Below are 72,089 nucleotides of genomic sequence, written 5' to 3' on the forward strand. Positions count from 1 at the left end.
TTAATCATGTAGGCTGAAGGTCTTGGCAGATTCTGCCCCTCTTACGTTGTTATTGAGTAATCAGTCAACTGGGTTGAGCTTCTGTAGCATGAAATGGTCCAAAGAAGAGGTCTTGAGGAGAGCATGTGTGGCAGGCTTGAGATGGCTGTCTGGACATGGGCCAATCCTGTCTCTGTGTTCTGGAAGGAAATGTAATGATGCAGGTGCAGAAGCAGAAAGCAGGGTCTTTAGGGATGATTCTGAAGATCCACCTGTGTGTTCATGTTTCTGAGGGGCTGAGCATCAAAGGTAGACAAAGCTCCACCCTGAGCTGGAGGCCTGTGTCCTCAATGTTGTGGAGCCTGATCATAGGCAATGCATTGCATTATCATTAAACTATTTCAATATGTGAGTGGACAGTGTGGGGAGTTGGTTCTGTAAAATATAGAGATAATTTTGACAAAACAATGCTTTGGCTTTACCAAGGATGACAAAAATCCATTAAACACTTACAAAAGGGTAAGTTTTAATAATGTTTCACTCAAACACCTATTCAAAGAGAAGTGAATGATGCCTGTGGAAGTATATCAGATGCTGTGTGAAAATGTTACAATAAAACCTATTATATGTATAGTTAATATATGCCAATAAAAGCTTTTAGATGTTAGAAAGTATTGCTGGTGTAATCACATATGCCTATGACAATGTAAGGACCTGATGGAGTTCCTAACTGGTTTCTACCTGCTTACACTGACTTCGCTAATGGGTAGGAGCACACTGCTGTTTTCATTCATACCTAAGCTTCTTTAGGGTGGCAATGAATTTTGTTTATTCTTTCATTCTGGTCTTTTATTTTAACTATCTTGCCAAGGAAACTACAACATGACATTATTTTAAAGATGAACTAACTACCTTGTTGCATATGTCTGCTTTCATCTCTTAAATGCTTCATTTTATCCAATCATTTGCCAAGTGAAAGAAGTCAGCTCCCTTTCTCCCAGTTCCATCCTCTATACCAGCTCTGTGGTGATGAATACATGGAGACTGGGGTCAGTCTCTACTTTTGGAGATTGTAATGTCATGAAGTAGACAAACATGAAACAATACATAAGTGCAGCGCTCATGAATGAGGGCTGATAACACACTCTCAGAAGGAACTTCAGTAAATTCCAGGGGGAAAGCCTTGGCAGTCGTAACACACTTAAACTTCCATTTACTCACTCTATAGCCTAGTGACTCCTCCTTGCTGTGCAGACAAGTGAACTACATTGATCACACTGCACGTGAGAAGTAGCATTATTTGGATAGCCCAAACATCCTAGATGTCCCTTAACTTATGAGTCAATACAACGCAGCAATTTTTTTTATAATAATGAGGTGCTATAAGAATAGACTACCATAGGAAAGAAGAACTGATGCATGTTTCAGTTGGAAATATTTGACTAAGTAAAGAAGTCAATTACAAAACTCACACACACACACACACACACACACACACACACACACACACACATATCCATGTCCATGAGACGGCTAACACAGGCAAATCTATGGGCAGAGTTGGCTAAGGCTTCTGAGTGGAAGAGTAGTAAGCGGTTGTCAGTTATTGTTTATGGCACTTCCCTGGAGATAACTAAATTATTCATTCTAAGGCCAAGGACAATTGAATATTGCCTTAGTCAGGGTGACTATTGCTATGATGAAATACCATGATCAAAAGAAACTGGGAGAGGAAAGGGTTTATTTGGCTTATGCCTCCACATCACTGTTCATCATTGATGGAAGTCAGGACAGGAACTCAAAACAGGGCAGGAACCTGGAGACAAGAGCTGATTCAGAAACCATGTAAGGGTGCTGTTCACTGGCTTGCTCCCCATGGCTTGCTCAGCCTGCCTTCTTATAGAACCCAGGGCCACTTGCCCGGAGATGGAACCACCTACAATTGACTAGGCCCTCCAACATCAATCACCAATTAAGAAAATTCCCTAAGGCTTGCTTGTAGTCTGATCTTATTGAGGTATTTTATCAATTGAGGCTCCCTCCTCTTCAATGACTCTGGCTTGTGTCAAGTTGACATAAAACTAGCCAGCACACACATTTCTGTGAATATACTAAAAGCCATTTAGTCATCAGTTTATTTTTATTATTTATTTTGAGACAGGGTCTTACTAAGTTTCCCAGACTGATCTTGAAACCCTGACTAGTTGGGATTACAAGTGTGTCTCACCATATCCACCTCCATAATTATATAGTTTAATATCTGTTTTTATGTGTATGGGAGGGGGAAAGCTGTGTGTGGGTTATACACGTTCACACATGTGTGGGTGCACTGTATGTGCATCATTATGGAGGCCCAAGATTGACATTGGGAATCTTCCTGAATCAGTCTCCATCTGATTCACTGAGGCATCATCTCTTGGTTGAACCCAGAACTCACAGATATGGCATAGTCTAGTTAGTCATCTTGTTCTAAGGAGACTCTGTCTCCACCTTCCAGCCCCAGAATTACAGGCAACCATTATGTCTACCTGAAGGCATGTGTTCTCTGGAGACCTAGGCTCCCATCATCACACTTTATCCACTAAGTCATTTCCACACCTGCATAATTATACACTTTAAGCAGCTGACCTGTGTGTGAGAATAATCTTAATGCATAAAACTACTGTGTAACAACTGGTTCTTATACACGATGCTCTCAGAACAATGTCTGGCATACCATAACTGCTGCTTGAAGATTGGCTTGTTATTATTGATGTCATATAAAATCAAGAGACCATTGTTCACTTGCTAGATTAGGCAATATTAAATACTTCAATAACACGCAGTCATGGCTAGAATATCTGTACTTGGAGTCTCCTGCACAGCAGGTGGAAATGTAAATTGTGTTGTCTCATAGTTTTACTTATCAAATAATAAATATTCATATTTTGGTTCAATAATTTAAGAGAATTTCTCTCTGCTTTTTCTGGCAAGGCTTAACTTACCAAAAGGCCCGAAGAATTATTAATATGTGTCTGGTTAAATAAATGATTGTGCAGTCACAGAAGGAAACCTTATGAGGCTATAAAAAGGAAACAGGGACTTTGTACAATGAACTTACCTTTAAGATATATTATTAAGAAAAATTATAAGACTATGGTGCACTGACATTACTGCAAAAAGTAATTTATGTATGTGATGATAGATGCTTATGCACACACATTCACATTCATATTTATGCTTTTATTTGTATGGAATTTGTGGAAGGAAACAAAAGGGAATTAGTAGGGATTGGAAATCTCATGTCAAAGAAAGACTTTCATTTGATCCTACTTGCTTTATACTGTTTGAAATTTTGGTTTTAGTAAAGAACATACTACTTTTTCTCTTATTGAGACAAATTGTCATGTAGCTCAAGCCAGTTTCAAACTCACCAAGTAGCTGAGGAGGATCTTGAACTCCTGATCCTCCTGCCTTTACCTCCTGAGTACTGGAATTATAGGTATATGTCACCATACTTAGTTTATGTGGTGCTGGGAATGATACCCAAGGCTTTGTACTTGCTGGTAAGCACTCTGCCAACTAAGCTACATCCACATACCCAATAAAACACTACTTTTCAAATTAGAAAATATATCAGAGGAAAAAAGAAAGGGAATTGAGGTTATCAAAACTTCAAACCAAATGAATTGGCATCTGGTCACACTTTCCTCAGTGGACTGACTCACACATTGACTAGGATTTTCTAATGTTCCACATATCCTTCAGCGCTATGAGAAGTACCTCACCAGACATATTTCTCTTCTTATCACTTATGAACTAAGAAAGGGAACAGAACAGCTCAATTACCAATACTAGACCTTGGTGTCCAGGGCCTGAGGGCTGTGATAGGTTGGGCCATAGTGGTGACCAGCGTGGTAACCTGACACAGACACACTGAAGCAAGTGGAAGATCTCAAGGCTTTTGAGAGAAGACCTACAGGGTATTGTCATGCTGGAAGCCTGCCACTGGACATTGTAGGATGCTTTCTACAGTGGTGTCTGAATAGCTATTGGTGTTTGTAACTAGTTAATAGATCCCAAGACACAGAAAGTACCATTCCTTCACATAGCTACTTAATTTATTCACTTTTCACTATGAGCATATCACTGGCAAGTTTATTGTTTGCTGAAATACACAAGAGAGTAGTTGCATCATCAGTTATAGCTGCTTGATGTTGAACATTATTAGCAGACTACATAATTGTTGGGAAATATTATTTAAGGTGTGTTACTTGTGTTTATGTTGCATTTGTTTAACTCTGTGAAGCTGTGTTACTGTGCCTATCTAAAACATTTGATGGTTTAATAAAGAACTGAACAGCCTATTACAAGGCAGGAGTAAGGATAGGTGGGGTTGGCAGGCACAGAGAATATATAGAAGGAGAAATCTGGGAGGAAAGTAGCCAGAAAAGGAGGAGGACATCAGAGGCTAGCCACCCAGCCAGCCTCAGAGTAAGAGTAAAAGTAAGATTTACAGAAGTAAGAGAAAGATAAAAGCCCAGAGGTAAAAGAAAAATGGGATAATTTAAGTTAAGGAAAGCTAGTTAGACATAAACCAAGCTAAGGCTAGGCATTTATAATTAAGAATAAGCCTGTGTGTGTGATTTGTTTGATAGCTGGGTGGCAGGCCCCCCAAAAGAGTAAAAAAAAAAACAACCAACAACATTTGGCACCCAATGTGGGACTGTAGAAAGCTGAACAACTACACATAATGTCTTGTGCTGATATAAGAAGACTAATTTTTAAACATGGGTCTCATGTTCAATGGCAATCTACATTCATTGTTTCGAGACCCTAACAAGCTTTTCTCCAAATGAGTGATATGACACAAAGCTGTAAAGTATTCCTTCTGTGGCTGGGTTTGTGGCGATGATGTAACAGCTGACCAGCAGGGTGCTGCAGTTACCCAAACTGTCTTCATGACGATGTCTGAGTTATCTATGCTTTGGCGTCATCCAGTTTTCCTGATGTATCATTGCAAATAACAAATCAGTGTCTATATTAAGCAAAGAGGAAAATGCTGTGTTGACTTGGTTACCCTACACTAGTATTTTAGTCAGATCTATTTGTCATCCCCGCAAAACCCACCAATGATGTGTACCTTTCATTCTCAACTCCTCCTTTAATTGTACAGTAAGAACATTGGATTCTGCTTATCCTGTGGAAGACATCACAATTGTGTTGCAAGAAGTTATAGATGTTAAGAGAAACAAGTTTTGTTAAACCAAATACTGAATTATTATGGTTATATATTTCATTTTATTATTTTCATGTAACACTAAATATTATATATAAATTGTCTGTGCACATGCATGTAGTGTGTGTGTGTGTGTGTGTGCGTGTGTGTGTGTGTGTGTGCAGGTACACTTGCCTATGCCTGTGGAGCAAAGGGCACAAATAGAAGTCATCTTCCTCCTTTACTCTCTATCTTACTAGTTTTTGAGACACTGTCTTTCACTGAATCCAGAATTCAGTTTCATCTAGGATGGCTGGCCAGCAGCTCCCAGGTCACCCTTGCTTCTTCCCCTTCTCTGCAGTACTGGAGTTACAAGTGTGTGCCATTACAAGCAACTTTTTATACGGCTGCTGAAGATCTGAACTCACATCGAGCACCTCACCCAGTAAGCCATCTCCTCAGCCCTGTTTTAAGAATATTAAGAGCACCCTCAAGTCTTCTGAATGTACAAGTTTGGTCAGATATCATCTAGAAATTTGGCAGTCACTGTTTTTAGATAGGTGGAGTTGACACTGCTATAGACATACTCCACAAGTATACCAACAGTCCTGAGCATCACAGTGTAGGATGGAGCCATGCCACAAAGAGAGTCTCGGGTCCTCACTATTACAGAGGGCTGATGGAACAGTGCATGATGAGAGCCTCACAAACTGTAAGAGGCCCTAGAACGTTGGGATAATTCTGTTTTAAGATACTGGAGGTGACTTTTACCTGTTTACTAGAAGATTTCTGTGAAGGCTTAAGTTATTTCAAGCAATTATTTAAATTGCATTTCTGATATGACAATGCTAAAAATTCAATCATAGAGCAAAAACCTTTTTTTTTTTAAAACAAGATTGCCACTTAAATGTGTTCCCCTTGCCCTTCACATATATAAGAGTTTACACTTTGAACTGTGGCAATAAAATCCTCTGTTCCTAAGAAGTCTTTAGTTGGCATTCTACATATTGTTCTTTGCTTTATTGCAAGTAAATACTATATATATATATATATATATATATATATATATATTCTGATATATATTCATATATATATATATATATATATATATATATATATCAGAATCTCAGCCATAAACAATGAACTCATGACATTTTCAGGAAAATGGATGGAACTAGAAATCACTATGTTAAGCAAAATAAGCCAGGCTTAGAAAGACAAACACCATGTTTTGTTTCATTGCAGAATCTAACTTTAAGTGTGTGTGTATGTGTGTGTGTGTGTGTGTGTGTGTGTGTGTGTGTGTATCATTAACTGAGAAAGAAAATCATTAGAGGGGAGGAAGAGACTTTCAGGAAGTGGGGAGGAAGGAAAAGAGAGGGTAATGGAGTATATGAGAGATGAGAGCAGAAGGGGGCATCATTTGAGGGGGAAGAGACCACTAAGAGGCAAAGGGTCAAGGAAGATGGGGAGAGCAGTGGGGATGAAGAAAAATTGAAGCAAATTATAATGGCACATTTGTATTAAAACTCTATAATAAAAGTCATTAGTTTGTGTGCTAAATTAAAGATGTAGAATAATCAAGTCAAAAGTTCTAAACTTATTTTTTGAGATTTGGTAGTGTAACCATGAAGTCAGCAGGGGGCACCACAAACACCTCCTTTGCTGTGTGAAGCCAAGCTTGGCCGACCAGGGTTTTGGGTGGGGTCTAATGCTATCTCTAACAGTGACATCACTGTAGAAAGCATTTGTGACTTCGTGTATTCACATTATTAACTAGGCTTCCTACATAGATTTATTTTTGTTTTAATTTTTGAGTTTTAGAAAAGAGAATGAATCTGATTATAAATGGACATGGGCTAGAAGCTGTCACTGGTGGGACATCCTTTTCAGTTCTTATGAACTGTCTCCTAGGAAAGGCTGCATCCTCCCTATCTGGAATGTTCTGCCTCTTTCCCCCACCACACAGCCTTGATTAACAGCACCATTGCAATACACTGGCTTTGGGGGAAGCTTTGTTCTCTTTTTAAAAATAGACGTTTATTCTTTATTCAAACAAAACTGGGTACTGATATCCTTCCTTATTATGTGTGTGTATATGTGTTTATGTCTATATATTTGCTATTATTGTTGTCTTTAGGAAGTGGAGATTGCATGACTATCCACAACTCAAGGAAAACAAAATCCCTAGGATGTGTACAGATCATTTTACACCATAACTTCACAATCTGAAGCAATCCCACATTCCACCACACTCAGCAGCCCCAATCAAACACAACCATGATGGGGGGCTAGGCTTGTAGGAAACTGGCTAAATACACTATTCATTTGTACCTTTGACATCTTTCAGTCAGGTCAAAGAAACTGTCCTCTGTCTGAATTTAGTATTTCTGAAATACGTTCTTTGGGATTCTTTAGCATAGTATCATGGAGTGAGTGGTTAGGATGGGATGGGCAGCCAGAGTCTCTCCCTATTCAGTTCCCAGAAAAAGAGGCCAGCCTCACTAGCAGATGCGTAGCTGCTGGTCTTCACATTGTCCCTCCCTCACTATATTGATCACCATTGCTGCTCAGATTAGTTTGAACCCCCATCCTCCACCATCAGCAGTTTAACATTAGGATATGGGTAGGGAATGGCAGAAGAGCTCTTATGACAATTTTTGAAAACGTCTTGATTTGTTGCTGTTGTTTTTAATTTGGACTTACATAAAACTTTTTTTTTTTAATGTGCAGGGGTGTTTTGCCTGCATTTATGTAAGTGCACCACTTGCTGGGTTCCCTGGGAGGCCAGAAGAGGGCATCTCCTGGAACTCCAGTTGCAGATGTTTGTGAGCCACTCTGCGGGTTCTGGGAATTAAGCCCAGGTCCTCTGGAAGAGCAACCAGTGCTCTTAACCACTAAGTCATCTCTCCAACCCTAAAATGTTTTTAGGCTCATGAGTTTGCATTTTTACGTTTTATTTGTGTTAGCCATGTTGTTCCCATATTAAATGCCTTTTGAGCTATCAGCTCTACCGTAGCTCTGATGCTCTTTCAACCTTATTTAGACATTTTATCATAGTTCAGTTTTGTCAAGGGAAACACAAAATAAAATTCAACCTAAAATCTCCATGTACAAAAGAGTCTACTTCCCTTCCAGGTTTGCAGTTTAAATATTAAAATCGAGCCTGGTCTCTCCTGGGACCACCGAAGTCGAGCGAGTACACGCTGTGCTTTCAGAGTATTGTTGTTTAATCTTTGGGGAGCTTCATTTTCTCCCATTTGTAGTATGGGAATGTTATTCAGCTTTGTTACAACTAAAATCATTAAATGCACGAGAGGGTGAAAATTGCTCAATGTGCAAATAGCAAGTAATCAATCAAAACCATACAGGAGGACAGACAGTCGGATGGACAGACGGTGAGTGCTTCCTTACATCTGGAACTTCAGTGTTTTGTAAGCAGTACATATTTGTTTTTAACTGTAGCAGACGCCAAAGTGCCCTACCCTAAGGATAATATTTTGTTAATATTTAAAAATGCTCAGCTTTAAACACCTTTTTAAGTCTATGACAAAGGAAAAGTCAATTTTAGAAAAAGCCAAGCCTCAAGCTATGCATGGCCAAATAACCTTGTAGAGGTTTGGGCATCAGACCCAGTGAATGCACACAGGCTCCTGACCTGGAGCTCATGTGAGCCTCTGCAGGGAGAACTGGGGCACCTGACCAAGGCCAGCGCAACCAATCATGACAAAGTGTGGCCACCACACCCACCTGCCCACCACTTGTGCCCTGGAGAAGAGCCAAACTGTCTGCTTTTTTCTACCAGGCTGAATTCTGTGTTAGCTCTTCCTGGAAATCCCTGTACCCGGTCATGCAAGGTGGCAATACAGGCCAATATAAACCATGTTCAGAAGCAAATATATATATCTCCAACTCTTGAGTGCTTTTTGTGGTTGGTTAACTGGAGAGCAGAGAGGTCATTTTGAAAATGCATTATAAGCATCAGACACCCCTTTATTAATCTTAAAAAATCTTGCAGTTCTCTGAAAGTTGCAGGCAGAGATGCAGGTTGGTTTGGAGTCTTGTCAAATCACGTTTATATTTGAAACTAGGCTGTGTGGCTGGCTATTCTAGATAAAGCAGTAGGTATTTCTGCTCTTCTGTTTTTCTGCCTTTTACCCCACTGTCACGTTTTAAAATTAGAGCTTCCTATATACTTTTCTTGGAGGTTGGCCACATTCTAGTTACGCACCCTGGCATATCTCCTGCCATTTCCAAAGTTGTTCAGTGGGGTTTCGCTCTTGCCAGCTTTCAAGATTCGTTGCATGCTTTGGAGCCAGTAATGAACATGGATAATACACTGTTTGAGGATTGCAATGCAAGATGAGATACTGAGAAATGGGGACAGAACTCGTCTACAGAAAAGCATGTTCAACTTTTATTTTATAGTTTTGAGAAAACTTAAAAAGTGAGTCTATACTAAAGCTTATGGTGTGTGTGTGTGTGTGTGTGTGTGTGTGTGTGTGTGTGTGTATTATATAGAGAGGACCATATTAAAAATATCGGGATCAGTAAGGAGAGACAGTTGGAGGTTCTGATTTTTTGAGGTGGCTTCTCAGCATTAAGGTGGGGAGTTTAATGTTTATTTTTTTTCTAGCCAATCAACATCCTCTTCATTTAAAAAGATTCTTACAAGTATTCCGAGTTTGGGGGCAGACAGGCATAAATACGATGTGATTTTATTTTTCTTCTCGTTCTACATTCAAGTCCTAATCCACTTTGCAAGAGCTCAGTGTTCACCGAGCCGAGTACAATACAATATTAATGCATCTAAAAAGTTGCACAGTGATAAGCATAACGGAATTCAGAATATTTCTATCAGCTATCACTCCCTCACCCCCACCCCCCAGCACTCCATATCCCTTCACCTTGGACCATCACTAATCCATTTCCTGTCTTTGTAGGTTTGGAATGGTGCAATGCGTGTCTTTTGGAATTGCTTCTTCCACAGAGAATCCAGTATAGCTTACAATATTTGTCCATGACCTTCTGCCTCTGAAGATATTATTCTTGCGTTTCTTGCTGAATTAGAAAATCGAGTACAATTTGCATAAGGCAAAAATTAGAAACTAGTTAACGCAAGTGGGCCCGTGTTCTTCTACCACAGAAGGAAATCCGTATTGCCAATGATAAAAAGCAGACTGAAGGCACTAGGCACTGAGCACTGTACGTCATAAGGTCCCTTTAGCGCGGGGGAGGGAGGAGGGGGGCAGGAGGGGGGAGGTGGCAGAGGGTACGGTGGAAAGAAATTCTCAAGTTTAACAGAGAGGATCCATGGGGGGGGGAGGGGTCAAAGTGTTGGGCAGCTATCTTTTAAGAGCAAAACTTCCTCCTCTCGACAAAACTGATCGCTGAATACTTAACATAAACCAGTGTAAACCCCACCTCCCTGTCCCTACAGGGGTCCCTGGGGAGCAGGTTCCTCAGGGTCAGCAAACAGCCGCTTAAACCACAAGCAAGCTTTCCCTCCTGCCCTTTCCCCCTCTTCTCGCTGGCACCGTTGAGCCTCGCTACCGTTTGCTCAAATATTTGGAAGTGAATTTAGAGTCCTCCCCCCAACTTATGATTTTATAGCCAATAGGTGATGAGGCTTATTTGCATATTTCCAGTCACTTAAGCAGCAGTGGAGTGGAAACCGTGTCAGACTCGATTCCTCCTCCTCCGAGGAATTCTGCCCCTTCCAGCTGCCCTGCCCTCCCCCTTTAAAGGCTGACTTGCCCAGCGGCGCTCTACGGCGCTCCAGCCCTCTGGCGCCTCCTGCTCAATCCCTCGCTACGCGGATCCGCTCCCTCCCGCCAGCCCGCACCGCGCTTTTCCCGCAGCAGGAGGACGCGCCCGGAGATGGAGAGCAAAGCCCTGCTCCTGGTGGCCCTGGGAGTGTGGCTTCAGAGTTTGACCGTCTTCCACGCAGGGGTGGCCGCAGCAGACGGTACGTTTTGCGCGCCAATTCGCCTCCACCTGCAGACCCGGCCCGGACCACTCACTTCCTCTCCATCTGAAGATGGGAATGAGAAAGTTGGAAGGGGAGCACACTGGGACTCCCGGGCGCTGTAGGAAAAGGGAATCCCTGGGAGGGTGGCTGGAGAGGAATTCAGGAGGAGCAAGGAGAGACTCAGTCTCTGATCACGCTGCGGCGACTCCGGGTTCCCGCTTTTTTCTCTCTCTCCCGGATTCCTGCTCTGTCCCTTGCTCTCTCCGGCCGCGGGCCATCTCAGAGAAAGGCTGGGGGTGTGACTGAAGGGATGGGGGAGATGTGGAGGTCGGGCGACGCAGTTGTGACAAGTTGTAACCTCCTCATAGGGAGTGGGAGCGCTGAATGCAAGGCACGCGGGCCAAGGTGACACTAACTTGGCTGGGACCATGAGTCAGACCCCTCTGGCGGCGGGAAGAGTGAGCTGAGTGTGGCTTCTTCAGGGGTGGGGGTGGGAGTACGCGTTGTCTGCGTCCAGGCTGCATAGGGGATTGTCGCTCTCAGCGCAAGGCTATGAGCAGGGAGTGGGAGTGTGCGGTGGTGCAGGGGAACGCGTGGCCCCGAGTCCTGGGACCTAGCGTCCTGCACGCGTTCCTGGGCCGGGGAGCCCTCCAGTCTCCAAGTTCTTGCGCTCGGCTTAGCTCAGTACCCAAGGAAGCCCAGCGAAGGGCGGATCCTCCGGTAAACGTGGCTCAGCCACCAGCACTCTGGCTTTGGGGTTGCCAGTTCAGCACTCTATCCTTTCTGTCCTCCCAGCAAAGGCACGCCCGAGGCGAGGCACTCTGTTAGCTGGGAGAACGCGGGGTTTTCTAGCGTCGCAGGGAGGTCGCGGTCACCACTACAGTCACAAAGGCGGTCACCCACAGGGCGCTGCCTGCTCTCTCTGCCTAGAGAAGACTACTAGGGTCAGTTAAGAGTTTCTTTATGGCCTTGAAGTCGAGACCTGCCCACAATTGAGAAGCCTTGTAACTTGAACCTTGGTTGAGCTAACAGAGCAGAGACTCAAAATGTAACTGAACCCAGTCATAAAAGGAGGCTGATGTTTCCTTGTGTTGGGGCTGGTGGAATCACCGTGAGGGTGGTGTCCCCTGGAGGTGCTTGAAGGTGGCACGTCCACAGCCTAATTCCAGTCTTAGTGAGGCTGGGACTACAACTAAAAGTGAGCTTTATTTCTGCATATAGTTGTAAATGTCTTTGCTGAGCTATCAAAGAAGAGAGAATTCATTATTGGAGAACTGCAAGGAAGATAAGAATCTCAGGTGTTTGAGGACACTGGAGAGTGTGTCTTTCCTGTGGCAGGTTGTGTTTCTGCATACTTTGCAACTCTGGTTAAGGAAATAGGAGCAAACTTTCAATTCATAGTCCAGAAAGCACATCACAGTATAAAACTGCTTTTACTGTAAACTCCCCCAGGGTCCTCCACATCTTAAAGTTTTGCTACTGTTTCCTTAGAGGCTCTGGACCCAGTTTCTCAGCTACTTAGTGTGTCATCCTTGTGGGGTTAGCTGCATGGGCTCTAACTTTGGGGAAAAAAACGGCAAGATTTAAAGTGCCCTGAGGTTCTCAATCTTATACTTTGATTTAAATGGACATTTAAGTAATTGCGTAATAATTTTGGATTTTAGCCCACGCTTCATTTTCTTATCAATAAGATGTATTAGGGAATATTATGCCGAAGCAGATGCAAAATTATTCTCTCTGATCATCTTTCTGTTCTCTCTACACGCCCTTTATAGTGGGCTTCTTCGATCACAGCACCTTCTACAGAAGCTTTCTCCGCAAATGAATTCACCTAGGGGCAAGACTGTGAGGAAGGCGCAGATTGGAGTGAGCCCAGCTTCCCTTTGGGCTCCGAGTTTCCTTGTTCGCTCTTGATTTTTTTTTTTTTTTACTTTCTGCGAACAGTGTACAAGTATGAGAGGCATTGTCCTGGGGTGCCTTCTTCCTGGAGCCTCTGCAGCCTTTCCTGGCCCCAGTCAGGAAAGTAGAGCTAAGAGGAGCAGAGGGAGCCCTGCTCCGTGCAGCCCTGTTCAACCCGGCACAGTGCTCGCTTGCGGGTTAATATCAGAGTTAAATACCTGGGTAAGGACAGCAAAGCAGCAAATGTCACTGGGAGAGAGCTTGACAGGGGAGTGATTGATTAATAGCTGCATTGAAAGGTGGGGGAGTGAACTGGGGGAAAAGTCGCAATGGAAAGATGTTCAGTTTCTTTCACGGAGAGTATTTTTAGCACAGCTTCCCTTTGCGGCTGCGCTGTAGAGGAGACTGTTATACTCAGCTGTCTGCTCTGTTCTGTCAGATCGTCCAACATGCCATGTCCTGTCCCTTTTTCCCCTGACCACAGCCTGTTTCCACATTATTACCACCAAGACTGCATCTTTTTGTTTGCTTGTTTGTTTTTGTTTTGTTTTTGAGGCAAGGTTTATCTGTGTAGCTTTGGCTATCCTGGAACTCATTCTGTAAACCAGGCTGGCCTGGAACTCATAGAGATCCGCCTGCCTCTGCCTCCCTAGTCCTAGGATTAAAAGTGTGTGCCACTATCATTCCAATGACTGCATCCTTTTATCTGGGAAAATGTTCTGGCCACCAGAATGGTGGCTGGTGATGACTTTGGGTCACACACTGTAAAGAATTCAATATAAGCATCATTATTTTTTCAGGTCAAGAAATGTCATCTGAATATACTAATAGTTCTTTCTCTGTGTCTGTCTGTCTATGTTTCTCTCTGTAGATTTTGTAACCTGATAGGAATTTTCGTAAGAGGTCCTTGTCACATCTACTCTTTGCAAAAGTTGAAGCTTTACCAGTTTTTGAAGGATCAAAATAATAAGATTGTAGCTTACTCTGAATCTAAGAGTTTGAAATTTGAAGGAAAAAACAACAACTATAACAAACCTCCCCTTCCCCTGCCCCCTCCCATCCACACTCCACTGTGAGCAAAGTGTGACTTCACATACCTGTCTAAGAACCACCTTAAGAGTGTCTGTCTGTGAGGAGTAGCGTCACTTTAGTACTAACACATGTTAGCTTGTTCTTGTGGAATAAGTGAGTATTGACGGGGATGGAAGGAGTGGGTAATCTTAGGTGACATAACATATGTAAAGTTCACATACGCTTGTGCCAACTGATTCTTCGTGCTCTCCCTAGTCTGTTCTCCCACACTAACTGAATTATTTTCTAGCTGTGACACCAATGGTGACCTTTGAATGAGTAAAGAAAATGTCCTCACTGTTCACTGGCTCAATGACCAAAGCCGCTCGGGGTCTAATCCAGTGTTCATGGCACCCACTCCATACCTTGGTGTGTGTGTGAGGTCTAATCCAGTGTTCATGGCACCCACTCCATACCTTGGTGTGTGTGTGAGGTCTAATCCAGTGTTCATGGCACCCACTCCATACCTTGGTGTGTGTGTGAGGTCTAATCCAGTGTTCATGGCACCCACTCCATACCTTGGTGTGTGTGAGAGGTCTAATCCAGTGTTCATGGCACCCACTCCATACCTTGGTGTGTGTGTGAGGTCTAATCCAGTGTTCATGGCACCCACTCCATACCTTGGTGTGTGTGTGAGGTCTAATCCAGTGTTCATGGCACCCATTCCATACTTTGGTGTGTGTGTGAGGTCTAATCCAGTGGTCTTCATGGCACCCACTCCATACTTTGGTGTGTGTGTGAGGTCTAATCCAGTGTTCATGGCACCCACTCCATACCTTGGTGTGTGTGTGAGGTCCAATCCAGTGTTCATGGCACCTACTCCATACCTCGGTGTGTGTGTGAAGTCTGATTCTATGCAATCCCACTCTGACCCAAGTTAATTTAATCTTGATATAGAAGTTTGCAGAAGCTTTTAAACTGCATAGAGTCAGGTTCTTGGATGGTAGAGAGTCCAAGTGAACAACTGAGTCTAGCCCTTCTCAATACCAGATAGGGCTATCTTGAAGTCAATAATTCCCTTCTGGGGAAAAAAATTATTTATAAAATTAATTATGATGGAAAAGGCCTCAGTCAGAACTTACATTTTATTTTTTCCTTTTCTATTTCAACAAATTAATATAAAGGTTTCATTTATGTACAAATATTTCTAATTGTATTTTTCCCATTGATTTATTTAATTTTTACAACCTGACCACTGTTTCCCCTCCTTCTTCTCCTCCCAGTCCCTCCCCCCACCTCCTCTCTGCCCCCAGGACATCCACTCCTCCTCCATTTCTATTCAGAGAAGGGCAGACCTCCCGTGGATATCAACCAGACATGGCCTATCTAGTTGAAGGCTGGACGAGGCAACCCAGTATGAGGATAAGGGTCCCAAAAGCTAGCACAAGGGTTAGAGACAGCACCTGCTCCCACTGTTAGGAGACCCACAAGAAGACCAAGCTACACAACTGTCACATATCTGCAGAGGGCCTAGGTCAGTCCCGTGCAGGCTCCCTGATTGTCGGTTCAGTCTCTATGAGCCCCTGTGAGTCCAGGCTAGTTGATTCTGGGGTTTCTTGTGGTGTCCTTGAGCCCTCTGGCTCCTACAATCCTTCCTCCCCTTCTTCTACAGGATTCCCTGAGGTCCACCCAATGTTTGGCTGTGGGGGTCTGCATCTGTAGAACTTATATTTTAAGTAAAAAAGTGGCATGGCATTCTTGTTTTTGTCTTGAGGCAGGGTCTTAGTATGTTACGCTGACTGGCCAGAAACTCAGCATGTAGACCAGAATAGCCTTAAAAGTGGCCTTAGTTTCCCAAGGAGTCTAGTAAAAAGCATAGTTGGTTGAGGGCGGAGTCGCTGATAACACTAGTTTCCTTAGCAACAGTTACCTCAGATTAGTTCAAGATCATCTGCCACTCCAGCAGTCAGCCCAGGGTGCACCTTGGTGATGAATACTCAGGGAACCACCCCTGCTGTCCATCTTTTCAGCTGATGCTTTAGGGACCACAGAAGTTGGGAAAGCACACCAATTGATCTTTAGGATACCTAGACACTATTACAGGGCAGCAAACACTGGCAACATGAAAACTTCCTACAGCGTTAGACTAAGCAGCAGGAAGATCTGTGACTTTGTATCTAACACAGAACTGAAACTATCATGGAGCTCACTAAACAGCACCATCTCCGTGTGAAAACAATTACACTCGCACACCGGCGTGCACACAATCCTTCCCATTGAAAGTAAAGTGAAAGTTCCCATGTGTAAATCTACGTGATGGTGTATGAATTCCTGTTTGTTCGTTTGTTTTTTTCTCAATCAGCAGTGGGTTCAATGGATATACTGGCTGTAGGGAATCCAACCTGAGCCTTAGATATGGATCTTGGCATTAAACAGATTTTTTTTTCATGAAAATATACAAAGTCAGCCTTAATAATTGGACGACAGTGAGGGAGCTTGTCTGCTGGGCCATTCAATTGTCTCTGCTTGAAAAACACCGATAATCAGGCTGACAAGGTGTTTTAGCAGATTAAAGCCATGCGCCAAGCCTGACGGGCCTGAGTTTGATCCTCAGATCCCCCACGGTGGAAGGAAAATACCTGCTTGAACAAATTGTTCTCAAACCTGCACACATGTGTTGTACTACACATGTGTGTGACTAAAGTGTAATAAAACTAAAATAAAAGACTGATAATCAAACACAAAAAGCCAGGTGGTTAGAGAGGAGGATGAACCATTAGAGGAGGAGAGAGGTGGAATCAAGGGAGGCTAATTTCCTTTTAAAATACTTTCTAAAAATAAAGTAACTTCTTGCGCAGAATGAGGTTAATTAGGCTAAACACATATAACATTCTTTTGCACCAACTAGTAAGATGAACAGTGTTTTCTGGTTTGCGAGGAAGAAGAAAGCCTGTGTTTTCAAATAAGATGAGAACTTGCACATGTTCTTGGTGGCAGGATGGACTCTGAGTTGTTAAGAGCTTTAAAGATCAGGAGTTTAGCACAGGCCCTTAGTTGGTTAAATGCTTTCAGAGTGTTTAACAACGATTGTGAAACTCCTTTCTTTCTAGCAAATACCATCATGAAGAAATGTCTCCTGTGTGTCAGGTAGTAGAGATTTGCTGGCTGTGTGCACATGTACGGTTGAGTTACTGCTGATAATGACTCACTCGGCAGCTAACCACAGCATTTAAAAATAATCTCTGAAGCGGGAAATGCTTGCCAATCTCAGATGGTTACATGAGGAGCCCAATTTCAATGTCTGTACTGTCGCTCTTACTGCATCCTTCCTGGGTCCCTTCTCGGCTTGACTGTAGCAAGGCCAGTTTGAAATTCAAGGCTTCAGATTTTCAGTTACAAAAAAGGATTCAGATTGAGACATGGGTAGTGTCTTAATAATCTCAGTTGTTCATTTCCTGAAATTTTTAAGAGAAACATTCAAATTTCCTATTTTTTAAGTCCTTTGTGGCGTGTTTCCTAAAAAAGGTCTGCTTGTATTAGTAACATAATAATTTTTACTTTCTATAATAATCATAAAGATTTATCAGCATTTAGCTATATGTCAATATATCAAAAGCTAGGTATATTGTCTCTCCTTATCCAGTTTAAGACTTACTATGAAGAATGAATAGCTCCTTTACAGCAGATTCAGTGTCATTTTACTTTATGTATTTATTCATTTTGGTTTTTAGAGACAAGGTTTCTCTGCGTAGCCCTGGCTATCCCAGAACTCAGTATGTAGACCAGGCTGGCCTCGAATTCAGAGATTCACGTGCCTCTGCCTCTCAAGTGCTAGAATTAAAGGTGTATGCCGCTGCCACTCAGCTAAGATTTGCTGTGATTTGAAAGGTTTGACTTGGTGTGGAAGATTGTAAGAAAAAGGGAGAGCAAAGCTACCTAGGAACAACGTATGGACCGTAGCTCACACATGCCCTGGTATCTCTGGACATTCCACTCTCTCACAGTGGCTTGAGACAGTACAGGTTGCCATTAGCAGGGGAAAGGCTTCCTCGGGCTCTCAAGTTTTCTTCTTTTAAAATTCTGGTTCTGGGGAGTCCTTTCTTCAAATGAGTCTAATTGTGTTGTTGTGGGTTCTAGGTTCTGCTTTCAAATGAATCTAAATGTTAAATTATGATTGTGTTGCTAGTCCACCCGAGTCACTTGAGGCAAGATGAAATGAAGGAATTTCCACACTGTAGTTCATGTGTGTGAATTAAATACACAGCCACACTCTCCCTGACTGGAAGTGGGCCGGAAGAAAGGCTGACAGTCACAGACTGCTTAGCTCATGATTCAGGTCATCTCTGTCCACGCTGTCACCACTGGGACGTCTGGGACGTCGGTCATTCCCTTTCAATCCACCTTCTCTTTTTCTTTTAAAGATATTTGTATGTGCACATGTGTGGTGTGTGCATGATGTTTGCACATGTGGACATGCAAATGTGGAGGCCTGAGGTTGATGGAGGGTGTCTTTCTGGACCACTCTTTCACCTTATTCTTTGAGGCAGGGTCTTATAATCAAACCCAGAGCTCACCGATAGGGCTATTACCACATCTTGCTCTGAAGACCCCCACCTCTGCCTTGTGAGGCTGGGATTACAGCAGGTCACCACTCCCACCTGGCATTTACATGGGTTCTGGGGTTCTGGACTCAGGTCTTCATGCTTGCACAGACTCATATTTGTTTTTTGAAAACCTACTTTAGGAAAATCAAGGATGTTCTTGACCTTGGTTGTTTGTGAACCTAAAACCTTTAAGTCCCAAGTAAAACCAAATAAGCCCCCAATTAATCTCTCCAATTTCCTTTTCTGTAGCGGGAAGAGATTTTGCAGACATCGAAAGTAAATTTGCCCTACGGACCCCTGAAGACACAGCTGAGGACACTTGCCACCTCATTCCTGGAGTAGCAGAATCTGTGTCTGACTGCCACTTCAACCACAGCAGCAAGACCTTCGTGGTGATCCATGGCTGGACTGTAAGAGTGGTTCTGGAAGTGGGTTAGGGTCAAGCAGATCCCAGCTGTTGGAAGCCCATAAACTATATCTGTCTGCTCTCTGGGTAGACTTGAGTAGAGGCAATCTTGTTCAAGGTAGTCCCTACAGCCCCAGGTTCATAAACTCTTCCCCTGGCTAGTACCCACCTCTGTTTTGACACAGTGCCTGGCTGGTGCCCTTGAATCCTACATCCGTGGAGGTGGGAAAAGGATGTTCCACTCAATACAAGATGTTACTGTTTCGGGGAGCCAGTGGAAGTCTAAAATGATACTGATACACACAGGATGAGCTTGCCCAAGATGAAGAAATCATTCATTCATTCATTCATTCATTCATTCATTCATTCACCAAAAGGCCCTTTCCTGAAGAGTAAGAGGAGGCCAGAGCAGAAGAGCTGTTCAGGTGCCTCTTGGCTGTTTGCCAGCTTTGTGATATGATCAAATCATTTGTCTTCTCTAGGCCTCCGCTTACTAACCTGTAAAACAAAGGGCTTGGACTAGACTTCTCTAAGGCCCCTTCAATTTGCCCCAGTTATAAACTTAAGGGAGTTTATCAGGGAACTGTCATGGAAGAAAGCTGGAGAAAAGGCTTACGGAGATAATTCAGTCTACAAAGTGTTTGTCTTGCAAGCACCCGTCCTGAGTTCTATTCCACCACTTAAAAAAATAAATACATAAAAAGCAAGGCACAGAGACAAACTCTTACAATTTCGGGGAGGCAGAGACAGAGAGGTCCGCGGGTCTCACTGGCAAGTCAGCTTTGCTACTCCGTGAACTCCAGATTGAGATTCCCATCCCAAAAGCAAGGCGGACAGCTCCTGAGGACAACCCCTCAGGCCGCCGCACAGACACATGCTCACACATAAAAACAGAGAGGAAGAAAAGTACAAGCTGTGGTCCAAGCTACTTACGGAAAATGCTCATACATAGCCCCTCCCAAATACGCCAGATAGTTGATTTACATGACGCTGTTCTTACGTAAATATTTTAATTTACCTTTACAATTTTCAATTTCTAGTGAGCAGGTTGCATTATTTATTAAAAATAACTTCTATGAAATAGGTGATTAAAATGTGTCACCTTCCTGTTAGATACAACTTTTGAATGCTATCGCTGGATATTGAATTCCAGTGAGAAGAATTAGGTAAAAATGATGTATAACCAAACCAGCTATCTCTTCCCATATAATGAACTGATCTTTTTATTGAAACCATAGGGCAAATGTTATCATTTCCATGGATGTGTCAGCAACAGGACTCATACAGATGTATTTTTTTTAAGATGTACCCATTTACTAGTGTACATAGTATGGTACATAGCATATGATGAAAATTTAAATCTCTAACATAAGCCGTAAGGAGGGCAAAGATCTTTGAGGTGCTTAGAGACATTTGGGATGCACACAGCTCTTAATACTTTCCAAGAAGTTTAAGCTCAGTGAGCAACTTCTGCACAGGAAGCAACGGCGTGTCTCAAGTCTTAAGCGTCCCAGTCTCACCCTGAAAGAACTGAGCGCTTTAGGAAGTTGCAGCGGGGTGGGGAGAGCTTCCCTCTCTTGCTAACGTGACATAACAAATGCAGTATCCAGACACAGTGCCAGATGCTGCCGGTGGTCCTGCTGCTCACTCATCCCACCTGTGCTCTTCAGGTCACGTGTCCTGGTGTTTTGAGCTCTAGGCTCAGGCTAGGTTGCTGGCCAGACAGCCTGTGGTTCCCTATCGCAGAGGCTCGCCTTGTCTGGAACCATAATAAAGCCAGCTGATCCTGGCTTATCTGAGCAAAGGCAGGCTGGGTTCAGTCAAACCACCTGCTAGAGGTAGCAGAGTGGACTCTGGTTCCGAGACTTGTCTGTCAAAGGCTTGTAAGAAAAAAAATCTAGAAAACAAGACCTTTCCTGGGTAGAAGACAGTGCTCAGCTTCCTCAACCCCTTTTGTTTCTTCCGTTTATATTTTATGTTGAAACAAAAAAAGAAGGATTAGATTAGGTGCTACTGAGTTAATAGAAGTATCCAACCGTATAGGTAAGTAGGTCACCTGCCCTTTTCCAGACTGCCTGACTTGGAAACACTGATAGAGAAAGAGGTTCAACAGAACCCAGAACAAACAGCTCACCCGAGATAAGCTTCCAGGCCACTCAAGGGCACAGACTCAGGGTAGTCAAGACCCTCTCTGTCACATCAGGAGAACTGCCTACTCCCACTGGAGCTTCGCGCTTGCTGGTTCTCCCTGTGGGGTGGGAAGATGATGGTCAGCGCAGTTAGCATTACGTTCTGGAGAAAGGCACTGTTTTCTCATGGCCTTGCTTTGGAGCTGCAAAAGGTAGTCAGCGTAGCAGTCAGGAAGGAAGGTGAGGGAGGTGGTTAGGGCACACTCTGAACCTGGATTTGAAGCATCCTGCCTCAGACATATTCAAAGAGGCTTAACTGGGTTCCTTGTGGGCTGATATCACCTTTGTACCTTTGTTACTCCGTTTTTCTCTCCATGCTTAAAATCGTTGTGGAGCTGACCCTATGCCTGCAAGGAGACCGGACAGCAGACTGGTCACAAGTGGAAATGTACGAGGGAGCTTTGAGCCATTCTGAGCCAGCCTTGTGGTGCAGGTGTCCCAGAAAAGCTGAAGTTAGTTTACAGAACTGATTAACAAGAGAGGTAGAACTACAATCCATATCTCTTAGGCTGGCCTTGCCCCAACACAGGGCACAGAAACTAGGTGAAAAGTTGTGCAGTTTGTCTAGGGCACAGAGTGAAGCGAGGTTCATGTTTTTGTATTTCAGTCTAGAAAACACACAAATAACAAGACAGGAATCTGAAAGAACTCATCTCATGAGTGTAAAACTCCAAACGGAGCCAGTAGATTGGGGTATCCATGGTTCCCATTTCTCTGCTGGTTTTTGTAGTTCTCCATTGTTACCTTAAACACATTTGTCACAGTGTTCTACGTTCAAGGAATAATTGATAGCCTTTCCTGTGGCTGCAATGTGACCTAACAACATCCTTAGCCAACCAGTCTTTGTAGGGAAAGCAGTGCATCTGCATCCCTTAAAAATATCTTCCTTTCTTATTTTGCAGTTTTGAATGTTGAGCCTCGAGCTCTGCATCTGCAAGCCCAGCACTTTGCCACTGTGCTATGCCCATCCACCCCAGCTCTGCACCTGCAAGCCCAGCACTTTGCCACTGTGCTATGCCCACCCACCCCAGCTCTGCACCTGCAAGCCCAGCACTTTGCCACTGTGCCACGGCCCCCACCCTCTTTCCACTTCTGTTTTTCGGATAGTCTCACTAAGTTCCCGAATGCTGACCTTGAAGTCACGCTGTAACGGAAGCAGGTCATGAGCTTACCTTTGCTTTACTCTTCGGAGGTGCTAGGATTATAGACATGCCTGACAGACCTGGCCTTTAAGTCTTCTGGGAAACATTTCCCGGCTTGATTGAAAGTAATTAACCAACATTTCTTTTCTAAAAGTGTTTAATTTGGCTATAAACTTTTAATACATCGACCCTGATCTTTTTTTAATAGTGTAAATTGTTGATGTCTTACTAATTGATAAAATATACTTTTTAAAGCGAGTTAATCCCCAGCCTGCTGTTCCTGAGGCCAGCGCACTCCCTGGTATACTCACACTTGCCCTGGAAGGGGAAAGAATAGGAAAGAATTAGGGTACCCCTCGAAGTCTGAGTGGTCAGGCTGAGTCAGTGTGCTCCCACGCAAATTTATATCTCTCAGTTCATGTCGTCGTATTTACAATGAGTTATACTTAGGAGAAATCGTGTATTATCCTTTTCAGGTGACAGGAATGTATGAGAGTTGGGTGCCCAAACTTGTGGCCGCCCTGTACAAGAGAGAACCTGACTCCAATGTCATCGTAGTGGACTGGCTGTATCGGGCCCAGCAACATTATCCGGTGTCGGCTGGCTACACTAAGCTGGTGGGAAACGATGTGGCCAGGTTCATCAACTGGATGGAGGTAAGACTGGGAAAGGCTGGGAAAGACTGGGAAAGGCTGGGAAAGACTGGGAAAGGGAGCTTCCCGTGCTTAGGAGAAAACTCTTGGTGAGAGCCAGACAGGTGGCTGATTTTTTTTTTTTCATTTTTACCATGATCTGAGGTGTTTTCTCAAGCATTTCAAATTTTCACAAGGGCATTTTTACTTTGTGGTAAGAATGACTAGATTATACAGCCAATAAATGATCCTACCCTGCCCCATCCTTCGATAGTCCAGGGAATAAATCTGCTGGGACTAAGCACCAAGTGGACAGCATCAACAAAAGCCTGGTTTTTTAGGACAGAGGGAAGATGGCGTGTTCAGCCACTTCTTTCTGCACCAGCTGGCTGTCATGGGCATTGCATCTGGCTGTGACTCCTGTTAGAATACCAGCCTCTTTAACAAAATTGTAAACAGTGTTTGGCTCTTAGAGAAGCTATTGGATCCAGGTGACTGCTGAGACACGCACAGTCACCATCCTGGTTTGGGGCAGAGATGAACTGACGCAGGGAAGCAGTGAGTGGGACGTAAAGGACATGACATAGATAAGGTCCAGAACTGGAGCTGCATGCAGATTTTACCCCCTTCCTTCTCTTGGGGGCCACACTCTGGAAGTTAACTTTGAAGGTTTTGGGGGGCTAAAGAGAAGCTAGTACTCTGACAGGGCCAAGTTATTTAAAGCAGGGAATTAGTTGCAAAAAATATACTTTAATCATCAAATGCCAAAATTTATTTCTTGACTTTTTTGCCAGTCACACAAATGAACTTGGAAGAACCAGATCACAGCCTTGGGCCCCAGGCTTCTCATTTGCTGTCTTAGTTAGTTTTCTGTTGATGTGATAAAACATCATGACCAAGGCAGCTTAGAAAACAAAGCATTTAATTTGGGGCTCAGGGTTTCGAGGATTAGAGTACTTGACCATCATGACAGGGAGCATGGCAGCAGGCAGGCAGGCCCGGTGCTCACATCTTGAGGCACAGCCACCAGGTAGTTAGAGACACTGGTGATGGTGTGGGCTTTAAAAACCTCAAAACCTACCCCCAGTGACACACCTCCTCCAACAAGGCCACACCTCCTAATCCTTCCCAGATAGTTCCACCAGCTGGGGACCAAGCATCCAAATACATGAGCCTATGGAGGTTATTCTCACTCAAACCACTGCACCCGCTGATGCAGAGAGCTGAGCTGTATGTGCCTGTGATCTGTTCCCTTTCCATATGTGCCTGTGATCTGTTCCCTTTCCATATGTGCCTGTGATCTCTTCCTTTCCATATGTGTCTGTGATCTCTTCCTTTCCCTATGTGCCTGTGATCTCTTCCTTTACCCGTAGTCTGCTTCAGTCATTGCTTGGCTAACTTCAAGGAATAACAGAATGCAGGATATTTGGACTAGTCGATAATGTGCAAACGTTTATATGTACACTTAAACAGTATATATGCATCTACTATGTATACATATTTATTTCTATGTATAAGTAATACATTTTTGGATGTTTGGAAGAAATTCCTAGTTTCAACTTGTCATTAAAGAAAAAAATCTCAACACCACAGAATTTGTCTTTAACTATCACACGAAATCAGTAAAATTCATTTACAGTAGTTGCCAATGTTTAGAATCAATATTGATTTTCATTTTTGTTACTTCTAATTTTGGTGTTTGGCCAAGAGCTACACCAAGACATTTTTCATTTGTTCTCCCCCAGGAAGAATTTAACTACCCCCTGGACAATGTCCACCTGTTGGGGTACAGCCTCGGAGCCCATGCTGCTGGGGTGGCAGGAAGTCTGACCAACAAGAAGGTTAACAGAATCACTGGTAAGAGGCATTTTTTGTTCATTTGTCACAAGAGCCAATGTGACCACCCTTCTGGAAGAGAATCAGAGCTCCTTTTGTTAGTACCCACACGTGTGGCATTGGGGCATGTGCCCAATGTTCATCATCTCCTGTCTCAGCTCTTGGTTTCCATCCACTGGCCATGGCACACAAGTAGATGATAACAGCACTAAGTACAGAGGCCCACACATTCCTCCGAGAAAGAGTTCTCACCGTCCTCGGCTCCACTTGAGCTAACAGACTGCATATATGCCATCCCCTCTCACATCAGTACCAGCGAGACTGACAAGGACTGGTTCTAGAGAGCATCTGGAAGAAGACAGTCATCTAGGAAGTGGCTATGAATGGCTTGGTGTAGAGAGAGGGGGAAAATAATTGATCATGGATTAAAGGTCTTCTCAGACTCAGAAATAACCTGAAGAAATCAGGCCATTGGGTGTGAAAAATCACTGTAGACTGGTCAGTTTAAAAGATGCATGTTAGGCCTGACGGTGCAAGCCTATAGTACTAACACCCCGAGTGGGGAGGTAGGAAGTTGAAAGCCCTTGTCAGCTGCAGTGTGTGTTTAAAGCCATCTAGTAACAGGAGCATCTGGAGAGAGGTGGAGAATAGGGGGATCTCAAGTGTGCAGGCTACAGTAGAGTATATCCGTAATCGCAGCATTATGGAACTTTAGGAGGAGGATCAAGAGTTTGAGGCCAGCCTGGGAGAATGAGAGAGAATGAGAGTGAAACAGCAGCAGAGTGAGTGAGCAAGATTCCATTTTAGAAGAGCTATGCCTACTTTTCTGACTCTTAGTCATGGGAGGATCCAACTCCTAAGACAAGGAGCTGATTAGAATTCAGGAGACTTCCGATTACATTCGAATGAGCAGGATGCTGACCTAAGGACCAAACTCACTACAGACTCTACAATTTATGGGGCCTTTTCTTTCCCACCAAGGCTTGGATCCAGCTGGGCCTAACTTTGAGTATGCAGAGGCCCCCAGTCGCCTTTCTCCTGATGACGCAGATTTCGTGGATGTCTTACACACATTCACCAGAGGGTCACCTGGCCGGAGTATTGGGATCCAGAAACCAGTCGGGCATGTTGACATTTATCCCAACGGAGGCACGTTCCAGCCAGGATGCAACATTGGGGAAGCCATTCGCGTGATTGCAGAGAGGGGCCTTGGAGGTGAGTTTTGAGGCTTAGATCTCAACGACAGTATTGTACCCTGTCCACTGCCTCTGCAGGGTGTGGCTTCAGTATAGACACTTGAGGGAAGGAAGGATGGCTCAGTGGGTAAAGCAGATGCCATGCATGCGTGAGGACCCAAATTCAGATCACAGAACCCACATAGAAGCCACATGCCATAGTGCCTCTCTGTAATCCCAGAAGTCCTACAGTGACGTGGGAGGCAGACAGAAGAATCCCCCGATGCTTGCAGGCCAGCTAGCCTGGGTACACAGTGGCAAACAAGTGACCTTCTCTCAAACAAGGTGAAAGGCAAGGACCAAGTTGTCCTCTGACCTCTTTGCTCTTAATTTAACAATGACGCCCTTTATGATGTGGTTTCTAGACCTGTGCTTTTAGAAGCACCTAGACATGGTAGACATTTTCAATAAAGTGAAGGCTGTGTTAAGCTGGAGGGAATCAACTTCTGCCTCGGGTGTCATCGATTCTGGCATAATAAACATTCATATATGTAAGACGGCAAGAGTTGAAAGTTCCTCGTCAACTTTTAACACTCAGCTTGACAGTTATGGAGGGAGGTGAGGGCATATCCTAGTGGAGAGGCTGACGTCAAGTCTACCCTAGTGCAAGGCAGTTTCTGGAGAACTTACTTCCCACGTCTTTTTGTGCAGATGTGGACCAGCTGGTGAAGTGCTCCCACGAGCGCTCCATTCATCTCTTCATTGACTCCCTGCTGAATGAAGAAAACCCCAGCAAGGCTTACAGGTGCAACTCCAAGGAAGCCTTCGAGAAAGGGCTCTGCCTGAGTTGCAGAAAGAATCGCTGCAACAATGTGGGCTATGAGATCAACAAGGTCAGAGCCAAAAGGAGCAGCAAGATGTACATGAAGACTCGCTCTCAGATGCCCTACAAAGGTAAGCTGGAAGCTGTGGGAAGGAGGGAGAATTGGATAGTGCCATCTCTGTTATCATGGGCTGATTCTGTCTATTGAAAAAGAGTTAATGAAGTGATGTTACTAAGTCCTGAACCCTCACTTATACCTCTGTTAACACAGAATGTGCCAAGTCATATGTCCATCTTGCATGAACTCATTTCCAACTCGAACTTAAGGCTTGGCCTCTTGCTTAAAACAAGACATAAAGACATACAGGGGGAAATGAGGAAGGAGGTTGTATTGTAAGACACATCTGCTGACAGGGACTGATTTTGGACAAATTGCCTTCGGTAGAGCCTGGGTGGAAGCCTGAAGTAAGGGCACTTATTAAAGAATAGTTTCCTCAGACAAAGCAGTGTGCTTCAGCAGTGCTTTGTAGATGTGCAAGATGGCCCAGATGTTAGAGCACACGTTATTCATAGAAATCTTGTAGGCTATACGAGAAGCCTCATTTTCCCCAACTCTAGAACCAGGTATGAGGTACAGAAGAGGCCGTCCTCTAAAGACAAGGGTAGGCTTACACAGGGTCACCAAGCATTCTGTCTGGACTTCCTAGAGACACATGGACAGCCCCCACCTCCAGCCTCTCTTGCTGTGACCTCCAGCACTGCCTTAGCCATAGGATGATTTATCTCCACTTTTGAATAGTCCTGGGGTTTGGTTGTTTTATTTTTCTCTTTTTGCTTATCTAGCTACTTATTCTCATTATAAAATGAGCTATAAGATTGGCATAGGGTACATGCCTGTAATCCCAGCCCTTGGGAGGTAGAGGCAGGAAGATCAGGAATTCAAGGTCATCTTCAACTACACAGTGAGTTTGAGGCCAGCTGGGCTACATGAGATCCTGTCTTAAAACACACACACCACTACGCACACATATATTCAGTGCACAATACCACTTAAAACAAATAGAGAAACTAAATAAAGATTGGCATAAGAAACCACAAGAAATTGTACTGAAATGTTTTTCAGGAATATAACCAAAGTAACATCAAAATTCAATTCTGCTTTACTCTTTGCCATTAGAGCTAAGGATGTTGGATCCCAGCTTAACAGAAATTGCATTTAATAGACAGTAGTATAATAAAAATATGCATAAGAATCTTGGGTTGCAGGAGACAAGCATCAGAATGATCCCCATTATAGTCACGGTAGCTATGTTTCAGGCACAAGGTTTTGGTGAATAAGTGGGGAAGAACAGGGAAGAGATGCTGAAGTTCAATTTCCTGCTTCCAGAGGTACTTCCTAAGGCAGGGCAGTTTGTAAGACAGACCTGAGGGCTTTGTGTTGGTGCACAGGAATTCACTGTATTGTGTGTGCCGCATGCCACACTGTGCAGATGGTGGAGGGGCAGAATGAGACCAGAGTTGGGGGATGGGGTACAGTGTCCCCACGAAATGGGAAGGAGCAAGGCCATACACATAATAAAGCAGCAAGTACCAAATGTGCTTGGTATAGATGTAGAAATATAAAGTGGCCAAGGCAAGTAAAGGTCACAAAGAGCCTTCTGGATATGTTTGGCTATTAATTTGATTTCCCTGGTAGTTCCTTCCAGCTTGGCAATTCAGATACAGTTGTGTTTCTCCCATGTACTGCAGCCACACTGAAAAGCACGTAAGGTCTGCACTTCCAATGGAAAGTGTTTCCAAGCCACTTGGATGGTCTAATGTGTGCACTTCCTGTTTGGGTCCTTGGAAGACATTTGTTCTATGGGTCTGAACTGCTTGATTGTTTGGGGACTATGATGTTTCCATGAAGACTGACATGCCTACCTTTGTTCCAATGTCCTCCCCTCCTCTTACAGTGTTCCATTACCAAGTCAAGATTCACTTCTCTGGGACTGAGAGTGACACTCAGCTCAACCAGGCCTTCGTGATTTCTCTGTATGGTACAGTGGCGGAGAGTGAGGACATCCCCTTCACTCTGTGAGTAGCTCGGGACTCATCTCCAGTCTATAGCTAGGTCACAGCCTCGCTCCTTGCCAGAGCTTGATCTGGAAACAGAAGCGCACCACCACCACCCCAAAAAGAAGCTCCAGTTTAAGAAATTAGAATTTAGCTGGGCCATGCCTTGAAATTCCAGCACTCAGGAGGCAGAGGCAGGTGGATCTCTGTAGAGTTCAAGGCTAGCCTGGTCTACATAGTGAGTTTCAGGACAGCCAGGGCTATGTAGAAACTCTGTCTCAAAATACCAAAAAAGGAAAAAGAAATTGGAATTTAAAAATGGAAGTCTTGTACCATTTCATATGAGAAAATACTGTTTTCTAATTTCTGTTTTATTTTTGTTTACTGTATTTTGTGTTTTCTATCAACATTTCAGGTCTTTATTTCTTTCATTAAAAAAAAAGAAGCAGTGACAAAAATAGTTAAGTTCCCCCCAAAAAGTTGACATTATGAAGCAGGGATATGGCTGGGAGGTGATGCACTTACCAAGCATTTGTATGTGCTCCCAGCATCACCAAGAAAGAAAGGAAAAAAGAATAAAAACAGTTGTAACAAGAAGCTACTCTACAACATAGACAGACAGATAGATGATAGGTAGGTAGGTAGGTAGGTAGGTAGGTAGATAGATAGATAGATAGATAGATACATAGATAGATAGATAGATAGATAGATAGATAGATAGATAGACAGATAGATAGACAGACAGGTGGACTGGTAAATATATAAAATGTTATAGATAAAAAGCCCATGACAAAGTATTACTCCTTAGTTTTGATTAGGGAAAATTTCATGATACCCTTTAATAATTCCTAAATGAACACATATTCTAAAATACATGATAACTGTGAAATGGCCGAGCAGGACATGTACACACTGGTTATATTGTTGGTTGCTAGAACTTTCCACGCAAGGAAGACAGTGAGGAAATAATTTTCCGTGGCTATAATTACAAGGATTAAGATGGTTTCTTTTACAATGTATCTTGAAGAAATATTCAGTTAATATTTTTAAAAATTTAAGTGCAGCATATTTATTATCATGGAACACATAATACCCCAAATTGAGTATTAATTAACACTGAGTCAAAGGTCATGTGAGTTATGATTTATAACATCAGTAGAATCAATATAGCCTCTAAAAATTAGAATTCTTGAAAAGTAGGTAAAACATGATGAAAATAGAGCCAAGTAGAGGACTGAATATATGCTTTTTAATTAAGTGAGCATATGTTCATACATGTATAAATTAAAAAGGAATACATGGAAATAAAATTGGCTAATGGACATTTTTCTCTTAAGAGCTGTACTGAGTAGTTTTTGGTGTTAGGAGGAATTCTGGACCATGGGAAAGAGGTGTGGGATCTTAAGATAGGGCAAACACTGCTGACATGCATCTTGGACATGTTTTGCATTTTAAAAATATCATCCGAACAATAAAGCTATTTACATCCAGGGAGGAGAAAAGGCTAATTCCTAAAAGTAACTGAATTTGTGAACTTTTCACTCAGGCCTGAGGTCTCCACAAACAAAACCTCCTCCTTCTTGATTTATACGGAGGTGGACATCGGGGAGCTGCTAATGATGAAGCTGAAGTGGAAGAGCGACTCCTACTTCAGCTGGTCGGACTGGTGGCACAGCCCCGGCTTTGTCCTAGAGAAGATCCGAGTGAAGGCGGGGGAAACTCAGAAAAAGTAAGTGACCGCAATGGTCCCCACACTCTGCCCGGCTTCCTCTCATTGCCTGGGGGGACCTTCCTGGAGCCTTGAACATGCGGGTGCAACTTTAGGAAGCCCTCTTTTCAGTCCTGTGGGACCTAGTTAATTAACCCAGAAATGATTCCAGAATATTCTTTCAAGGCCACACAGAGGAAGGGGGACAGATTGAGCACCAACAGTTCTTGGGACTGGAAGGGTTTGGATTTGAGATGAGATATATAATGATATATGATATATATAATAATATATGATATAATGAGATCTCTTGAAGATGGGACCAACTTGTGTTTCACATTGCTCTTGCACACACAGTCCATAGGTAATTTGTACATTTTCATTGACTGCATTTTGACTATAATGTACCACATGCGGTCAGGTGTGGAATTTGCCACTTGGTGTACAAAAAGGCTTAGATTTTGGAACATTTGGGAATTTAGACTTTTGGATTGGGGATGCTCAGCCTGTAATATTTCTGGATTTCAAGTAAGGAACATATACTGAACTGGCCACAGTTGTTTGGAATGAGAGCTGGCATCAGAAGCAGGCAGTCTCAGTATGCATCTAACACTATTTCTTGCAAGCAGAAAATAGTTACAAAACGTGGCACAAATCTTAGAGATGCTGAAGAGATGCTGACATCTAAGGACTAAAAGAAACTCTTCAAGAAGCAGCAGAGTCTCAGCCCAACCCCCGACATGTCTATAAAATGATTTGCATAAAGGGTCCCATAGAACTGAAATCTTCACACACATGTTCAGGGATTGTGCAAGCATGCCATTGATAGAAACAACTCTTTAAAGGAGAATTGAGAAGTTATTTCTTTTTCTGCCGTTTACTTTTATACAAAAACTTTTAAGACATGCTAAGGATAGAAAAACTCTGTAGATCCTTTGTTCTCAAGGCAGTTGGAAGCTGATGCCCTAATTCTCTGATAGCAATGCTAAGGGGTGGTTCTGTAACTCCTCTGCTGGTCAGACCTCCTGAGTGAGACGTGACCCCAGTGGCATACTTAACTATCGGAAATACCGCCACAGTTAACTCGTGTGATCAGAGGGTTTAAATGGCCCTGACCAAACACCCATTTTGAACGGTTGTTCTTATTGTTCCATATGGCATGCTCACATCTGCTTGCTCCCACAGGGTCATCTTCTGTGCTAGAGAGAAAGTGTCTCATTTACAGAAAGGAAAGGATGCCGCAGTGTTTGTGAAATGCCATGACAAGTCTCTGAAGAAGTCTGGCTGGTGAGCGTCTTGAACCTCAGCTTTCTAAGCATCCTCTCAAAGTGGCTTCTGCCCAGCTCTTTACCCTGCAGCTCTTGTGGTCCCTGTCTTTAAGGTGTCTCTCTAGCCCTTCCTTCTTATCTATGCTCATTTGCTTTATTTCTAACACTTTAATACTCCTTTTCTTTCTCACCTTGCTGACCTTCATCTCAGATACACAAGTTAAATTTTATTTTAACTTGAACTATTCAGAAGTCTTCACTACTGCGTTTCCCATGACTGCAGGTCTGTTAGCTGCATAGATGCTGTCTGAAGAAGGGACCATGTGGGTTCTTCTGTGGGGTCAACTTCTCCCAGGATACAACTAGAGACGAAAGTGTCTCATATCAGCTGTAGCCATATAGTGACAGACTCTCTCTAATCGCCACAGACTGCAGGACACAGGACCACAGGGGAGACCTAAACTGTGTCAAAACCCCAAAGATGGAGAGAAAATGGAGTTAGAGTGCAGGAAACCGTTCTCCTATCTCAAAACAACTGCTGGTCGTCCTCCATGACCTCTAGGGCTAATCCACATGGCAGCTGGCAGCGGAATCTTTCCAGCACGTCAGTGCTAAGTGGAGACCAAGCATATGACCTTCCGTCTGCTCTCCCAAGTTCTCAGGATGTGCTGTTTTCATCCCTCCCCTCGCTCCCCTGCCAGACGCCAAGTGCTAATGGGTGACATATATTAAAGGGGGACTATTAGATAGTGCCACACAGGCAGTGACACAGAGACAGCACAGGCTGGTCACAGAGTCACTGGGAAATAGAAAAAAAAAAAAGCACTTGCTTCTGCTTTATCCTGATGCCTAGATTATTATGGACAGAAGTATCAAATGAAGACGCCTCTTCAGAAAGAGACTATTAGAGATCCTATGTGGAACACCTCCCTTAAAATGTCTACTTAAATATAATTTATATATGCTCACTATGGATAGATGAGGAAAACCGGACAAAAACAAAGTAAAACCAACAAGGCCTTATCGGTAACATTTGACATGTGATTAACAATTTGATTTATATCCTTTCTCACTATACATATATGACATGTGTATGTTTTCATATCACAAACATAGAATTATGGCAATAAATGAAAAGAAGAGACCATATGGACCTGAACATTACTATGAATGCCCAAGAGGGCTTTGCCACAGAGAATAGTTACCAGCATTAAGCTGGCAAAATGACTTTTAACTAAGGGGAGGAATAGCCACCAAGCTGTAAATGCTTTGCCACTTAAAAAGTGTGGATCCAAGGCAACTTCATACTTGCCTCCACTCTGAAAAAGGGGGCTCCAGGATAAAAATTTAGATATGCACATGAATACACTTATGTACACCTACCTTCCTACCAACCCATCTGTAACTTTTAGTAGATATGTGACTATAAAAATAAAGTCCTCTTTAATAAGTATAAATCCAAAACCTAAGGGAACAACCTCAACTGTTTATGAGGCACTCTGGCCAGACTATTTATTTGTAAGAAGTTATCTAAGAAGGTCTAATGATGCACCTTTGGTCTACTCATAGGGTTTCTAAACAACAAACACATAAGCAGCCATGTCTTGCAATGCACTTTAAATTTAGGAGGAGGTCATTATGAATCAGACTGACAATACTCTTCAGGGGTTTCAGCTCACAGGCTCTCAGTCTACTGTTAACTCCTCAGAAGGTGCAGATTCCAAGAAAAGACTGAAGCAGCCATTTCATTATGTTTAGAGCGTAAGGAAAGCTTTGTAACTTTTGCCATCCCGTGACCCAGTCTTCTGAAGATGGTGCTCAAATCGAGGCTGATCTATACATGCATCAAGTGTGTCTCCTGCTTTCCCAGATCTAGGATCTGCATCTCATAAGCTTTGTTCTGAATGTCCATTGGATACTTCTTCGTCATGGCGGCAGTGGGGCGGGAAAGGGTTTGTAAAAGGCCAAGCGGACGATAAATTGTCCTTCTTCTATTTTTCCTCAGACACTGGACAATTCAACAAGAGAAGAAAGCACTTGAGTTCTTTGAAGACTGAAGTAAACGAAGTAAATTTTATAAACAAAGGAAAAAAATACCCTTGTTTGGGTGTTTGAACGTGGGTTTTCCTGAGTATTAATCCCAGCTCTATCTTGTTAGTTTAATTAGAAGACAGGTTCAAACACTAAAAAGTGGCTAACACCAAGTGAGCAGTCTCATGGCCAACAGCATGTCTTCCAGCATCGGAGGACAGCAGATAGGAGAAGCATGGCGTCTTTTGTCCCTTAAGAAGGAATCACTGGTTCCCAATAAATAAGACTCCTTTGTGTGGCCCGTCTGGTCACGGTTGAACATTAGTGAGGGCCTCTGATTTTGTCAAAATTCTGAGCCCTTTTCAAAGTTTTCTCCAAGTCTAATATAGATAATGTTTCGTGGCATGAATGAGAGCTATTTCTTTAGCAGTTGAAACACCTGGCCTTTGTAACTAGTTCTTTTACCATTGGGATGAAGCCAAATAAATAAGTAAATTAGTAATCAGGGACGTGTGACTTAGCAAAAGCAAAGGAGGCCAGAGCTCATGAAATCCTGAGCCTTGGTCCCATGGTGACAAAGCACAAGTCAACAGAGATGCAGAACTAGCTGAGTAATTCTTAATAGACTTGAATTTCTATGGCTTAATCTCTCCATCTTTTAAAAGTTTGTCTTATAGTTTAACATTGTTCTCTGGGTAGATGTTGAAAATGTCACCTTATAATTCAGGTGCCATATAAATTGAACTGAAAGAAAATAGTGCCTCGTTTGATTTTACTTTTATTTTTTATTTTTGCTTTTTGGAGGAAAAGTCTCACTTGTTCCACTCTGTAGCCAAGCCTGACCTAGAACTCAACTTTGTTGTTCAGACTTGCCTTGAACTCTCAATGATCCTCCTGCCTGAGTGCTGGGAATACTGGCATGAACCACATCTGGCTTGATATCGTAATTTTATTACCAGATTTTTCCCATTTGTTTTCATCAACTTGAACACACTCAATAGCCAATAGTTAGCATTTAGTCTGAGACTTCTCGGCCATGCCTCTGTCACACTTCTAACACACCACGTTCATTTCTAGTTTAGATGTGATCAAGTTCAAATTCTGCATCATGCAAAGTACAAATTTTAGATCAGGACCACTTTACCACATGAAAGTTGAAATTACTAGGAGATATGCTCATCAGTGCTTGTAAATTGTTGTGTACAAAGAAGGGAGTTGTCGATTGCAATAGTCACAGGAAGCACCAGGTGGGCTGCCACTGTTTGTTTTACTTAAAAAAAAGAAAGAAAGAAACTAATCAAGAGTGAGTGAACAATTATTTATGAACTAGATCTCATATTTTCAGAATGTTTTTACTGTGTATTAATACAAAGTGATAAAGAAGTTCTATGCCAGAGGCTATTGGCTGGGAACACAAACTGTGAAATGTGTGGGTGTCTGAACAACTATCCACATGCAAAGCCCCACAAATGTAATTGTCATTCAGTGTCATTTGGAAAGGAAAGAGTCAAGAGATGTCCTGGAAAAAGGTCAGAGAAGTAGTTCCAGATATGCTGGAATGTCAGCCCTTGCTAGGAGAAGGGTGGTTGTACCTATGTAATATAGGACAAAAATGACTGATTTCATCAGGCTTGGAGACAATTCTAATAAAATGATGTACAATTTGTCACTGTCACCTCTTTTATTGCTAAGTCATTGACTTCGGGTTTTCATCAAGGGCTCACAATTTTAAAAGATCCAGCCAACCTGTGCATAGCACTGGACATTCTGGCTTCTAAAGACATATATATTTCTGCATATATATGTGTGTGTGTATACGTGTATATGTGTACACATACATACATATCTCAATGATACTTTGGCTTTAAATTTTATTTATTGGCTGTAAATATATGTGTGGGTGTGTAAGAGAGCTTGTAAACCCTGGGAGGGCTGTTGTGGCTATCTGCAGTGTAGATTTGTGGTGCTAACTTTGTGTCCATCTCCGTCAGTGATGGTCTGTCTCACTGAGCTAACTTAACTCTGGTGAAATAGTACAATGAAATAGGCTTTTAAAAGAGGAAAAGAAATTCACTTATGTGAAGAAATGAAATCTGCTTTTAATAAAATTGACAACATTTTATCATGATACTAAGTCATCATTTTGTATCATTTTAGCCCTTCTAGAGTCTAGGAAAATTAGATTTATTCTCAGGGCAGATTCAGTCAGCAAATTTTGACTGAGTAAGTCATAGAAGTAATGTAAGTTTCCCATTAGATGTGTTCCTGATCATCTACTAAAATCAAATGAATCAAATTAATCTCAACTCCTCCTTTACGACAATGCACATGTCCAGACTTCCCAGTAGTTATTGCTACACTGTGGATACCAAGAAGTTCATCACATCGCGGATCTTTCTTTTATTCTTACACTGCTCTAGACAGGACTCCCCATCTGTGGACTAAGCATGTATACAGATACACAGAACAGTGAGGACAGTGCAGAAATCAGTTTCCAGAGTGGCCACAATGATTGCTGACATGTGGTATTAACACCATTGCATAGTCTCTGCCTCAAAGATCTGTGTGACCAAGAGCATGCTGAAAAAGCCATGGCATCTCATTCTAAAACTCAGGTTATGGAGGACTTCAGCTTCCCTTGGGACCCCTCTGTCTAGGAGCATTCTAGAGAGGATCATGTGGCACCAACTGGAGCTCAGAACCCACTCTGAGCATAATTTGAGACAGCTCCTTCGTATCCAGTCAAGCTTCATGGGCAGAAGCTGGTGACCAGCAGCTTAGTTACAACCTCAGGGGAGACCCTGATCCATCCCAGCGCTCCATGATTCTTAGCACACAGAGACTGTGAATACATGTTTTTGCCTGTCAAATTTGGGGATAGCTTTTTATGCAGCCACAAATGGCAAAGACACATAGTTTGCTTTATGTGGTTAGTTTATTCCTTATAAGTCAAACATTTATAAGTTCATATTTTGAAAGAACCAGGGAAAGTTATGCTTTGAAGATTATACTTATCTCTCTACCTTTCATTTAGTATTCTGAAAAACAGTAATTGTCAGCACTACGGGTTTAATTTTCATCACTTTCTTTTCCTTCCTTTCTTTTCTTGTTAGTATAGAACACAGAGTTTATTACAGAGTAAAGTGGGACACTCTCAAGGAGTGGGAGGAGACAGTAACCAAAGATACCATGTTGTGTTATATACTTCTGTTGGGGAGGTGTGGACAAATGTGTACTTCCTCCAGATAAGAACTAAAAACAGTCCAAAGTATAAATACTACAAATTCAACTTAAACCAATGAGTTTAATGTAGTTACTTTCAGTAGTATGGGTGAAGACTTGCATACAGGAGCTTGGATGACTGAAAGGCAGCTACATCACTGGAAAACCATTCCAGTATCGCTGACAACTCATCAAAACTACAATCCTGGGACTCTAAATGATGTGTAGACAGCTAAGCAGGTTGGAAAGTCTCTTTCCCCACCAGTCCTTACTACTTATATTAGTCTTGGGGAGGAAGAGGCCTTGCAACTCTGCTAAGTTTCAGGGTGCTCTTGAGCCTTATGAGATTGTACTTCCTCAATCTTAAGAAGCCTTTCTTTAGATTCTTGAGTCGTATCAAGTTTCCCTTCAGGATGGAATGCTCCATTTCAAAGGGAATTGCTATATAACAGAACATTATCATAATGTTTTTACTATACTTTTCACAGGATAGGATTGTTTATGAAGATATTCTTAAATCAAATGAGGTTTGGAGCTAAGAATAGCCAACTGAATTCATTTCCCTTCTTCCCATAGCACTGTCATCCAGAAAATTGGTTCCACACACAAGCTCTCATGAAATACTTGTGGTTTGGGAATTTCATGACTTTTAGTTGGCCTGCTTCCTCCCCACCCTTCTAGTAGCATAATTGCAAGCTGGTGGGTGGTCTTTTTTTCTAGCATTGAGGACCTGTAGTCAAGTGTCCTTCAGCCCAGGGGCTAAAGAGTGGAATCTTTAAGGTGGGATCTTCCTGAGATACACAAAAGTCTAGGTGAAGGGACAGAAAAGCCAGCTGGCATTGTGTCCCAAGTGCTAGCCAGGCTTACTGAATGATTCCCCAAGGTCCAGTCATTACACTGTGTGTGATAAATAAGCTGTCTCATTTAGCCTAGATGACTCAGCAATCGGGACATTCTAGAGGAAGACAGATGAACTCTCTCCTCAGAAGCCTGGCGGATGTGGCCCAGGAAAGGAAGCCGTGAAAGGAGAATGCCTTCAAGCTCACTCACTGCAGATGGGTTCCTTTGTGATACACATTTGCACATAACTCCACAGGACGGCCTCTGTGCTTCCAGACAAGCCACAGCATATGCCCCTTGTCAAGTCTGATGGAAGAGATCGAGTCCAGCACCAGTTTGTAGGCCAGTGATCTTCCCAGGATGCAGAAGCCTTTACTGTTTGATTCCATGGCTACACCTCCCCCATGTTAAAAGTGTTGTTGGCAGAATACTGTTTTCCTCTTTCTTCCTTCTTTTGTATCTTCCCTTGGTGCTTCTGATCAAACTTGAGGCCTTGTACATGTTAGACAAACATCTGCCACAGCCATAACGCTCTTTGGGGGTGGGGGCACTTACAAGACAGGGTTTCTCTGTGTAGTCCTAGATGCCCTGGAACTCACTCTGTAGAGCAGGCTGACCTCGAACTCATAGAGATCCACCCGCTTCTACCTCCCGAGTGCTGGTATTAAGGGCATGCACTGCCATTGCCGGGATCATAATGCTCATTTTTTTATTTAAAATTTTTATTCTTGTTTGGGGGTTTACCAAGCTGTTTGTCCTCAAACTCATGCTCCTCCTGCCTTTCTGTCTTTAAACTGAGATTGTAAGTATGTGTCAACATGTACACTTTCCCCAAGGTCTTACACATGCCAAATACACACTTTTACCATAGCACTGCACCCCAAGTCCTATTATATTTTGCTTCCTTCTAACCTTAGACGAATCTAAGCATGGTCCTGTAAAATCTCTCCTGAATTCTTAAGACATTTAGCGATGACTAAGTCACTAATATTTTAGAGAAGGCATCTATTTCGTTCATTAACCACACCATCCACTAAGTTATTCCTGTCCCACACTTCCAGGGCCTTAACTGCCCATCTCCCTCATCAGCACTAAACCTGCAGGCTGGGTGTAAGAAGTGCAGTGACAGTGCTTGGTGTCCTCAATGCCATGTTACAAACTTCATGTGGCTGATTTAGGGTTCTAATTCATTCTGACCAGGAATACTTGGCCTTGGCTTTGTGAATGCTTTCCCACAGCAGAATATGAGTAGGGAAATAAAAATCCTCCCCTTGATTCTCTCAGTCTTCTCATCAGAGGTTGTATTACAATAAGGCTGAGGGGAAAGCCCTGCAAACACAGATTTATGAATAAAAGTTATTAGAAAGAGCCATAGACAAGGCTTTACACCCAAGCTTGAAACAACTCCTCCCAGCTGCGTGACTTCTGCTCTTGGGAACAAGTCAAAACAAGCAAAGAGATAGGCCGGTAAACAGAGGTACATAGCTTTACATACTCAAGCTGGTGTCGAACTTGCTGATGTCTCAGTAGAGCGCCGCTGGACTCCATCAACCTCTTTATCATGGAGAAGAAACACAGACTCAGACTGCTATAAGCCTGGGAAGGAGCTTGTTGGTACTGTGGAGAAGAGCATCCTTCTTGAAAAAGAGAAGAGGCTTACATCTTCATGCACAATACATCATTAGGAGATGAAAACGGAAGCGAATGCTGGCTTTGTCTTAAAAGGGAACAGGAGAGGTGTTGGGAGGGAGGAGGGAGAGAGGGAGGGAGGGAGAGAAACTATCAAGAGCTGAAAGAGTGATCATTGAAGATCGAGTTAACAATGCTAGAGTTGAAAAGTGAATCCTGTATTGATTCCGATGAAAAGAAATTGATTCCCATCAGAAAATATGGAAAGCCTGCTTCCCATTTGTTTTGAGAAGCTTCCTGCATGACCTGAATCCTCACCATGTGGAAAATGCAGGATTTATCTGAATACATATTGATAAAAGGGATGTCCACCTCTATTGAGGAACTTAACAGTCCACATTGTCAGATTGTGGGTCAAATGGCCAAAAAGGGGAGAGGGGGTACCCAGACATGCAGAAAGGATGCTATAATTGACAGCTTGAAGGCTGGTAGAAATGCTACCCATGAGGGCTGGGGTGATGGGTCAATAGATAAAGCCCCTCTGGTGCATGCATAAGGACCTGTTTGGATACCCAATCCCAGCACTCTTACAGGAACATGAGAAGAGGAGACTGGAGAATACCTAGAGGCTCTCAGGCCAGCTAGACTGGAGGATGAAGGTGAGGACTGACACCCAAAGTCATCCCCTGCATACTTCCATATGCATACAGCAGCAGTAACTCACAGGCAGTAACACACAGTACTACGTGAACACACACACACACACACACACACACACACACACACACACACACACACACTTTTTTAATTACAAAGAGAAACACTATTGACATTGATGCTGGCTTTGTGCTTCTAGATGGCCATGTTGTTCAGTGCTGGAGCAGCAGAATGGCAATGGACATGGAGGAAGCCCTGAGTAAATGTCATCTCAGTAGAAGGGACATTTAGAGTCTGAGAATTTGCTGACACATTATTTATTGTTCCCAAGGTTCCTATTAACACTGACTTGGATCTTCAGGAAACAGTTATCAAATCTCAAACAAAATATGAGGAATCAGGTCAGCTTGTAGGTGTGGACTTGAACACAGGCAAGCCAAGGGTAGTAGCTGAAGTCGACATGTGAGTCAATCACTGTGCAAAGAAACCGCCTTGTTGTTCCTGGACTGTGATAGCTGTAAACACGGCCCTGGCTGGTGGGATCATGAGGATGGAATGTTTTCTCACAGAGCCACATGGAGGCTTTCCCGCTGTCACCTGAGTCACATAGCTTCTGTAGAGCGGTCTCCTTCGCACAGCTATGGAAAGTCTGTTCACACTTCAGATGGTTTTCAAACGTTTGTACCTCTTCAAATTCTGATTGTTTGAAATATTAACTATACTATTTTCAAAATTGCATAAAAATATGTTCATACGACAAAAGACCCTTCTACTTATTAGGCTGGCATTTTGACTAGCCACAAGGATATGTTAGAAAAGCATAATTATCTTTCTCGTGTTTAAATATTTAATTGAAACCCAAATTTATGTAGTTTAAGTATCTAACACTTGAAATAGTTTTGCTAAAATGCTTTTCCAGGAAAAGTGACATTAAAGCTGGTAGAAAGGCAAGGTCATTGAAAAGAACCACAGGTGTAAAGTGAAGAGTACAAGAGGAGGCTGAAGTGAAAAGTTGGCTGATGGCCTGGAGACTGGGTGGGGAACTCGGGAGCCTCTGCTTACAATAAGACAGTCACCCCTAAATGCTCAGGGTCATTTTTGTCTCACTGAAATTACTGTTTTCTGCCACATAATTCCAACAGATGGTACACAGTTGTTAATGTCTCAAATACACAAGTCCTTGAAGGTAAAGTTGTGAGTTACTAAGTTTTATACTTTGAAGACTTACCAGGTGCGGTGCAGGAAATGGTAACAGGACGGTGGGAGGGAGAGAGAGAGAGAGAGAGAGAGAGAGAGAGAGAGAGAGAGAGAGAGAGAGAGAGAGAGAGAAAGAGAGAGAGAGAGAATAGATGCCAACAATGAACCAGAGGAGAAGAAGAGATCATTGGAAGCCCACCATGACTGACGGGGTCTTATGCAGTAGGAGAAAGTGTCTAACACCTTAGAGCAAAGACTGTGATAAAAGTTTACATGAAAAATGGTTTAAAAAGTGAATAAATAATGTTATGAAAGAGAAAATGAAGAAATGAAATGGACATAATTCAAAAAAGCAGAAAACGGGAAAGGGAAACAACTCACAGATGAGACAAATAGAAAATAATCGCAACACAGTGTCTAATCGAATCGTGTCCATCATGTTAAGATGTTTATAATGAAGCCCTAATGAGATACATAGATCACTGAACAGCTTCATGATAATGCTGAGTAACTGGAATGCTCACCTTCTGGAGATGAGGATGTGAAACAACACCCAAACAGTTCAAAAGCACACCTACAAACCACAGAGTGCCCCATTCCAATGTATCGAACATTAGTGAAGAGAAATGAGAGCTTCTGTCCACACAACTGTGTGTGAATGTTCATAGCATCTACAGCTGTAACAGCTGTAAACCCGACACAACCTCCCATCGCTCAGCAAGGGAGGGTGTAAACGCATTGATCTGTGCTACTTTGCAATACGAAGGAATGAATTATTGATGATGCTCAACAGCACCGACGAACCTCCAAACAGTCGCACTGTATAAAAGAAACCAAACTGATCGTACCCACTGTGCCACTCCGTGTGCTAGAATCCGAGTCACTGCAAGTTACCTGCAGAGACAGGAAGCAGATTAGCTACTGCCTGAGGACTAAATGGGAGAAGAACCAGAGGAAGGGATTACGAAAGACTCCAGAAGTTGTGGATATGGTTTATCACCTTGTTGAACTGATGGTTTCACCATCACCTGCTTTATTAAACTGTAGACACTGAGGTTAGAGACATGAGTCAGTGGTTAAGAGTTCTTGCTGCACAACTGTGGAGACCTAGTTCAGACCCCTGGAAGCCACAGAAAAAGCTGCTTCTTTTTTAAAAAGAGACTTGGGCCAGCAAGATGGCTCGAGAGTAAAGGCACTTGCTGCCAATCCTAGGACCCTCCTGGTAGCAGGAGATCACTGACTCCACATGTCATCCTCTGACCTCCACGAGTGTGCCATGGTGTGCACATGTGCATACATACACACACACACACACACACACACACAGAGAGAGAGAGAGAGAGAGAGAGAGAGAGAGAGAGAGAGAGAGAGAGAGAACATCTTAAATAGTCTCAAAGAGTATAAAAACAAAGTATTTGCATTTTCACACTATCTGTTCAATGAACCAATAAATAAAAGAATAATGATTACCATGATAAGTAGTTTTTGAACTCTGACTAACATACAGAAATGAAGCTTTCATTTCACTATGTTCTACATATCACGGGAGCAATTGAAACTGACCTGTATACTCGTTCTTCCTGGGAGCAAGACACGTAAGATGTTCTAAAAATATATTGCTTGATTCATTACAGTGAATTTCTCAAGACTGTAACAACCATGAATATTATTAGCACTAGAAAGCATTTCTCCTTTTTTTTCTAAAAAAGGAAGGAAATAAAAACAGGAACTGAGATATTGTACCTCCCCTCAGAAAAGCCATTTGGATTAAGTGGGAGTGTTGAACTGGGGTTAAAAAAGATAAAACAATGGAAAACAGAAGTTAGAAAGAAGGAAGAAAAATATTTATGCTGTATTTTTTCAATAGCTTAATATTTATTTTTAAAAAGATAATTTTAACCTCTGCGCATGCCAGCATCACGTGAGGTTGTGTCAGTCACACACTGAGGACAGGGATGCTACACGTCAGTGAAGGCTCTCTGCAGTCTTTACACGATACTGTAGACTCAGCACTGTGTCATCCAAATAAGGTCTAGAGAATTAGAATGAAGCTCTCAGAGGTCTCCAGTATGACTAACACACCAATGATGTAGAACATTTTACCTGTGATGTGGAACCAATTATCTCAAAGTGATTTTGCAAGTCCAAGGGTACATTGTACAATATACAGACCAGATGAGGCCCAAGGGCTCCTTTGCCCTTGACATTCCCTCCATATTTGAGAAAATGATGTGAGAGTTTGGATGGAATCTTTTCTCACAACCATAAAAGAAGAAACATTCCTGTTCTGTGGGACATTCTGTGAGAAGGATTAGCATGAACTGGCACAGTTTTTCTGTCAAATTCAACAGCTGGGCACATCTTTCCACAGCAGATTTATCAAAGGAATTGATAAAACCAAAAACCACAGTGTTTCTTGAAGTGTCTTATACGTCACATTCTTTAAAATCCTATCAGAAATATCAATAAAAAAGTGACCGTTAAATATAAATATATATAAGTTTTTACACACACCAGAAATCAAAAAAGAAACAATGGACCTCCAAAACTGATACATAAAAACCAACCTTCTAAAATTTAAGAAGAAAATCGTACTCACGGCAAAAACAGAAACAGAACAGCAAACATACAATGGTCCTGATCATACAGATAGATCGTCACTGTCACTCACAATAAGAGGTCAGATTTATCATACCCAAACGCCACTTTTTACTGAGTTCGATTAGACAGATTTCAATGTTTAAAAAATGCTAGCCACTCTATTCAGAGACAAGAATGTTCTTTATTTTTGGTGGGAAAGTATGTTGGTATAACCCTACGATGGTTACTTAGTGATAGATGTCAAAATACATGTGCATTTTTCTTGCTCACTCGAATTTGTCTTGAATGAATGCATCTGCTAAAGGAATGTAAGTATGTCCTTGCCATTACCATCTAGCGAATCTGGGCAAAGCATATGTGCCCTTCACTTGGGATTATGTTTTAGCCATAAAAAAAAAAATCAAAGGTGAAAAAATCATCTGTTCAGTCACATGTCCATCCATGCAAAAATTTTTCAGAAAATTAGGAGCAGAAGGGGCATGTCCTCAAGTCTAGATAGTTTTCCTTTCAAGTCAAAAAGGGTGTCTGCTTTCATCACTTCCAGTCAGTATTGACTTAGAGGCTCTAGCTGGGCAGTTGGACTAAAAGATGTTACAAAAAGGATTTGGAATAAAGAGAGAATCAATCTATCCATACTTATAAATGACAGAAACCACTAAGGAATCCACTAAAGTTAACTAAGTCAATAGTCTTTTCAACTTGCAGAGACAGAGCAACCGGGCTGCCACAGACAAGAAAAGGAATCTGGACCTTCTAGCATATGCAAAACCTGAAGGACTAAATTGCAGAACACTGAGATGAATCTTCACCAGCATTTTTTTTTAATTTTTATTTTGCAATACAATTCAGTTCTACATATCAGCCACAGATTCCCTTGTTCTCCCCCATCCCGCCCCCCTCACCTTCCCCCCAGCACGCCCCCATTCCAATCTCCTCCAGGGCAAAGCCTCCCCCGAGGACTGAGTTCAACCTGGTGGACTCAGTCCAGGTAGGTCCAGTCCCCTCCTCCCAGGCCGAGCCAAGGGACCCTGCATAGGCCCCAGGTTTCAAACAGCCGACTCATGCAATGAGCACAGGACTCGGTGCCACTGCCTGGATGCCTCCCAAACAGATCAGGCCAATCAACTGTCTCACCCACTCAGAGGGCCTGATCCAGTTGGTGACCCCTCAGCCATTGGTTCATAGTTCATGTGTTTCAGTTCGTTTGGCTATTTGTCTCTGTGCTCCATCCGACCTTGGTCTCAACAATTCTCGCTCATATAAACCCTCCTCATTCTCGCTAATTGGACTCCCAGAGATCCACCTGGGGCCTAGTCAGGGATCTCTGCATCCAGATCCCTCAGTAGTTGGATGAGGTTTCTAGCACGACAATTAGTTCACCAGCATTTTCAAATGGACTCTTTAACAAGTTCAGCAAGGTTGTACTCTACAAGATCAAATTACAAAATCAGGGCAACAGCTATACACTTCTAATAACCTAAAAATAACATCTTCAAACCTATCATTTATGATCAGACCACCACACCAAAAAAATCCTTAGGAACGAATTTAACAAAAGAAACAAAATGTTATAGATTTTGTTCTATTTTGAATGTGAAGCAGTTCTCATGGGCTCACGTATATGGACACTGGGTCCTTGGCTGGCGGTGCTTGTCTTGAGAGGTTGTGGAACCTTCGAGAGGTGACTAGCTACAAGTCAGTCACTGGGTGAAGGTTCACAGCTTGCCTGGTCTCCTGTCCTGCCTCTGCTTCCCGATCCATCAACATGTCTCATGCTCCTGCCGCCATAGCAGAGAAAAACTCCCACCTCCATGCCTCTCCATCACAAAGGACTTGCATCCCTTAATGCACGAGAAGAATATACCCATTCCCCGTTCAGTTACTTTCCTGTCAGGACCATGACCACAGCAATGAGAAACGCAATGAATGCATTTTGAGACTTTAAAGCATTGCTCAAAGAAATTTAAAGGACTTAATAATCATATACAAATGAAAAACTTCTGGTTTACAGACTGGAAAATTTAGCAGGTAGTAAAATGGAAATATTTATTAAATTTCATGTACAGACGTGATGAAAATCCCAGCTATCTTCTTAGTAGACATTCACAAGCTGATTCTAAAATTCATATGAAATTATAAAGGTCCTAAAATGGCAAAATGATCTGGAAAAGGGAACAAAGTAAGCAAGCTCACATTTCCTGGTTTTGGAATTTACTACAGGACAATGGTAACCTAGAGAGCATGTTGTTGATGGCAGAGGGGAAATATAGATCAGTGCAACCAAGTTAAGAGCCCATGGTAGACCACATATAGATGGGCAGCTAATTTTTCACAAGAATTCAAAAGCACTCAACAGACGGAAAAACAGTCCTTTGTACCACAATGAAATGGGCTCACCCGGTGGTGAGAAAAAACTGACAATATAAACAGGAAGTGAGGGTGAAGAAAAGTTTAGAAGCAGCAAGGAGACTTGATAATTCCCAAAGCAGCATCTCCCAGGACACAGAAAGCATGGGGCTTTTATTTGGGAAACCCATCAACTTGTGCGGAGGTGGGCAGAGTCCTGAACGTGCTCAGTTTGAGGTCGTACCTTTTCATCCATCGCATGTTAATAAAAAGAGAAAATGGAAGCCCCCAGGATAGAGACCTTAGAGCAATTATAGCAAAATTTACTTCCGGTCATTTAAAATGAGAGGGGCAGAAGGGCTTGGCAAGTTTAGCAGTTTCTCGAAAATTTCTGTTCTCTGAAACAAAAAGCAACGTTGAAGAGTCATTTAAAGATACAGTAGCTTCTCCTTCAGGAGTACAGGTGATTTTCTCTAAACAAAACAAAACAACAAAAAAACAAAAAACAAACATAAAAACCCACTTGCCTGGCAGCTAGTAGTTTAAACTCTTAAAGTTGGGGCAACTGGGTAGCCAAAAGCAAAAGAATAAAGAATGAAGCTCATGGGGGCCAGAAAGATGGCCTAGAGAACACACTACACTGCAGAGGTCCTGCGATTGGTTCTCAGCACCCACGGCAAGAGGCTCAGGAGCACCTGTAAGTCCAGCTCCCCAGGATCTGATGCTTCTGCTTTTTGTAGGCACTCACACTCAAGTGTTCTTACACACACACACACACACACACACACACACACACACACACACAGAGAGAGAGAGACAGAGACAGAGACAGAGAGAGACAGAGAGACAGAGAGACAGAGACAGAGAGAGAGAGAGACAGAGAGACAGAGAGAGAGAGAGAGATTTTAAATAAAAGAAATGCTTTTTAAAATGAGCCTCTCCTTTACGTCAGATATAAAATTAACTTGGGACATTAAAACTTTGAAACTTAAAAAAGAGGGATAAATCTTCACCACTCTATTTTTGGCAAATGATTCTTAGACATGAGCTAAGAGAAACCAAAAATAGCACCAACAAAAATACAGATGAATTAAAAATACATTTAAATCTCCATGGAGATTTAAACCTTTTCTGCTTAGACAATTATCAAGAAAGTGGAAACCAGCTGGGCAGTGGTGGCACATACTGTTAATCCCAAAACTCGGGAGGCAGAGGCAGGTGGATCTCTGTGAGTTCGAGGCCAGCATGGTTCTAGGACAGCCAAGGCAACACAGAGAAACCCTGTCTCAAAAAAAACAAAAAGAAAGAAAGAAGGAAGGAGGGAGGGAAGGAGGAAGGAAGGAAGGAAGGGAGGGAGGGAGGGAGGGAGGGAGGGAGGGAGGGAGGAAGGAAGGAAGGAAAGGAGACAGAAAGAGGACCAAACTCATATAACATGCTGGCTAGTTTTATGTCAACTAGACCCAAGCTATAGTCATCTGAAAGGAGGAAACACAATTGAGAAATTGCCTCCATAAGATCTAGCTGATGTAAGCCTGTAGGGCATTTTCTTAATTAGTGACTAATATAGGAGGACTCAGCCCATTATGGACAGAGCCATCCCTGGGCTGGTGGAACTTAGTTCTATAATAAGGTGGGCTGAGCAAGCCATGAAAAACAAGCCAGTAAACAGCACCCCTCCAAGGCCTCTGCATCAGCTCCTGCCTCCAGGTGCTGTGGGATGTTCTGTATGGCAAATGTGTTGCTGATTAGTCAATAAATAAAACACTGATTGGCCATTGGCTAGGCAGGAAGTGTAGGCGGGACAAGGAAGAGAATAAAGCTGGGAAGTGGAAGGCTGAGTCAGAGACACTGCCAGCCACCATGATGAGAAACAGCTTGTGAAGATGCCGGTAAGCCACGAGCCATGTGGCAAGGTATAGATTAAAGGAAATGGATTAATTTAAGCTGTAAGAACAGTTAGCAAGAAGCCTGCCACGGCCATACAGTTTGTAACCAATATAAGTCTCTGTGTTTACTTGGTCGGGTCTGAGTGGCTGTGGGACTGGCAGGTGAGAGAGATTTGTCCTGACTGTGGGCCAGGCAGGAAAACTCTAGCTACATCCAGGTTCCTGTCCTGTTTGAGTTCCTGTCTTAGCTTCCCTCAAGGGACTGTGACTTGAGACATGTTAGCCAAATAAACCCTTTCCTTTCTAACTTGCTTTTGGTCATGGTGTTTCATCACAGCAATAGTAACCCTAACTACGACATAACTCAATAAATGACAAACAGCACAAATTTAAAAATATTTAGAGGATATAGATACTCATTTCTGGAGCAAAGATAAAGAAATAAACAATAAATACCTGAAAAGATACTTCAAATCTTTAGTCATGGGGAAGGGGATAGCCCTTTATCCTCAAGAGAATAGCTACAACCATAAAGATAGAATAGCAAGTGTTAGAAAGGGTCTAGTGATAGCAAAATCCTCATAGGATTATGGTGGGAAAGTAAAACATCAAGCCACTTTTGAAAACATGAAGACAGTTGCTAAGCAACTTAACATGGAGTTACCATAAGCCCCAGCAACCCTCCTCTGGTTATATATCCTCGGGAAATGAAAATAAGTTGTCAACACAGACATTTATTGCACCTGTATTCACAACACAGAAAAAGGTGAAACAGTTCAAATGTCCACGAGGAGAGAGAAAAATGTGGCATAAATAGCAACAAAATACTATACTTGAACACCTTACTTTAAGGTCAAGAAGTCAGTCAAAAAACACACTAATTTGATTCTATTCCTGTGAACGTCCAGAACAGGGGTCTTTAGAGAAATGGTAAGCAGACTGTTACTGAACGCAGGAAGAAATGATGGAGATGGGAAAATAAAATTAAGCAAAATATTTAGATGCTTCACATCTAGTATATTATTGGTAAATATGTAAGAGGTGTTGGACATTTTCATATTAAGTAGTTAAAATTAAGAAAAACATGAATTAAATTCTGGCAAAGATGCAGAACAGTCTCTCTGTGTTGGTGGGAATAGAAAACGGTTCAGCCACGTTGGAAAAGAGTTTTACTAGTTCTTAAGAAGTTAAAACTGCACATTTCTGGAGCCCAGATTTCAGTTCCCCGGGATTTATTTATCCAAGATAAATGGAAGTGTATATCTACAAGACCCACGGTAAATGCTCATAGCAGGTATATCTGTTTCTATTGCTGCTCTAACAAATGGCTCCACACTGCCCGGCTTAAAGCAGCACGAACGTGTTACAATTCTGTGGTCAGAAGAGCAAAGCCACTGCAATTAGGCTGCAAGCAAAGTACCTGCTTTATTCTAATGAGGAAATTTCACAGAGTCTGTCTGATAATCGAAGGGATTTATTCTGGGTTAACTCACAACAAACATAAAGGAGTTGGACGCTGAGATCCAGGAGGGGTGGGGGGTGGGGTGGGGGGTCCAGTGCGGTTCTCTGGAGAACTCTGCTTTGATGTGCAGCACCAACATCCAGCATCCAAGACCAAAACGCAGCCAAGAGAGCGAGCACGACTCATCCCAGGTCTTAAGGGGTCCCTGTCTCGGCCACGCCCACTGGGGGAGGCAGGTACCTAGCAGTTACCTGCTGCCTACTGGGGCGGTGCTTCAGGGTAAAGCACAGAAAACCACCCCTACATTGTTCCTTGTGGCATCTCCAGTCTTACTGTGGGTTCTGACTTAAGAGGCTGCCCTCTTCTTGCCTCGTGGCCCCCTGTCTCTCCTCAACGTTTAAGGCAGGTGGTGTAGTATCTTCTACCACATCTCCTTCTTGTCCTTTCCTTAGAAAAACCTTTATGATTTCAGGGCACCCTGAATAATCCAGGAATTTTTTTTTTAATCAGAAGACACTTAATTATGCCTGTAAGCCCACATTTCCTTAAACACAATCCCTAGAGAATATAATTCTGATGCTGTGGGAGAGTGCAGCTTTTAAAGACAGATTTTGCAGGCCATATAAGGACTTTTATTTGAGTTACAAGCTGAAGTAAAATGACGAAATTTTAAATATTTCACTAAAAACAAGTTATTCTTCACTATGCATAAATACATTTCTATCTCCTTGGTTATCCTTACACAGGAAGCACCTAAGGGAAGAGGGGACAGAATTGATTTGTTCTGAAGACCATCCATCTTTCCTGTCGGGGGATTGACTAGGCTTCTGAGAACTGGGGAAAACAAGCAACTCCAAAGCATTATGGGTAATGAAATATTTACAGATTAGTGTTCTTTATCAGTATGCTCTGGAGCCAGTGTTCAAAAGAGGCCATCGTTAAATTTTTAGAAATTTTGTATTCAGTTTTTAAATTTAGTTGTTACTGAACCGGAGCTGGAGAGGTGGCTCTGTGGTTAAGAGCACCGGCTACTCTTGCAGAGGACCTATGTTAGGGTCTCAGCACACATACATGCAGCTCATAACCATCTGTAACTCAGGTTCCAGGGAATCTGGTGCCCTCTTCTGGACTCTGTGGGGACCAGGTATGTACATGGTGCACAGACATACATGCAGACAAAATACTCAAGCACATAAAATTAAAGTACATACATCTTTAAAAAAATAAATAAACCACATGAATGTAAAATCAAATAAATTATGTTTTAAACAAAAGTAATAAATACACAAAACTTCTCAGTTCTTACCTGTTACATTTTGTGATTATTGATGGCCCTAAGGCTGTGTCTACGGTTTATAAACACTGCATAAAAGCATGATTTGGCTCATCTCTTGGCAACTCCATGTTTAATCAATGACATCATGTTGGCACTCTCCAATTATCCTAGTGGGAATATCTACACTAAAGGTATCAGCAAGCACTATAAATCAGAGGTTGATTTATTGTTCTGTGGGGTACCTAGAGTTAAGAATCTGATAGGAAATGTTACTAATGCATTAAATTTCAAGTGAGCTGTGACTATGGCCTTACATTGTGAATAACACAAAAGTTAAAAAATAACCCTTGGAAGAGGGGCCTCACAAGGCCCTATGATGAGGTTGACTGACGGTGGCTACTTGGGGAGAAGTGATTCATTTTCTTTAAGGATGTGGGCTCTAAGGATGTGGGCTCCCATAGGGGAGAAGTGATTGGTATTCTTTAAGGATGTGGGCTCCCATAGGGGAAAAGTGATTGGTTTTCTTTAAGGATGTGGGCTCTCATAGGGGAGAAGTGATTGGTTTTCTTTAAGGATGTGGGCTCCCATAGGGGAGAAGTGATTGGTTTTCTTCAAGGATGTGGGCTCTCATAGGGGAGAAGTGACTGGTTTTCTTTAAGGATGTGGGCTCTCATAGGAGAACTGGGCTCTAGTGGATAACCCTACACCCATGTGCAGCACAAATTGTATTCTCTGAATTATTAAAAAAAAAAGAGAAAAGAGGAGCTGAAGTTGGGAGTAGGGTTGGGAGTAGATCTAAGAGGGGTTTGGGGAAGGAATGGAGGATGAATATGATGAAAATATACTATAAATATGTATGAAATTTTAAAAGAATTAATAAAAATTATTGTTAAAAATTAAAAAGAAATACCTATACAGTCGTTACCTGGTTTGGCAAAAGAAATTTTTTCATGTCATTTGCAATACAAGTAAAATTCTGACCTACTAAGTCTTCACTACTTCACATCACTTGGTAAAATAAGTGAGAAATGTTGATCAAGATTTAGGGAAGAATTATAGCAGGAGATAAGCTGTTAAGCCTTTGCTAATACAACCTGGTCCTTGTCTTGCGTCTATAAACCCCTTTTTAATGAAGCCTTTGCCCATGGATGCTTTTCACTGTAAGTTATATTTAACACTTTAGCACAAAAATGTCCTTCCTGGGAGATGGGCCACAGCATTCAGCAGATTCTAAAATAAATAAATGAAATGTTTTGCCTAAAGAGGCAAAACAATTTACAAGCCACAGAGTAACAGATAATGAACCAGATTGCCAGGAAGTTTTAAAAGTGTATCCTAAAAAACACCACCCCCGCATTACCAGCCATCAGAGTTTGTGGGAATTATCCCACTGGGCTCATTTTCCACGTCTGAGGAGCTATGGGACCCATATCTTATGTCAAGAGACTTAAATACAGAAGAACACGCTAGATTCCAGAGACCTAGGCTGTCTCTAGCTAGTTGGCTGGTCACTACTCTTGAACAAGTCATCGACACTTAACAAGGTCTTTCACTTGGTATCTGCCTCCATATCCTGCCTGAATTCCTGCTCCACACATGTTAGGGTGTGATAAGTAGATGGTTTGGATCATTGTTTTAGGAATATTGTGCTATGTGGTGAGAGATACATCTCCACAGTTTGATCAGACAAGTCATGTTATGCCTGTTAGATCTGAGAAACCCAAGGGCCAAGTTCAGCAGCCGAGGTTTTAAACCTCACCAGTTTCTAAACCACTTGTCTCTGTATCTCCCTTATTCCCAAACCACCTGTATTTGTTATAAAATGGGAACAGTCATTTATTGATCATGGCTGTCAGAGAAATGAGGTGTGTTGAATAACCGCCAGCCCAAGTTTCATACATTCTTGAAAGAAAAGTTTTAACTTGTGTCGAGTGTTTTGTTTTTTTCTACATTTCATGATGATTTTAAAAATCACAGGTTACAACAGGTACTGTCGTCCTCCAGGGTTGGGTAATTCTTTAGAGAGAGTAAATAATTTGTGTGTGAAAATCCCACTTTCCTTTGCAAACCTAACCAATTCTGGACTGTGCCCTAGGAAAACACGTCATAGATGCCAGTCCATGGTGCCTGGCCTGCAGGGACTGGCAGTTTTCATTTCTGATGCTTAAATCATAAAGCCCAATGCTGGCTCCTAGGAGAGGGTTAGGACACTATTAGTTACTTGTTTCTTTGCTGTGACAGAATACCCAACAAAAGCAACTTACAGAAGGAAGGGTTTGCTGTGTCTTGCATTCCACACTACACAGTCCATCACAGTGGGACAGGTTTGGTGGAAGGAACAGGAGGCGGCTGGTCATACTGTGTCCCTTAGTCAACAATCAAAGAGTGATTGATGTTATTGCTAATCTCTCTTTATCCTTTAAAGTGAGCCAGATGATGAAATTCTGCCACCCACATTTAGGGCAGGTCTTCCTACCTCAATTAACCTATTCTAGAAAATCCCTTCCAGATATGCCCAGAGAGCCGTTTCCATGGTAATTAAATCCTGTTACACTGACAAGATGAACCACCATAGATACATTCATTACTGTTTATCACCTAGTTATGTAGAGAGAAGCAACAAATCGGACACTGAGTACTGCTCTTTGGAACGTGGTTTGTTCCCCTCTGAAACTCAGATTGGAATGCTATTGTCATAGTGGTGGGAAGTGAGGCCCTTCTCGTGGGGTTGGCTCTCACATGTGTGTTGTGATAAAGTGAGGCTACATCTCCTATTTGACTACAAGTACCACTGTCCCCTTCCGAATTATGCTTCAGCACAGCGAGGTCTCCATCAAAACCAGGAGTCTAAATAAATGCCTGTCCTTGTGACCTGCCCAGTCTCAGGTATTATTTCACAGCAAGAGAAAATAGACTGAGTACAGTCGCAATGGACTGGAGATAAATTCCTGGCATATATATGACATCTATTTGGGTTACTGGAATGTGCCTCTTAAGCACAAGGTCCATGCTGAGGACGAAGTGCTTTAGACACACAGTCAATGTCCCTGTTAGTGTTAGGTGTGACCCTTGCCCTGTGACAACTCTAGTGTGCAGTGAGACATCCTTAGAAGCGGGAAGTCAGCAGGACCTCAGCAAGTGAGAATGCTTCCATTGCAGCCTGGTCCAGATGCCTTGAGAAAACATGGTATTTACTTCTAACAGCTCAACTAAAGGAAGACAAGGAGGCTAGCTGGCCTTCTCATGGAGAGTGTATGAGGTCAGCATGGGCCCAAACACTAGAAGTCCTTGACTTTCCAGAGGATTTAGCTTCAAACCTGGGTCAACAGAAGACTATTTCCAAACTCTCAGTTCATGGGGATATGGACAGAAGGGTCCCCGCTGAGTGTGAAGATATTCTGGGATGCCAGTGTCCACAGATGGGATAGATTTCATGCCCAGGCCAGGAAGGAAAATAGTGTAATTGTGGTGGGCCAAATGGTAGCCCAGAAAAGTTGTGCTAATTCCACTGACTTCCCCCAAGTCTCTGAGGAACTCAGGCCCTCAAGATCTTCTTTGTCACACAGGGCATTATTGAACGGCATGCTACAAGAACACAGAGTTTACTTCTACTGATGTTATCTGTTTAAAAGGAAATCTGCTAAGAAGATTTATCTACAAGTTAATATGAAAAATAATCTTTATGAGTTTTGTGGGTTAACTATGAACTGACCTTAATTTTAAATAAATGTATATATTTCCAAAGACATTAAATGATGATCAAATCATCTGCACATGTGGTGTCTCTAGCTGGCCTAGGAAATGATGATTTTGAATACGTTTAGGGCATATAGTCTAGTGTATTTAAATTATTCCCAGTAGCCTTTGTCACCACCTGACTTGGGTCACCATCTGTGCTAAGTTGTCCATCTCCGCTCTACTGCATTGAGAGCCCTGGAGGGTCAGTACTATGTCTTATTCCTTCTGCCTTCCCTTTAGCACCCAGCCCAGTACAGATCTAGACACCCTGGAAGCTTAAGAAATGTGTGTTGCCTTGAACTGGCTGAGCCCCTGGACAGCATAAACAATGCCTCTGTTACCATCTGGCTTCTGCAGACAAGACACATGTAGAGGGTAGATGACATCAAGCCAGCTTTGGTGCTGTTTATGGTTATAGCAAACAAGAGCAGGTGGGCACAGCGTCACCCAGAGGAATTCAGAGATGTAGAGAGAACAGTTTTGTAAGGCTGCCAGTATCTCAAAGGGCTAAGGCATTTAAAGAAATACATTTCTAATTGTTTTATACAACTGGTACAGGAATCCGAGGGATTTGATTAAATTCCCTAGGAAAGTGTTTAGTGCAATTCCTGAAGAAGTGGTAGGGATTACTGTCATCATTAGTAGCAAGAGTCACACGGTATAACAATAGAAGACTAGAGAGCAAGTTAGTCTCTAGCAGAGGCAGGAGAATTTGCTGTGGGATGTCTTTCTGTACACTGTGAATATGTGTTGCTCTGATAGGTTGATAAATAAAGATGCATTGGCCTATGGCATGGCAGCTTAGAGGCAGGTGGAAATCCAAGCAGATAGACAGGAAGAGAAAGAAGAGGCAGAGAGATGCCAGCCTGCTGCCCAAGGAACAACATGCCAGCAGACTGGTAAGCCATGGAACATGTGGCAAAACATAGATAAATAGAAATGGGTTAATTTAAGATATAAGAGCTAACTAGCAAGAGGCCTGCCATAGACTATATAGTTTGTAAATAATATAAGCCTCTGTGCGTTTACGTGGGTCCCAGTGGTTGCGGGGCTGGAAATAAAGATGGAAATCACACACAGAGTCTGGATTATACTGTCTTCAGAATTTTTAACTGCAGAAAGACATTTGATTGTAAAGGCTGATGAGTTAAACAAATATATATATTTTAAAGGCACCTTGACGTCAAAGTTTATGTCTAAGGAAATGTTGCTTTGGAAAAGAGGTTCTGCTTTTATTTCCACAGAAGATGAGAACCTGTGGACTGCTTTCAGGCTAATATAGTTTGATCAGCCAAGACCCCCTGAAAGGTGTCAGATGACACAATGGCCCAGATGATCCAACATCCAGAATAGCTTTAAGGCAACTGGCTCAGACAATTCAGCCTCACAGACTACTCCAGTCAGAACTTGACAATAATTCTTAATTTTCTCAGGATCCCCATAAGATTGCCAGCACCTCCATTCAGAAGGAAGTAGTATGAGCTACCCCCAGATTCCCAAAATATTGTTTATAAATGTTTATTTATATTTAAAATGAGTTGATTATAAATAAAATCTCTTCTAAAAAAAAAGAAAAGGGGATAATATAGATATGATAGAATAAAAGGTTAGATTATTGAACCTACTTTTAAAGAGGAACAACTTGTTTAAAATGTTTTACATTGCTATAGATTGTAGGTTATTACAAATTTAAAGCTAATTTTGTTATACTGTATGTATATTTCTACTCTTGTTTAAGGTATTATGTTTATGTGACTCATTTAAATTGTAATGGATAATTTAAGAAATACAGATTAATAATTAGTCTTCTATGATAGTCAAACTTATAGTCATGTTAAGTTTTCTAGGTATACATAGATATATTTCAATTAGGTAGGTAATCTTTAAACATTTCAAAGACCTACAGAATATGGCTTTTAAAATGTTTTAAAAACTTAGACTTTCTAGACAGCAAGACACATCTGCTCCTGACAGCACCAATTTACTTCAAAGAGAAAAATGGGCATCGAAGACAAAATAGCCATTCTTGGCAAAAATAGCCATTGTGTAAGAAACTGCTCTTGCCTGGACTGTTGATAATATGTTATATAAACTAGACAAGCAGGGCTCATAGGAAGATGACCACTGAACTTTGCAAAGTGAAATGGTTCTTCAGGTTCCTACTTCGCAGATGAGACTAAAAAACTCTAGACCTATTGGCTGAAGATGGATGCCCCATTGTTACAGAGGAACTTTAGATGACTGTCCAGGCAGGTAGCTGTCTCTGTCATTTCCAGAATTTTGTAGGTTTCTCACAATGCATTTTCTGTTTACTTGGGTAGTTAAGATTTACTATATCTTTCTGGGTTCTTGGATGAAAGATAAATTAGATATGAAACTTTAGACTCACAAATATCAGATAGATAAAATATTTTCTTTAATTTTGCTAAATACAAATAGACTAGATATTGTAGCTACAATTCTTGCTTGATAACTGTTGTGTTATAGGTAATTTTACTATGTTAAAGTTAAAACCTTCCTTTTTGATTAGACAGAAAAGGGGAAGTGCTGTGGGATATCTTTCTGTATGCTGTGAATATGTATTGCTCTGATTGGTTGATAAATAAAGCCATTTGGCCAATGGCAAGTCAGGATATAGTTAGGCAGGAAATTGAAGAGAGAGACAGGAAGAACAAAGGGAGAGGGGAGAGATGCCATCCCACCGTACAGGAAGCAGCATGTAACGACACACACGGAACACGTGGCGACATATAGATTAATAGAAATGGGCTGAGTTTAGTTATAAGAGCTAGCTAGCAAGAAGCTTGAGCCATAGGCCATGGTCATACAGTTCATAATTAATATAAGCCTGTGTGTGTTTATTTAGGTCTGAGTGTCTGCAGGACCAGGCAGGACACAGGAAAACTTGCAGCTACAAGAATTCTTTTCTTAGTGATGGTATTATGGATTTAATAACTGGTAGCTATCTGGATGAAACATACAATAATATTAAGGAGATTCATAAATACTCACCATGGCCATAAAACCCCACACATTCTATAAAATTCAGCTTCATAGACTTCTGCAAAGCTCTTCCTCTGTTTTTTTCCCAGGATGGTTCTCTGAGGTAACCCTCCTAACCTCACCTCTGCATATCTAAAACTGTTTCTATTCTTGTATCACCTCCCCAGGGGACACAAGTCTTTTACCAAAGATAATATTATGTGCTTAGATGGTCATTTTACAGCCTTGGCAGGGAAAGTCAAAGAGATAATCACACTAGGTGTCTATTGTCTCCACCTCCCCATGTTGGAATTACAAGTGAGCACATGGTTTCTAATGATTGAACTCAGGGCCTTGTGCTTGCATAGTAAGCACCTTACTGACTAAGCCATTTCCCCAGCCCTCCCTTGCCAAATTCTTTATTTGATTTTATGTTACTTACTATATTATGTAATATTACTGTATGTTAATCATTATGTGTAATAATATAATGCTACATTAATTACATTAGTTAAACAATGGCTTGATTGAATAAATGTATATCTCTTTGGCTAATTTGCATGTGTGTTCTCCATATGCCAAAAGTGTGTTATCTACCTGTGCCAGGCAGAGCCAACCTAGAGCATTGTTCAAGGGTTGGACCTCCTTTAATTTGACAGCATTTGTCAAGACTCAAGTAGGTATCTATGTGCTCTCTAGGTTCAGAGTGAGTGCGTGCTTCTGATCCAGAGATGTAAATTGTGTGCCCTGCCCATGCCCCACTTGCCTCACCCTGCTGTGGATATTGATCACTCTATATGCTGTGAATGCATTGCTCTGATTGGTTGATAAATAAAATGCTGATTGGCCAGTAGCCAGGCAGGAAGTATAGTATAGGCATGAGAAGCAGAGAGGAGAATTCTGGGAAGGGAAAGGCTAAGTCAGGAGTCACCAGCCAGGCGAGATGTAAAAGTACCAGTAAGCCACAAGCCACATGGCAACTTAGAGATTAATAGAAATGGGTTAATTTAAGATATAAGAACTAGATAGCAAGAAGCCCGCCATGGCTATACAGTTTATAAGTAATATAAGTCTCTATGTGTTTTCTTGGGTCTGAGTGGCTGCCGACCCGAGCAGGACTGGAGAAAAACCCAGCTACATCACCCTACTTGTTATAGACATGTGCAGGCACTTTGCCCTCTGTATATTTCTCAACTCTGAACCTGCTAGTAGCATTCTGGAAGGGGAGATGCCCCCTCTTGGCCTCGGTGTGTTCTAAAATTTCTGCTATGCATGTCCTTGTTCTTTTCAGCTTTCTGTGCTACTCTGGTCTCCCAGGTGAGCAGGGACAGGAAGGGAAGTAGGAACAAGAAATCATCAGGGCAGAGGTTGGCTGAAAGGCTGGCATGGTACTCTTGCCTGGCAACAGGCAAATTTCTCTGCCTCTACAGTGAGGACAACAGTCCTTCCCCACAGGAGATGCTTATGCAGATTAAGGGGGGAGTGCATCAAAGGAGCAAGGTAAAAGTCTGTTTCCTTCATGTCCCCTGTATCCTTCCTCTGCTCCTCATCCAGCCAACCCCATCTTTGCCTCCAGCTTGTTCTGCCTCTGCTTTTCTATGAAACCTACTTCACCCTCAAATTCTTGGCTCCAGTGTAGATGTAACCAACCGTCTTATTAAATAAGAAACACAGAACCAATGCAAAGAAGAAAGCCAAAAGATCAGAGCTAAGAGCCTTACCCGCCTGCTGCAGCTAGCCTCTTCTCAGCCAAGAGACCTCTCCGAAAGAGACCTACTTCCTGTCTGTTTGTCTTTATATAGTCTTTCTGTTCTGCCTTCTCTTTGGTGGTAAACCCAAACACATGACTGCCTTGTTACTGCCTGACTGTAGAGACTTCCAGGTCTTCTATGGTTGGTATTGAGATAAAAGGCGTGTGTCTCCAATGCTGGCTATATCCCTGAACACACAGAGATCTACCTATCTCTGCCTACCAAGTGCTGGGATTAAAAGTGTGCACCACAACCGCCCAGCTTTTGCTATGGCTCTAATAGCTCTGACCCCCGGGCAACTTTATTTATTAACATACAATTAAAATCACATTTCAGTACAAATAAAATACCACCATACTCCAGCACTCAAAAATACTCTGAGTTCTCATCTGGGTAAGAAGTCGTTTGCACCTTTTCTAAGAACTGGCAAAGACAAACAAGATTCTCTCTGATTTAGGGTGGCTTCTGAAGACTGAGGGAAAAAAGGGGGGACTGGCAGTCAAAGGTACCTGCTGTCAAGCCTAACAACCTGGGTTTCATCCCTAGAACACACGTGGTGCAAAGAGTGACTTCACACCTGAACGCTGCCCTCGGACAACCCCACGCACAGTGTGGCAGACACACAGACAGTAAACACGTGTGAGAAACAATAAAAAAGGAACAGGAAACCCCACGCACAGTGTGGCAGACACACAAACAGTAAACACGTGTGAGAAACAATAAAAAAAGAACAGGAAAGCGAGGGCACGTTGAGATAAGACGTATGCATTCCCAGAAAGGTGCAAATGAGAGCTGGAGTATCACTCAGTTAATAGAGAGCTTGTTTAGTGGAATGAAGACCTGCATTTGATCACCAGCACTTTGTAAAACCAGGTAGTACAGGTCTATAATTATAGTACTCAAAAAAAAGGATCAAGAAGTTCAAGGCCAGCCTCTGCTACATAGCGAATTTGAAGCCATCCTGGGATATATGAGACCATGTCAACAGGGAGGGAGGGAGGGAGGGAGGGAAGGTAGGCCAGGGTGGAAATCTATAGAACAGACACTGACAAAACAGATTTCCAACCCCAGAACCTGGAACACCTCATGGCTGGAGCTGGCTTCGATGAGTGTTCAAGGGTGCTCATACTTGGGCAGGCAGCAGACAAGCTGCATTCAGAACAACTGGACCAAATGCCCCAATGCTGAAAACACCTGGAGTTCCTAGTGTGGCTGGGGTGACTTGGAGGGTCTGGTGGAAGGTCCAGCTGGAGAAGGTAGGTGACAAGCCAAATCCCAGAGCACCTCCCAAAGCCATGCTGTTGGCTCCTCCTAGAAACTCATTCATCCCTGTGGTGATACTTTATTTGTGCTGAGATGTGATTTTATTTGTATGTTAATAAATAAAGTTTGTCTGAAGATCAGAGGTCATAGTGGGCCATAAACAGAAGTCAGGCAGTGGTAGCACATGCCTTTAATCTGATCGCATGGCAGGCAGAGTCTCTGTGTGGTCAAGGACACAGCCAAGCGTGGTGACACACACCTTTAATTCCAGTACCAACCATAGAGACCTGGAGGTCTGTATAGACAGGCAGTGATGAGGAAGTAATGTGGCTAGGCTTAGAGCCAATGAGAAGGCAGAACAGGAAGGCAATAAAAGCTCAGGTTAGACAGGAAAAAGCTCTCTCTGGGGAAGCTATAACGTGGTGGAAGCTAAGGTTAGTCAGTGGTGCTTTGCTATTTCTCTGATCTCTTCGGCTATTACCCCTGTATTTGACTCTGTGTTTCTTATTTAATAAGACTGTTTAGAAATTCGTCTTCACATCCCTGCTTCCCATTTTTTAATTTAACATAGTATTTGCCCATCCCAGTTGATGCATTTCTTGTAAGCAATGTCCCTGGCCATGAGCTGAGGCCCCTCTTGTGTGTTCATGGAAAGCTTTTATTTGTCCCACACAGCCTGCCCCACAGTCCGTTCACTGCTCTCCTACTAGATCATGACATGCATGGGATAGATATATGAGTGCATCCCCCCATGTCTACTGTCAGTGAAGCAGGACACGGGCCAGGACAGTGCTCTGTGTGGCCACCTGCAGGGACCTGAGTTTTTTTCAGACTCTTCACTCCAGAGAAGATGGGTTTCTTAATCCCTGAAAAGAATTTCAGAATGAGCTGATAAGAAGCAGAATTGGAATTTAAGAAAGGAAGAGAGTTTAACATAAATTTAAGTATAGGGTTTCACACACACACACACACACACACACACACACACACACACACACACGGGGGGGGGGAGACAATCTCAAGAGTCTAGTGGCTCTTGTGGTACCCCAGACCCCCTCCCCCTACTTTTTGGTTGGTATCTCTAGAGGTGCCTAGATAGGATTGCAAACTAGTCCGGTGAAGCCTTGGGTCACATGGGTTGTACACAGGGATTAAAACAGATCTTTTACTCTAAGTGGAAGTCCCTGTGACAGTCCCAGATAACCACAGGTTTATAGCTGGGGAGGGGGCTGATTTAGTCATACATTCTTAGGCCTGAAGCATGACTCATTGATGTTTTAATATCTTTCCAAAAGATTATTTTTATTCTTTTAAAATTATGCTCCCCCACCCTGTGTGTGTGTGTGCGCCTGTGTGTGTGTATGCACCCGTGTGCACTTGTGTGTGATGTGCAGAGGCTAGCGGTGACTCATCCCTTGGAGGTGGAGCTACAGACAGCTATGAGTTACCTTGTGCAGGTGCTGGAAACCAACTTCAAGGCCTCTGGAAGATCAGAAAGCACTCTTAATTACTGAGCCATTTCTGCAACCTGTGGCATTCTCACTTGACATTTCTATATAAAGGAACATTGTCTCTAGGTAGACAGTCTTCAAAGCAAATGTTAATTGTGCTGGGATTCTTGATTCTTACCTGGTGAGAAACTTCTCCCAGAGTTTGCCGGAAGAATTGTGTTTCCCTTCCTGTTTGCCCTTAGTTTCCCCCCCCCCCCGCCCCGTCTTGTCTGTCAAATAACAAGAACTTTGTAAACATTTGCTCAATGAATGAAATTAAAGCCAAAGCCGAGATAAGAAGGTGGACTTTATTTGGTAGACACTGGGGAAACTTTTCAAAAAGTTTATTTTTTGAAATAAATTTTTGAAATATATTTGGAAGACACTACGGAAATTTTTTAAAGTTTAGAGCATAGAGCTGGATGTGGTGCATTCACAAAGAAAGAAGAGGAAGAGGAATCTGGATTTCTAGGCATCTTACTGAGACTCCGTCTTAAAACCAACCAACCAAACAACAAACGCTGATCTGAGGATCTCTGTAGAAAGAAGATGGCGGTGGTGGCACACACCTTTAATCCCAGCACTCGGGAGGCAGAGGCAGGCGGATCTCTGTGAGTTTGAGGCCAGCCTGGTCTACAGAGTGAGTTCCAGGAAAGGCTCAAAGCTACACAGAGAAACCCTGTCTCGAAAAACAAAACAAACAAACAAGCAAAAAAACAAAATGAAGATGTAAAAATACAAGGGGGGGCTTGTTGGGAGAGGGGGCTAAGCAGGAGTGGGGGGTGTGTGTGAGACAGTAGTGAGTGAGCATCATCAGCACACACTAGGTACGTGTGCAAGACTGTCAGAGAATAAGTGAAAAAATTAAAATTCTGTGTAGGAGTACTCCCCTAGACGTGTATAGAAGCAGCCTTGAATGAAGACAGGATGAGGACTAGCGGGCAGTGATTTTTACAGTAATTCAGGAGGAAACACGTGCTCCGGGAAGATAAACAGCCGTCATTCATGAAGAGCTAATGAGTGACTGAGCAAGGTCAGGAGCAAAGGTGAGGGACAAAGGAGAAGGAAACATTGACAGATGTGTTTCAAGTTGACTGACCGGAAAATCCCAAATCCAAAAACAAAACTAAAAAATACTAGAGGGAACTCGGTTTCGTACGTGATGATGGACTTAGATTCAACAAACAGAACATGAGGGGGTGGAAGTAGACCTGCACAGAGGAGCATGGGGGTCAGCAGAGGTCAGCAGCCTCTTAGTTAAATAAGATAACGGACGGACAACAGTGAGAGACAGAGCAGAACTGAGACCTCGGTGAATCACTTAACCTAGGGAAGGGAGGTAGAAAAGGAGCCACTGACGGAGCCTTAAAGAAGGTGAGAAGAAAGCAGAAGTTACTGGTCTAATGGACAGATTGTTCTGGAAATTCATAGTTAAATATACATAGAAGGCAGTCAGAAGAAGCTCTGGGATCTAACAGTAACAAACAAGAATGACAAGACGGAACCCCAGGCTGGGGGGTTGGTTCAGTGGGTAAGGCATTGTGATCCACGTGAGGACCCGGATTCAGAACCTCAGAAGCCACACAATGCAGGATATGGTAACATGCGTCTGTAATTCCAGCACTTCTACAGAGAGAGAGGAGTTGGAAACTGGAGACTCCCAAAGCTCACGAGCCTGAGAGTTAGCCATGTCGGTGTACACAGTGCAGAAAAGAACAGAACCAGGAGACCCTGTCTCAAGCAGGGTGGAATGCAAAGACCCACACTGGATCCTGTCCTCTGTGTGCACAATGGCACACGTACACCTGCACTCATGCACACTCATGGAGAGAGAGAGAGAGAGAGAGAGAGAGAGAGAGAGAGAGAGAGAGAGAGAGAGAGAGAGAGATTAAGATAATTAAATAAGTTTGAGGGGAAATAAATAAATGAATTTTCAAAAAATTTCTAGACAAGTTTAGCAAAAACCCCCAAATAAAGAGAACATACCAACCCAAAGGATAGGGTGAAAACAGTATGATTTTTTTCTTTTACTTAGGAACATACAGTTAGCCCTACAAATTAGTGAAAGGGAAGGTTTGTTTCAGAAAAAGTGTGGAAACAACCGACAGACCTTGAAGAGTGAGGAAATGGAATGATGTCCAGGGACAAGGCAGACTTTACCTTGAAAATCATTTCTTGAGTTTCTAGACATCTTGACATGCAAGTATATAAATATTTTAATTCCTAATGAATCATGTTTTGAAAAGACACTGTTGTAATTATTGTTTCTGTCACTTTCACAAATGTAAACTACACCCGTGATTCCATGCTGAAGGAGAATGGGCTGGAGCCCTGGTAGGACAGAGAAGGTATTCTGAAGAGAGACGCTTGAGGCTGGAGCAATGGCTCCACAGTCAAGAACACTTCCTGCTCTTGCAGAGGACAAGGGTTCATCTCCCAGCTCACAACCACCTGCCACTCCAGCTGCAAGGTATCTGATTCCTCTTCTGGACTCTACGGCACTGCACTCACACACGTACCCACTCATACATACATATCATTAAAAGTAAAATAAATCTTTAAAAGAAAGACATGTGTATCCCCTCCATGTTCAGAAAGAACAATGGAGATAACCTGAGGTCTCTGTCCCCACAACCACTCAAGAACAGGGTTTGTTAAACTGTCTCACATCCAAACCTGTCCATCTTCTGATCTTGGCCTCATAGTTCTCTAGAAAATTTAAGGCATCCATTGGCATGGTGGACCGAAAAATTATATTCCTTCTCTCCCCATTTTGGCCAGATTATAAATAAGTTCATTTTTTCCTTATTAATTTCTGATTCCAATTTCTTTTGGAATACAAGGAAATGAAGGCAGTGGGCTATTGACCCGAGTGATCAGGAGGAAGCCTGTGGTTAACTGTTGAGATCAGTCTGCACCCTACCTCAGTCACGATAGCGTATATAAAATCATTGCTTTCATGCTGTGCCTTGCTGCGGATGACCCTTTTACAAGCAGCACTTGGCTTCATTTTGAGTGCAAGTGCAGAGGCAGAATACCTCTGCATCTCATTGTGCATGTAGACACCATCACCTGCCCATCACCGTCCACGAGGCACAGGCTGATAAAACATAGTCCCGAGAGTAAAAGGTACCACCTGTAAACTTAGGAAGAGAGACTGGGCCCATGTGAACACACAGGCATATTCAATTCATCAGAAGTATGTAAGAGCTTGCTGAACATACTAGACCAATGAAGGGCACAACCTGGATCACAGAAAGAAAAGGATGCCCAGTACTGCAATGGTACGAAATTTCCTTACCTTCCAACCACAGGGCTTGGTTAGTATTTTGAGCACGCTATGCCAGAAGCATAGACAAGACACATTTGTCTTTCCACAATGTCAGAATTTACTGAATGATAACACATCCACAAGCTTTGTTGGTTTTGTTGACTGTAAGGCCCACCCCACTGACCTGCCATCTGACTACCTGATGTTTGTGTTCAAAGAATCTGATTGTCCTTGGACCTTCAACTCATCTCATTTCTCACTATTAACACAACACACTCTAATTGTCCACCTGTCTGCACATCTATTGGACTGTTTGTCTGGACCTGACCCCACACCTCTGCTCTGTGGCTTCTAAGGTCCCTCCCCCTACTTCTGCAGTGCCGTTCAACACCAAGGCACACCTCAAGATGGCAGCCTGGCAGCTTGGCTCTAGCAGCTCTCCATTAGGTTCCTTACCTAAGCCCTGTGGTGATTCTGCATCTGAACCAACCACTGCCTCTGCCTCCAGTACTGCCTCTTTAAACTTCTCGAACTTTGTGGAGGCCTCTTTAGCTTTTTGTAGCCACACTATAACCTACATATAGATAGATGATTGATATAGATATGAAGTACTGTATAGTGGGTAATGTATGATCTGAGAATTAATATTAGTAATTAAGATTTGAATAAATAACTTTTGATTGTCAATGCCAGCTAGTAAGGGAATCAGGACTACCTGGCACATTACAGTCAATAAAATCAACATAGCTTACGAATGTACTATTATCCAGTAAATTCTGACATTGTGGAAAGTCACAAATGTGTCAGTCTGTGCTTCTGACATATCTCACTCATGACACTAACCAACCCCTGTGACTGGAAGGCAACCTCTCCTTCCTAGTACCTCAGAGGTGTCAATTCCTCATAAATGCATGCTGATGAGTTGCTATAGCAAGGGGGCTTGCTTTTGATTCGGTCTTGCTTGTGACGAGCACTCTAGCATTTCAGTTTTGCGATTTGGAACGTTTCTGATGAACTCTCTTGGGTCAAACCTCAACTTGCTGTGTGCTATTGGTGCCAATTTGTAAAGGAATCCCAAGAGAAACGCAGAACGCCTGTTGTTTAGAAGGCATGGTTGAGCCATTTGCTGAATCATTTGGTTCTATGACAGGAAAGTTCAGATCAGGAGGGAGAGGTTCATCCCAAATAGCCTGTAAGCCTACTAATAATATCTAGCCAGCTACCTCACAGGAATAACGTGGAGAACTCCGAGGCAGAGTGTTATCTGGGGGAGAACGAAGATCAAAGTGAAAGCCAGCAATTCTGAAGCGAACGTGGTGAGATTAGAAGCACAAGGAGCATTGTGGCGTCCAGGGCTAGTGAACAGCCCTGCCGAAATCACATCCGTTTGGTCTTAATCTAGGAGTTCTCTGGAGGCCACTAAACCATATTCACAAGCCCGACAACAAGTGATCTTTCCCTAAAACCAGTCTTGAAGCCAGTCATCCCAGCTCTAGGGCGTCTGAGGAGTTCCAGGTCAGACCTATATCACAAGACCCTGATTTAAAAAGGAAGAAAAGAAACAGGAAGGAAAGGAAAGAGGGAGAGAGGGAGTGAGGGAGGAAAACCATTGAGAGTGCAAGGAAACAAAGGCAGGACTTGAGAAAGCTGCAACAAACCAGTTTGGGATGATGTTCTTCTTAGAAAAGTTTGCTGTTGGGGCTGGAAGAGGTAGCTCTTGCCTCCCCACAATCATAAGGACTGGAGTTCAATTCCCAGAACCCATATAGAAAGCTGAGCATGGTGACATGTGCTTGTAATTCCAGCACTGAGGAAGTGGAGACAGGCAGAGCCCTGGGTCATGTTGGCCACCTGTCTGTAAGCTTCAGATACAGCGAGCGACTCTGTCTCAAAACATAAGGCAAAGAATGGTTATGAAAAGACATCCAGTGTTGACCGCTGGCCTCCATATGAATGTCCACACACGTGCACGTACCAAAAGGAAAGTCTGTCTTCTGTCCAGTCCCAATTAGCACATTTGTCTCAGTATCCCTGAAGACAAATCCATGCTCACTCCAAATGTGTCTGCTCACTCATGTCTGACTTTCTCTGGCAAAGTGGTCCTGGCATGCTTAGAGCTGGGCTTGGTTTTCTTGGAAGCAATCAGGCCTGTTTACTGTCTCTGCGCTTGGAAAGCAGCCCGTCAGGCCTGGCAGGAGCTATCCTAAAGTGAGTGGAAAGAGATTGAAGCACTTTTCCCTCTCTGAAAATTGAAATCTGCTGAGTTGTGCACCAAGGGGCAGTCATCTTTCCTCTCTAGTGGTGGCCTAGCCCGTAGCTAAGGTGAAGTTGATGAAGGTGTTTGTTTGCATGCCCCACTGTCTCTAGAGGGGACTAGAAAGAACTTGGAGGTGAGCTGATAAATGTAATGGCATTCTCCTGCTGGATAAAGGAGGATGTTTGTGAGAATACAGCTAATAAGCTGATTCAGCATCTTGGAAATGAACATCCTCCTCTTTGCTCCCTCTGTGTATTGAGCACACTGTGCAAAAGATAGTTCACCCAGTAACTTGGCCAGCTTAAACCTTGTCCCCGGATGTGAAATCCCCTTTCCATCCAGTTTCTCTTCATCTCTTTACCTTAAATGCCCTGGTGTCTTGGCTTCTCCAGTGAACCAGGCTCTTTCTAAGCTGGGAAAACCAGCTGTTCGGCACATCTCCCCCAGGCTTCAGGCCTCACAGATTCCTGCTTTTCCTAAGCACAAACACAGGTCATGTTTTTGTTACTCACCATCCTGAATTATTCAGAGACATTTGCTTGCACACCTTGCTTGATCAAACACTGAAGCTTGAGACGAGATTGGTGCTTTCTGGGAATATCTCTCATAAGGGCTTACAGATGCTCGGTAACTCTCAGTTGTTTAATTCTGTGCTAAAAATTTTTTTGGCTATTCTTTATTCTTTACTTTTCTATATAATTTTTAAAATAAATTTATACTCCCCAAAATTAATAAAATAATAAAAACTCCTATTGAATTCTGATTGGGATTACCTTGAACCTATAGATCTTTGTAGAGAGAATTAGCATCTATGCAATACTGAGTCTGATGGTCTGTAAGCACAGAACATATGGTGTTCATCTGTTATAAGTCTTTAATTTCTGACATCATTTTCTAGTAAGTAAGAGCATGTACTGCTCTTCCACAGGACCAGAATTCAGTTTTCAGCTCCCATGTTGGGCAGCTCACAATCATCTGTAACTCCAACTCCATCTGCACTTGTACGCGCACACACACACACACACACACACACACACACACAGAGAGAGAGAGAGAGAGAATTTAAAATAAGGGTTTAAAATCATAAATCTTTTTTATTATTCTCTCATATATCACATCCCGACAGTTTCCCCTCCCTCCACTCCTTTCAGTCCCTCCCCCGACCTCCTTTTCTCGTCAAAAAAACAAAAAACAAAACAAACAAACAAACAAACAAAAACCAGGCCTCCCAAGGATATCAACAGAGCATGGCATAGCAAAATGCAATAATACTAAGCACAAATTCTTATCTCTGGCTGGATGAGGCAACCCCAGTAGGAGGAAGAGGATCCCAAGTACAGACAAAAGAGTCAGAGACAACCCCACTCCCACTGTTGGGAGTTCCACCAGAACACCAAGCTACACAATTATAACATATGCAGAGGTCCTAGTGCAGATCCATACAGAGTCTGTGTTTGTCACATCAGTCTCTGTGAGCCCCTATTAGCCCTACTTAACTGTAAAATCATAAATCTTAAAAAAAGATTGCCAACAAAATTTTATTTGAAAGAAGTGGATGCTCATTATACTGATTATGGAAAAAAAACCTCTCTCTTAGTGATAAAAGCAATAATTACAAAAAATGTATAGAATTAAATGTTGTGGTATATTTTTGATGCTATTATAAATCATCTTATTTTAAATTTCAAATTCTCTTTGTTCACTGAAAGTACATGAACATATAGTTGACTTCTGGGTATTGTTCTTAAGCCCTGAAGTTCATTCTGGAAGTTATCTATACATTCTATAGGAAAGCATTTTTGGCGTTCTCCATAGATCACATTAAGTGCAAATATAGACAATGCTGCTTCTTTACAAATAGATGTTTTGGGGTGTAACACGAATCTTAAAAGGTCTTATAATAAAAAACCCAGAGCCAGATATTGGGGTGAAAGCTGAAAGATCAGAGAAGCAGAACAAGCCAGCCATAAGTTCTTACCTCTACGAAATCCTCAGCCTCAAGAGATGAGTTCCTGTTTCCTCACGCCTTACATACCTTTCTCTGCCCAGATATCACTTCCTGGGATGAAGGGTGTGTGTGCTTCCCAGGACTGGGACTAAAGCCACTGCCTGCCTCTGTTTCCAGTGTGGCCTTGAACTCACAGAGATCCAAACAGATCTCTACCTCCTTAGTGATAGGATTAAAGGTGTGTACCACCACTGCCTGACCTCTATGTCTAATTCTAGTAACTGGCTTTGTCCTCTGATCCCCAGACAAGCTTTATTGGGGTACCCAATATATCACCACATTGGGGACTTACTGACATAGGCATGATTAAGGGCTGCAGCAAGACCAGTAAGTTGCCACTATTGTCAGGGAAAGGGGGCTCATGCAATGTTAGAACAAAAGAGGCTTTATCCAAGCCAGAGTGTCCCTACTTTACCTCAATCTCACATCAAGGGCCTCGGACATGCTCATGGCATGGATAAAAGGATCTGGTCACAAGGTTCCACACATCACCAAAATGCTCTTGCTTATTTAATACTATGCTAGAAGACTGTGAGCCAAATTCACAAGGGCCACTCAGAGACAACCATAGCAGCTAAACTCAAGATGTCTACAGCCAGGTCAACGGAAACCCCCTACGTACCGATAGCACTTGATCGTCTCCTTTGATTCCTGTATTTCAGGTCAATTGGTAAGTAATCTAGAGGTTTGACTAGATTAAGGTTACATATTTTGTCATATACTCTCATCAAGAGGTCAGGAGATCCCTTTGCCTATCATGCCATCACTGTATAGAGGTTACAGAATGACAATTCTTTGTAGCTCTAAAGGGAAGTGATAGAATTTTGATCCCATTTTAGGATAATTATGAACTCATGGGTTTAAACCAGTTGTAAGGTTTCAATCAATTACAGTTAGTACCCTACAGAACTCCTCCTGTGAATTCCCTACCCTCACTCTTATTGAAAAGTCCATGTCCCAGCTCTGCTCAGTTACTCTTCTCAAATCATCCAAATACATCTTGGCCTGTCTGAGCCCTTACTTCTCAATGACTGGATCTACCAGCTGGGGAACCATGCTTTTAACACGAATCTTTTAGAAAGACATTGTTTTAGATCAGGCTGCACCCTACTCTAAGTTACATCATATTGTGTAAAACAGTAGTTTTCAGAATGTGCCTTGTCCTGGGAAACCCCATTTTACCAACAGCTTCTGACTCCATTTGATAATGGAGGATGAGTCTGTGCTTACATGGACATATGCACAGCACCATCTGACTGGTACCACCGACACATTACAGACCTATAAGGGACTTCTCCCTGGGGGGTAGAAAGGGTACCCAAGGGCTGCAGAATTGGCCCATCAGTTCAGAACACTTGTTTCTCTTGCAAGATGGCCTGAGATCAGTTTCCAGCCCCCACATGGTGGCTCATAACTGCCCATAACTCAAGTTTCAGGAGATCTGATGCTCTCTGTTGGCCCATATGGGCACTAGGCATGTACACAGTACACATACATCCATGCCAGCAAAACATTCATAAACATAAATAAATAAATAAAACAAAATCTTTCTTTAAAAAGAGAAAAGACTGGGCATGGTGGCGCTTACCTTTAATCCCACACTCAGGATTCAGAGTTAGTTGGATCTCTGTGAGTTCGAAGCCAGCCTGGTCTAATAGTGAATTCCTAGCACTGTGACAGTGACAGCCACTACTGTCCTGTCATTTTACATTTTACCACTGCATGTGCATGTGTGTTTGTGTGTGTGTGTGTGTGTGTGTGTGTGTGTGTGTGTGTGTAGCAACTCTTATAAAGAAAAGCATTTAATTGGGGGCTGGGATTAATGATGTGTGCTACCATGCTCTGATCCTTCTCTATTTTAAGTCAGCTATTTTCAGCTCTAAATAAGCTTTATGCCTATTCGGTAGTGGGGGCAAGCTAAGTGGGTCCCCACAAAGACAAGCAAGCATTTACCAGGGAATATCAGCACATGGGGCTCCCGACTCTGTGAGTCCAAACACTCAACCTCTGTAAGAGACAGCCTGTGCCAATCCCAAATGTGCTTCTTTGGCACAGAGGTTGTTTTGAACTGACTGGTTTGAGAAATCAAAGGTGCAGGAGTAGCTCTGAAAACAGCAATTACTCTTTCGTAACAGGCGCACACACGGATAACCGGAAGCTCCTATCAATGGAAGAGCCAGGGATTTCAATCGATCTCCGTAAGAAACCTTTCCCTTGCTCAGGACATGTTCTGGGCTTCTCCCCGAAGCTGCCTTTCACCAAACTCTTCTTCCTTTTTTTTTCCCTC

At 42.6% G+C, this 72,089-nt stretch overlaps 1 protein-coding gene across 1 annotated transcript; it reads left to right on the forward strand.

Annotated features, from left to right (window-relative positions):
* Window positions 1–10,841: 10,841 nt before the first annotated feature.
* Window positions 10,842–36,054, forward strand: Lpl (lipoprotein lipase). The gene is made up of 10 exons (XM_059244514.1): window positions 10,842–11,144; window positions 18,911–19,071; window positions 22,875–23,054; window positions 24,776–24,887; window positions 25,848–26,081; window positions 26,753–26,995; window positions 28,820–28,940; window positions 30,466–30,648; window positions 31,813–31,914; window positions 33,901–36,054. Coding segments are annotated over exons 1-10 (1,425 nt in total). The 5' UTR covers window positions 10,842–11,056; the 3' UTR covers window positions 33,902–36,054.
* Window positions 36,055–72,089: the final 36,035 nt, after the last annotated feature.

Source organism: Peromyscus eremicus, chromosome 17 (genome assembly GCF_949786415.1).
Source record: "Peromyscus eremicus chromosome 17, PerEre_H2_v1, whole genome shotgun sequence".
NCBI lineage: Eukaryota > Metazoa > Chordata > Mammalia > Rodentia > Cricetidae > Peromyscus > Peromyscus eremicus.

What these genes read in the sequence shown, in the direction of transcription:
- Lpl (XM_059244514.1), top strand. Translation starts at nt 11,057, where the DNA reads ATGGAGAGCAAAGCCCTGCTCCTGGTGGCCCTGGGAGTGTGGCTTCAG. An exon ending in TGGTGATCCATGGCTGGACT is followed by an intron (nt 19,072 to 22,874) that starts GTAAGAGTGGTT and finishes TATCCTTTTCAG; the next exon opens with GTGACAGGAATGTATGAGAG. An exon ending in GAGGACATCCCCTTCACTCT is followed by an intron (nt 28,941 to 30,465) that starts GTGAGTAGCTCG and finishes CTTTTCACTCAG; the next exon opens with GCCTGAGGTCTCCACAAACA.